General features: G+C 38.3%; 1 protein-coding gene and 1 pseudogene across 1 annotated transcript; both read left to right on the top strand.

Moving 5' to 3' along the window:
* Nucleotides 1-23,266: 23,266 nt before the first annotated feature.
* On the top strand, nucleotides 23,267-68,869 carry ANXA10 (annexin A10). The gene is made up of 13 exons (XM_055336255.1): nucleotides 23,267-23,353; nucleotides 23,632-23,742; nucleotides 24,575-24,656; nucleotides 37,963-38,057; nucleotides 44,733-44,846; nucleotides 46,326-46,416; nucleotides 47,533-47,612; nucleotides 59,459-59,512; nucleotides 59,608-59,701; nucleotides 60,621-60,716; nucleotides 63,102-63,160; nucleotides 66,567-66,689; nucleotides 68,801-68,869. Exons 1-13 carry the CDS (start codon nucleotides 23,267-23,269, stop codon nucleotides 68,867-68,869), a joined length of 1,155 nt encoding a protein of 384 aa, XP_055192230.1.
* Nucleotides 56,219-58,030, top strand: LOC129516963 (peptidyl-prolyl cis-trans isomerase FKBP3-like; annotated as a pseudogene).
* Nucleotides 68,870-72,089: the final 3,220 nt, after the last annotated feature.

The following is a 72,089-nucleotide window of genomic DNA, read 5'->3' as shown; positions in this document are numbered from 1 at the left end:
TAAAAATGTTTTACTAACACAAAGTCATGCAGATTTTCTCCTTTATTTTCTTCCAGATATTTTAGACAATTACATTTCTATTTAGGGCTAAGATCAATTTGGGGTTAATGTTTGTGTAACGTGTGAGCTATAGATCAAGGGTTTGTTGTGGGTGTTGTTGTTGTTGTTTTTGTGGACATCCTCATAGTGCTTTAAAAGCACTATGGACAGTGCTTTTAAAGCACTGTTTCTTGGAAAAAGTCTTCTTTCTTCATTGAATCACTTTACAACTTTGTCAAAAGCTATTTTCCCATATGCATGCAGCTCTATTGCAAGATATCCTATTCTATTCCATTGATCTATTTTTCTAGAACATTAATCAATACCACAATATCATTATTATTGTGATTTCATAACAATTCTTAAAATCAGCATTATTCTTCCACGTTTTTTTCAAATCTGTTTCAGTAGCTCTAAGTCCTTTTCATTTGCATGGGTATTTTAGAATCAAATTGTTCAAATCTACATAAAATGCAGATGGGATTGGGATGGGGATTGTATTAAATCGACAAACCAACTTGAGGAGAATTGATATCTTAACAATATTAAGTGTTTCTGCAATGAAAATGGTGTACAAAATCTCCATTAAGTTATGTCTTCTTTAATTATTGTCAAGAGTGTTTTTTTAATAATATTTATTTTTTATTGGTGTTCAATTTGCCAACATACAGAATAACACCCAGTGCTCATCCCGTCAAGTGCCCCCCTCAGTGCCCGCCACCCATTCACCCCCACCCCCCCTCCTCCCCTTCCATCACCCCTAGTTCATTTCCCAGAGTTAGGAGTCTTTATGTTCTGTCTCCCTTTCTGATATTTCCTACCCATTGGTCAACTAATATCCAATAAAGGAGGAAAGACTATCCACTGGAAGAAAGAGTGGTTTTATTTTTCGTCTCTTTCAATATATATACCTTTTAAAAAATATCTTGATTCCAAGGGATGCCTGGGTGGCTCAGTCATTTAAGCATCTGACTCTTGATTTCAGCTCATGTCATGATCTCAAGGTCCTGAGATCGAGCCCCATGATGTGCTCCCTGCCCAGTGGGAAGTCTGCTTCCCCTCTCTCTCTCCTCTGTCCCTCCTGCTCATGCATTCTCTCTCTCAAATAAATCTTAAAAAAATATTTTGATTCCAGTACAGTTGACATACAGTATTATATTAGTTTCAGGTATACAATATGATGACTTAACAGTTCCATAAATACTCAGTGTTCATCAAGATAAGTGTACTCTTAATCCCTTTACATATTTCACCAGTCCCTTCACCTACTTCCCCCTTGATAGTCATCTGTTTGTTCTCTATAGTTAAGAGTCTGCTTTTGGGACACTTGGACGGCTCAGTTGGTTAAGCATCTGCTTTTAGCACAGGTCATGATCCCAAGGTCCTGGGATGGAGCCCCGCATCAGGCTCCCTGGTCAGCCGGGAGCCTGCTTCTCTCTCTGCTCCTCCCTCCTGCTCTGCTCTCTCTTGCCATCTCTCGTTCTCAAATCAATAAGTAAAATCTTTAAAAAGAAGTCTGTTCTTTGGTTTGTTTCTCTTTTTTTCTGCATTCATTTATTCTGTTTCTTATATTCCACATGTGAATGAAAACATATGGTATTTGTCTTTCTCTGACTGGCTTATTTTGCTTAGCATTATATTCTCTACTTCCATCCATGTTGTCGCAAATGGCAAAATTTCCTTCTTTTTATGGCTGAATAATACTCTATTGTTTACATACCACATCTTCTCTATCCATTCATCTATTGATGGACATTTGTTCTGTTTCCATAATTTGGCAATTATAAATAATGCTGCACTAAGTATAGGGGGTGCATATGTCCCTTTCAATTGGTTTTTTTGTATTCTTTGGGTAAGTACCCAGTAGTCTCATTGCTGATCAAAGGGTAATTCTACTTTTTTATATTTTTTAAGGAAACTTCATACTGTCTTCCACAGTGGCTGCACCATGTTTGCATCCCCACCAATGATGCACAAGTCTTCTTTTTTGTTCACATCCTGATAAACACTTGTTGTTGCTTGTATTGCTGATTTTAACAATCATGACAGGGGTGAGATGATATCTCATTATGGTTTTAGTTTGTATTTTCCTAATTATGAGTAATGTTGAGCATTTTTTCATGTGTCTGTTGGCCATCTGAACATGCTCTTTAGAGAAATGTCTGTTCATATCTTTTGCCCATTTTTAATTGGATTATTTGTTTTTTTGAATGTTGACTTACATATATAAGTTCTTTATATATCTTAGATACTAATCCTTTATTGGATATGTCATTTGCAAATATCTTCTTCCATTCAGTAGGTTTTCTTTTAGTTTTGTTGGTTGCTTCCTTTGCTGTGCAGAAGCTTTTTATTTTGATGTAATTCCAACATTTTTTGTTTTTGTTTCCCTTGTCTCAGGAGATATCGAGAAAATGTTACAGTTGATGTCAGAGAAATTACTACCAATGTCCTCTTCTAGGAATTTTATGGTTTCAGGTCTCACATTTCAGTGTTTAAACCATTTTGAGTTTATTTTTATGTATGGCATCAGAAAGTGGTTCAGTTTTGTTCTTTTACATGTAGCTGTCCAATTTTCCCAACACCATTTGTTAAACGGACTTTTTCTCTTTGAATATTCTTGCTTCCTTTGTCAAATATTAATTTACTATAAAATGATGGGCTTATTTCTTGAATTTCTGTTCTGTTCCCTTGATCTATATGTCTATTTTTGTGCCAGTACCATACTGTTCTGATTACTATAGCTGTGTAATATAACCTAAAATCTGGAATTGTGATATCTCCAGCTTTGCTTTTCTTATGATTTCTTTAGCTATTTGGGGTCTTTTGTGATTCCATATAAATTTTAAGATTGTTCTATTTCTGTGAAAAATGATATTGGTATTTTGATACAGATTGCATCAAATCTGTACATTGATTTGGGTAGTATGGACATTTTAATAATATTCATTCCTCTAATATATGAGCATGAAAGATCTTTCCATTTGTTTGTGTTGTCTTCAATTTCTTTCATCAGTGTTTTATAGTTTTCACACCTAACATAATATTCAGTGATGAAAAACTGAGAGCTTTTCCCTTAAGGTCAGGAAAAGACCAGTATATTCACTCTCACCATTTTTATTCAACATAGTACTGGAAGTCCTAGCCACAGCAATCAGACAAGAAAAAGTGAAGAAGGCACCCAAATTGGTAAAGAAGAAGAAAAACTTTCGCTATTTGCAGATAACATGATACTGTATATAGAAAACTCTAAAGACTCTACCAAAAAACTACTAGAACTAATAAATGAATTCAGTAAGGTTGCAGAATGCAGAATCAATGTACAGAAATCCAATGCATTTCTATATGCTAATAATGAAGCAGCAGAAAGAGAAATTAAAATAATAATCATAATAATAACACCTAAGAATAAACTCAAAGAGGTGAAAGACCTGTATAATATACATGTTTTATTTTAATTTTTTTATCTTATTGTACTGATTTTCAGTAGGATGTTGAATAAGTGATAAGAAAAGACATCCTTGCTTTGTTCCCAGTATGAAGGCAGTGATGGAGCAAGTGGTGGAGTACATTCATATTTCACCATTAAATATAATGTTAGCTGAAAAGTTTTTGTAGATGTCTTTAATTAGATTAAAGAAGTTACTTTCTAAAAAATAATAATAAAATAAAACTAAATAAATTTTTAAAATATGTTGCCTTCTCTTTCAAGTTTGCTCAGATTTTTAAACATGAATAAATGCTATCTTGATTTTTTCACATCATATTTTGATGATTATATGAGTTTTCTTCTTAGTTAATTAAAATGATGAAATAGATTGATTAATTTTTGAATGTAACATCAGCTTTACACACTTGGAATAAAACTCACTTTGTCATGCTACATTATTCTTTTTATATATTCCTGCATTGCGTTTTCTTATATCAGGTTGTGTGTTTTTGCATCTTTGTCCATAAGGATTACTATTCTATAAGATTTATTTCTTGTAATGTTGGTTTGATATTGGTATTAGTGTAAATATGTCTCTATAAAATGAGTTAGAAAGTGTTATCTTCTATTTTCTTTTTTTTTTTAAGATTTTATTTATTTATTCATGAGAGACAAAGAGAGAGGCAGAGACACAGGCAGAGGGAGAAGCAGGCTCCATGCAGGGAGCCTGACGTGGGACTAGATCCCAGGTCTCCAGGATCACTCCCTGGGCTGAAGGCAGGCGCTAAACTGCTGAGCCACCCGGGCTGCCCCTATCTTCTATTTTTCTATAAGAGATATGGTAACACTGGTTATTATTCATTCCTTGAATGGTTGGTAGAAATCTCCTGTGAAACTATGTCCCTGAAGTTCTCTTTGTTGTCTATAAATTCAATTGCTTCAAAAGATATTAGACATTTCATGTTATTTGTTTTTCTTGAGTGAGTTTTGATAGTCTTTGTCTGCTAACGACTTACAATTATATTTATGGGCACAATTGTTCATAGCATTCCTTCTGGTAGTGATGTCCTCAGTTATTTTCATATTTACTATTTTGTATCTTCTCTATTTTCTTTGTTAGACTTGCTAGAATTTTATCAATTTTACTGTCCAAAGAATAAGCTTATGATTTCATTTATTTTCTTTTGCTTTTCTTTTTAAGTTTTTTTTTTACTTCCTACTCTCTGCTTGCTTTAAGTATAATTTTCAATTTTTTTTCTAATTTCTTATGATAAAGCTTAATTTTTTTATTTGTTTTAACATAGGCATTTAAAGCTATAAATTGTCCTTTAAGTACTGAAACTGAATACTGTGGGTACCAAACTTGCATGGTTAATGTAAATGGTTGACTTTGTTTCTCCTGTCTTTTTTTGATTAGAAAATTTCCATATAGTCTTGAAAGCTGCTAGGATCTGTGACCAACTTCTCAATATTATACAATATTATACAGTATATTTAGATCAATAATAGTTGAAAGCATTTATGAATGTACAAATTTCTAAGTATATAAGAAATGGGAAAATATTATAGGTATATGTGTGGGTATCTAAAAGACTGAAAGTTTAAAAAAATAAAATAATAAAATAAAAGACTGCAAGTTTTAATTTTACAACTGAATTAAGTTATTGTTTCTAATTTTGCATCTAAATGATTTTTTTGAAAATGATATTGCCTCTTAGAATTCTCATAAGAACAATTAAAATCTAAGCAGGAGTATAGGTTGAAGCTAATGATGATAATGAGGAATAGGAAGAGGAGAAATAAGATTAATAAAAACTACTACTAACTGGAATATATATATTCCATTAATCTCCATGACAACTCAAGTGAACAATGTATCTATGACTGTAATTCCACAAAAGGTGAATCAGGAGAGTTTAGGGAACTTGCTACATTGTCCAACAAGGGATAATGATTATCTGAAGCCAAGCCAGCCTTACTTAGATATATGTGTTCATCAATAAGGGAAGTGGAAAGAGTGTCCTAATTTTTACTGATTACACTTTATATTTTTTTATAATATTCAGAGAAGGCAATTATCAGATGTTTCCTAGCTAATGCTACATGATACTTGCTTTACCTTTTCACTTACTTGATGGATGCATGTTTCTTTTAATGCCCCACCTCCTCTACTCAGGCATATGATAAACCATAGAAAATAAAGATGCATTAGATATAGACGTGGAGGCATCCTAAGCAGTGACATGAAGCACTGACAACTTCACGCAGTTCCTAGTATAGTTCACGCTCCACGTTGGTGGGGGAACTCATGACTTGTCTCTGGAGAGCCATCAAAACATCAAAATAGACCATGAAATCATTGCTATGTCAGTATTCTTTTCACACGGACCCCACTGGCAAAGGTATAAGCAGACCAACCAAAAAGAGAGTATGGATCTTCTTGATTACAAATCAAAGATTGAATAATTCAATTTAAAATAAAAACAGGAAAGACAAAGCCTTGGGGTTTTTTTTTTTGTTTTATTTTGTTTCGTTTTAAGATTTTATTTATTTGACACAGAGATAGAGAGCACAGCAAAGGGAGCAGCAGGCAGAGGGAGAGGAGAAGCAGGGAGCCCAATGCTGGGTTCAGACCCCAGGACGCTGGGATCATGACCTGAGCCAAAGGCAGCCCTCAACCGATTGAGCCACCCAGGCGCCCCAAGACAAAGCTTTGTAATTTGTAGTTAAAATGTCTACTACTTGGTTTGACTTCTCACTGTTAAATATTTCTTTGGGAATGAAAGAAATATAGACTGAGAAAGTCCATTAAGGCAGGTAATGGGGTGAAATAGAACAAAGAATCTCAATGAAAGATAAATTTAAGTTTTAGTTTTTTAAAATAAGTGTCTCTGACACATTGTTAACTTTCTGATTATGTAAATTAATGCACTATTATATTATTTATCCTTTAATTTTGGAAAATAGCAAAATGACCTTTTAGGCAGTTAAGCTTGGGCTATTAATTAGAAACAAAAATATATGTGACTTTTTTTATTCTCACACCGTCCATTTCAGCACCATGGGGCTAGTTTCCTACAGGTCCTGTCTTAGCTCAGGCTGCTATAAGAAAATATAATAAATTGGGGAGCTTAACCAACACAGAGTTTTTGCTCATAGTTGTAAAGACTAGGGAGTTCAAGATGAAGGTTGACAGCAGATTCAGTTTCTGATAAGAGCCTGTCCCCGGGTTTGTGGAACGCTTTCTTCTCACTGGGTCTTCACATGGCAGAGAGAGACTGTTCTGATCTCTTCTTACAAGGACATTAATTCTGTTGCGGGGGGGGGACCCACACTTATCACCTTATATAAATCCAATTACCTTGCAAAGTCTCCACCTCCAAATATTAATACATTGGGAATTAGGGCTCTATCATATGAATGTGGGAGACACAAACATTCAGTTCATAGGAGATATCATGAGTCTATTACTCTACCTAATGGCATATTAATAAGTCACTTCCACTCACAAAAAAATTTATAGATATTAAAAAATGTCTATGTTTGTGGAGGTAAAAATTTTGAGCATCTCTTTTTTGTTAAGATTTTATTTTTATTTATTTATTTATTTATTTATTTATTTATTTATTTGAGAGAGAGAGAGAGACAAAGAGACAGAGATAACAACAGAGATATAGTGAGAGAGGGCAGGAGCAGAGAGGAGAGGGAGAAGCAGGCTCCGTGCTGAGCATGGAGCCCAACTCAAGGCTCGATCCCAGGGCCCTGGGATCACGGCCTGACCCAAAGGCAAACGCTTCACCCACTGAGCCACCCAGGCCCTCCTGAACATTTTATTCAAAGTTTCTCTCTCTCACCGGCTCCTGCAGGCCAAACTCCTACATCAGTAAAGAAGGCAAGACTGACTTTTTTATCCTTGTTTGGGTCCGTCCCTCATACCTGAGAGCAGTCTCACAGGCCTTCAATGCCTCCAGAATTAGGGAAGGGTGAGTATACGGGAAAAATGTTCCAGAATGTCTTCGGTCTAATTTAACAGGTATTTTAGTCACGTAGCACTAAAGTTCTCTGGCCACAGAAGATGTTTCTTTGGAACCACAGGAGGTTTTGGGGGATACCTCTCATGGCCAGGAAGCTTCTCCTGGAGTTTACCAGTCTGCTTCTAGAGTTCCTATCAATCCTCTGAAAGAAGATTTGGACCCAAATCCTTCAAAATGAAGTGACTAAATCTTCCTACTTTGTGGCTCTCAATTGGCCCATGGTAAACACTCAAGACGTCCTATGTCCCAACAAACTCTGGGAGTGTGACCACCTCTGGATGTACATAAATTCTTAGAGTTCGGGCATTCCTGGTGAAGTCACCCCTCTTCACCTAAAGCCGCTAGTTACCCATGCAGCCTCACCGTTAGCCTTTCCCAGTGAGAGTCCACGGTGTCCCCCAAACTCCAGGGACATGGATCAGGTGCTCTCTGTGGTCTCCGTGAAGATGGTATTAGCATCCTTCAGCTTCCACCTCACTTACCCTGGCACGGCAGAAAGGTCTTAGAGAACGCTATCATTTCTTCCAAAATCATCCCATCTATAATTCTATATTAGACCCTCTTCAACTTCTCAAGGCTGCTGAGTGAGAGTCAGAACACTGGTTCCTAGAATTTTCTTTGCAAGCCCCACCCAGGTGGCTTATCCTTCCATTTGGGATGTGGATGCACTTGGCAGCTGCTGTTTCGCCAGCAGGTTAGAGCCTCGATGAAAACTGAATTCTAAAGGGAGCAAAGTTAAAATCCTGTTCTAGCATTATATAAACATATTGATTTTTTGGGCCCTTTTTTTTCCCCTAGTATTTGTCTATCAAATGAATATTTCTATCAACTCTCACTTTCCAAAAAGGAGATTAATGTATGTCCTGTGTGGAGCAATCCATACTGATTCCTATTTAACACACCATATTTATTTGGCAGAGATTTTCCCTTGAATATAAGATATCATATAAGTTTTGATGAATTTTAACATATGTTCTCAATTTTTGTACTTTATCTAAGTACTAGCATTGATTCAGCTCTTACATTCAACTGTTACACTTTTTAAGTGAAGAAAAGCGATGTAAAAACATTCCAAGTGCAATTTAGAACAGAAAATGGAATTGTACTTGAGTACATATTACAAAAATTTTAGAATAGTTACCAATGCTTTGAAGTATAAAAATAACCAAGTGTTATTTTTAAAAATAAAATAACAAGACTAGATTTCCCCTTTATGTGGATGACTATCATTTCCTGAATCAGTCGTGGTATCATAGTGTAGTTTGGCAAACGGTTGACAGATTATTTCAAAAATTAAAAAAAAAAAAGTTGGGGCGCACCTTACCACATAGTTTAGTGACCATCGATATTTTCTGAATCATCTTTTACTTCCTAAAAATTTGATGACTTCTAAGATACATACGTCTCAATGAGATCACTTATTAATTGCTATTTATCAGAATATTGATGAACAAGGAAAAGCATAATAAAATTTAAGTCCAATGACCTTATAAAACCAGGCACTCTTAAGAAATTACATTCTAATACTTTAAACATTTTTAAAGCCTTTTAGCTATTAATAAAATTAAGATATCTCACTTATCTTAGATTCCTTACTCTAATGCCATCAGTGCATTTTATTAAGGAAGTAGAAAGCCAGGAGCCAATCGACATAAAACCAATCAAGGTATAATGTGCTCCTTTTGTCTCTTCATCTCCAGAGCAAACTACGGCTAGATGAACAACGAATGTCTATAAAGAAATTTTCTAGTAATTAATGCTTTCCACCTTTATTATGATGCCACATTTTTCTTTCTTTCTCTTTTTTTGATATTTGTACATCTTCACTCACCAAACATAATAAAATGCCATACAGGACATTTATTTAAAATAATATTACCCTAAACAAACATTACTTTAATTTTAGAATATATATTAGTTATATGTGTATCAAAATTAATTCCAAAATTCTAAAACTTTTGTTTGGGTTAAATTTCCCTTAATACAGAAACATACAGTTTCCTTATTATATATGTAACCAACTTATTTATGGATTACCCAGCCAAGATTTTATTTAGTTGCAAACTGGCTTTTCTTTGAGATCATATTCTCTTGCTTTAGTTAATATTAGTTCAGAGAAAGGGAAAAACGTAAAACTAGTTAAAACCAAGAATTATTATAAAACTAAAATTAGGTAGAAATAGAGCATCCTATTTTCCACAGTTGTCCTTCAGTGTCCTAAAAGGAAATAAAATGGTATGCAAAAGAGGCCATTTTTTTCTCATTATCATTTCAAAAACATGCAGTTCACTAGAAAATATTATCTTTGATTTCTGTATTAAAAGCTAAAGAAATTTTAATTACTAGGAGGCTGATTCTCTTTGTCAAAAAGATTTGAGAGTACAGGTTACTAACCTCTCAAAAATATCAGATTAGAGGAAATGTCGCTGAAATTTTAGAATCCCTATTCATCTAAGGGTCGCAACATCGTTTTGTAGAAATTGTTTCAATAATCCATGAAATCCAATTCTTCACACATTAAATATCAGCATAATCTCCATAGGTAGGAAATCCAAGACTGCATGTGTTACATGAGTATGAGAAATCATTTAGATCCTATACTGAATGTGCTTCTCATTTAACCTTCCAAATATGTGAAGTTATTATGTTTTATGCCCTCTAGATTACATTATCTGCATTAGAAATGTTTAACCACTTTATGAGACATACACAAATATGAAAGCAGCATTGATGTTTTGAAATATGAGAAAAAAATCAACAAAGGAAAAAATGAATAGAGTTGAAAGATAAGATATACTGGAAAAGCACTAGGTTTAAAGTCAGAACTCTTATTATGTTGAGCTGGTTATTATGAAACCAACAGGTTTGTATAAAAACGGAGTTATTTTTTTTTGTGATATAGAAACAAGAACACTTCCCTTGCCAGATATAGCCTTGCTGATAACTTCAAGTTAAGTAAAGAATATAAAAATACTGTTTAAATCACAAAGCAGCTATACAAATAGTAAAAAGCAAAATCTCTCCTTCACCTCTAGAATACTATGGTTTGCAAAACATATTCACACATTATTTTATTTGGGGGCATGGGTATGTTCATTTAGACCTAAGTGTTATTTTAGCTCTTTTTAAATAATATATTATTAATGAAATTCAAAAAGTCTTTTAAGAACTTAATTAGACCATTCATAAGAAAGGTTACATAGTATTTTTAGATATGTCCATGATATTTTTACCTTCAAAGATAAAAAAATAGCAGAATAGACTTTAATACCCATGGAGTGATACAATATGAAAAGAAAAGACAGATGACCACATGATATGTAATATATGATTCCACTTGGAAAAACATAACTATATGTAAAGATATGAAAAGCATAAGAAGAGCAGTTGGCAGATGTTTCCTTTTATTTACAATCATTAAAATATTTAACAAGAATTTGTAGATAATACCATAAATTATTTTTTTGACTTTTTTCTCAAAGACTTCCTTATTTGCCAAATCAGTTATATTGATACTATGCTAATTATTTAATGATAAAAATTTCCCACCTATGTTTCTTCCATATATGGAGTCTAGTCTAGCAATTAAGAACACAGGCTTTAAAAAAAAAAACACACACAGGCTTTAAAATCAGACAGATCTGGGCCTCTGGGAACCATTATTTACCAACCAGGCAACCTAGAAACAGAAATTAACCTCTCAAAATCTCAGTTTACCTGTGGCAATAGTACCAATCTCACTTGTTTGCATATTTAATTGTTAGTTTAATTCCTGGGAGTTAAATAATACTATGTAAGTTATTTTACAATTCTTGATATATATTGAAAATTCAACGAGAGTCGACAGTTTTTAGTTGTAGTATTAAGAGTATGAACCTACTTCTTTTGTTCACTTACTGTGTTACCCTGATTCAGATTTCTCTGGGTTGGAATCATTCTTGAGTATTAGGTTTTGGAAAGGATATGTGTATGCTATTTCTCCTTTTTGCCCTTTCTCTTAAATTATAGTTTGGTCTAAAACTTCTAAATCCTAGATCTTTTCCTCTGAATTCCTCTGAAGACCCATCAAATGCCTTCTAACATTTAATTTTGTGGACGAAAATTATAATCCCAGTTTGATCATTCCTTATAGGCAAACTGAATATGTCTAAATGTTGTGTCTTAAATGTTAATCTTGACTTCTTCATTAATATTCACCAATATGGGACGATCACTTTTCACAAAGATGTGATTTGTTCATTACCTGATTTTTTTCTATCTTTTCTCTTGTATTACTTTTCTTCCATTGTTCTGCTCACTTCAGATGCATGTACATTAAATGTAATGTCCTCAGTTATGCCTCCATGATTTATTTTTTATTTTATAATTTACAATCTCATCCCTGTATCTTTTTCTGATTAAATATTCTGAAGGACTATGAACAGAATTTTCTACTAGAAATAATCTTTTATAATCCTCATTAATTGACCTTAGTCACATGAAATTCTCCTATGATCTTTCACAGTAGTATACCTATCCTAGTAACTTCAGTGAAAATCTTTATTTACTTATTGAATTTTATTAGCATTACCTTTTACTTATCCAGACAGAATGTTACTCCAAATGTCCTCATCATATCTTATTAAGTGCTAGCTCCCAAAAAAATGCTACCAAAACACTCTGATGATGAAGCAAATCTAAGGGGAAACTCTACCTTGATGGTCTTAATAGCATTGGAGTGGAGGGAGAAATGGATTCTGGCCTTTTCTAGCTTCTAGAAGCTTCCACATTGCCTTAAGCCATGTCCCTTTCTTTCACCTTCAAAGCCAGCAATATAGCATCTGGTTTTGACCATGATGTTCCCTTCTTCTATAGCCCACCCCCTGTATAAGGACATTTAGGATATTTATGGCCTAGCCAGGTATTTCAGGATAATCTCTCCATCTCGAATTCCTGAAATAAATTACACCCTCGAAATCCCTTTTGCCAAATAAGGTAATATTCACAAGCACCAGGGATTACGAATTGGCTATCCTGAGCCTTAAAAAGTGGCCATTCAATGCTATCAATTTTACTCTAATTAGGTTAACTTTAGTAGTCTTCTATCACATATTATTAAGATAAAGTTAATACTATCTGTTCGAAGATAAGTTATTTTCAGTCATATCTTCCTAGGAAATTGTTTCCTAAAAATGTTAAGTCATGTTAATGAAGAAACTTTCAGATCTTAGTTATAAGAGACCGTGTGGGTGAATTCAATTCTCTCTTTCTTAAACTCCTCGACGTCTATTCACTAAGTTGTAAAGACTTTACAATTACTAATTTAGTAATTGGTTCATATTTATAAATACTTCTGCATCAATTTGAGAAATAATGTAACTAGGACTATCTTAATATCATTGTCTGTGTTAGTCATCTGATCATTAAGTTCTATTTTGATTATATAATTATATATAATTATATATATATATATTGCATATATATATATTATATATACAAATTTTCTCTGAAAGCATAGCCTTGATGTAAATCAGAGTCATAACTGTTCTTTAAGATTCAAACTAAGTCACAAAAATATTATCTCTGTGACTGTTTCTCTAGAGATGGTTGCCTGAGGCTAGAGGAACACAGGAAATAAAGATGGACAGGTCTCTCCCTTCAGGCTGTGTTTCCATTTCTGTTCAGTCTATCTCTTCTCCATGGTGGTAACCCTATCATGGACAAAACTCTAATTATTCATTCTTTCAAAACACCATCAACAGAAAGCCATCCCAAGCAACCTTTTTGGGGGGTTCATGATAAAAGAGAGGTAATTATTGGAGTTCTGCAAATACCTTGAAGTTAAATATTACATTCCGTTCTTCAATGCATTTTGGTGACCCGGTCACTGGGAGTCTATTTTTGGCTTTTTCACATTCTCTCAATCCCTCCTTCTAACACACACACACACACCACTTTTTCTCTTTGAACTGACTTGAGTAAGAGCTTATGCTTTTAGAGTTTTGTTTTTACCAGCAAGATTCTTTGCAACTAGATTTTTTTTCTTGCAAAGATGAGAAAAAGGCCTCAATAATACATGCTATTTTTATTTTACATCAATTATACCTATAATGGAAAGGGCACTAGCCATGAAGTTAAATTTGGATTTGAGTATTGGCTTCATGACACATTACCTGTATGTATGTATGGCTTTAAACAACTTTCTCAGCCTCATAATCTCATCATCTGTGAAATAAGATTAGTTTTATCAGTCTCACAAGACTGCTGAGGTGATTGCCAAGGAAGTGAAAGTGAAAGTATGTAGAGCATAGCCTACTTATATGAATAATGAATCTTTTAAAAACTACTGGATAAACTAAAACTGTTACTGTAGTACATGTATTTTTATATTCTGCAAACATTCCAAGAGCCTATATTATTATATCTAAGGCACTAGCCTAAATTTTTGCAAAGCAAGAAAACAAATGTACCTGTCCTCCTCCAGAAGTTTAAAATTTAGAGGACAAGACAAATGCAAAAACTGCAAGGCCATGTAAAATAGAGATGTAAAGGAAATGATAAATAATATTTGATACAATTTGAAAAGACTTCACATAATACGCAGAGCTTGAGGTGACTGTAGCATTTGGGTCGGATACGATCCATATAGATGGAGCGTATGGAGATTTTTGTTTTTAAATTTATGTCTAAGAAGTATGTGGTCAATGAGTACTAAAGAGTCTACTGACAAGTATGAATGAAACCTAAAGACTAAGATTAGAGATTGACCCGCTTGGAGATTTTGCACATCACTTATTCCAGCTTTCTTTCCCTGCATCTATCTCTCTGAGTACAAATTATACTTTCAGTATCCTTCCAGGCCAATTACGGTAAAAGATCAGTGGCCATTTACTTTCACAAAAAGTAAAGGTATGATGTTTACCACTGCCTTCTCTATCACCAGAATAATAGAGAAAAAAAAAAGAATTTGTATCTTCAGATACCCCAAAATAAAAGAAATAAAATAAAAGGAATAACTTTCTGTGACTAAGCTAGTAGATCAGATATGTCTGAGAGTGACTGTAAATTAACAAAAGAAACTATTTTTATATTTCAATGCTTATTATACAGAGAAAATGTTATTGATTTGAAATAAAATATTCTAATAACTAAGAAAAGACTCTATAATGGTACAATGGTAGTGTTAAAAATCTGTGTCATTCCTCCTGTGGGATGTCTACTAACCAACGCTCCAAGTAAGATAAATATTTTTCCATAAGTTAGGATAGGTTTAAGCCAAATCCAACCACAGTTTTTAATCCATTCTTTTTGTGGCCTCTCAGCTAAGTGAAGTTTTGTTTATTGAAGCATTGGGTAATGAAACACTATCAATTTATTATCAAAATTTTATTTTTTAATTTAATTTTAGTAATTGCTTCCAGGTTCACTTATTTCACAGTGTATTTTTCATCAAAAGAAAAAAGGGGAATTATCCAGCTACATTACTTTACATATCCTTAGTCCCGCCTTCAGCTAATTAGAAACATCAAATCCATCATTAACTGAAAAATATTCAAATAGCTCTAAAAGCAATACTGAAATAGTTGTCCCCATAAGGATGTTTGAACAACTGGAATAATAGTGTGTTCTCCAAAATAAATTCTTTTAAAAATCCATCAGACTATTATATAATAAATATATATTATATTCTTTCAGTTTTTAGCAGGAATAAATCATATCACTCCAGATTTCTTATAATCTTTGTCATACTAGCTAAGTGCTAAGCTTCTGGTGAACAAGGCACTCACCTACGTGTAGCTCGGCCATTCTAATAAGGGTTGGGCAGTGTTGTAAAGCTACAAAAGAAAAGGAGAAAATGTACATTTAGCCTTATTAGCATGGAACATTAAACAATAGAGCTTTCAAAAAAGATCACATAAAAACACAAGTTCCTCTCTTTCAGCTGAACTGGTCACGCAGAGTGCCATCTGATGATCAGTCTCCCAGTGGTTCCAGCCACGTGTTTCTATTTTGGGGAGGAAGCCTTGTAACTCTGCAGGTTCTTCCTCTTCACTTTGATTTATGCTGTGCTCTCCGGTCCTGAAAAATCCTTCAGACCAATCCGAGGGCCAAGGGATTCTAATGTGATTGCTGTCTCAGAGCAGGAGGGCCTGCGTGGTGGTACCAGCATGCTGCCTTTCCCAATAAGTCAAACTTATGAATGGGGAGTTGTTGCCTAAATTATTCAGAATCCATCTGTTGTTTCACTCAAAGAAAGATATTAAGCCTTATAGGTTATATTCTGTTCTCTAGAGTATCTCTCCTTCAAAACCATTTCATGATGTGGAAGGAGTTTTGCAGAGATTTGCTGGAAAGAAAGTGAAAAATATGTATATATTTTAGGTGACAAGAAAATAACTCTGAAGATACTGTTTCAATGCATAATGATACCTTTATGGCATATTCTATTATTTATTTGGAAAAAGAGAAAATATCAAGAAAAAAATAAAATTAAAATATCAAAAATGTGATTATTTATGTTTTTTGTAATTCTCTAAATGTTCATACCATTTATTCTAAACTATCTGGTCGATATAGAATATTTGTGCAGACAAAGATAATAAAAACTCTACTCGTTGGATAGATTTGCATCTATAATGTTTGTTTTTATATTTAATTATGGATGGCTTTATTTTTATCTGATATTTTCCTTAAAAACATCATATATAATAATATAAATATATGGTATGATAAACATTCTTTCCATAAGAATGGAAGACTATCTCATAGGTCTTTTGTTCTCTTAGTTTCAAGTATTTAATACTGTTTATACTGTAATACTGTCACAATTGCGATGAGAAAATTTGGCTAGAAATAATATGAAATAGCCACAAAGGAATAATGTCACCCCATAAAACTATTTAAGGGGATGAGAGATAGAACCTCATGAAAACACATGAAACTTCCAAACAACGCATTTCCACTTGTTGAAATCTAATCAAACATGAGGTTTTTGCCTCAAAACTTATTCAAGAAAACTTCCCTTAAACTCTTTCCTATTTTCACTAGATTATCTTTCTCAAAATCTGTGATATTTTATTAGATTTTGATGATACAAGTTATCATCTGCCTTGAATCCGTTGTGTAGACGCATTTCATGTACAGTAATTAGTGATAAGATGCAGCACAATCTATTACACACATTGTGGTTTATTTTAACTTTCTTCAAAAAATAACTAAATAAACTGACAGGGGATATGATATTTTATTTCCCAGGTAATCTTAATTTTCCCCTTGAATATGTTTTTTTAAGCAAATTCATTCTTTTTTAGTAGCTCAACTTTTTTTATCCTCCATTTTCACCCTCTACTAATAAGACCCATTCTCTAAAGTCCATGTCAATTGCAGTCTCTTTGGATCAGCGACATCTTGACCTTGTTTCCAAGCCTCCTAATCTCATAAGAAAAACAAGGGTTATAAAAGGAAAGAGAAGGTGCTTCTGACTGAGATAAGGTGATTAAGAGGTAATTACCATTTTATTGGATTGCCTAGTAATATTTTTTCAAGATCTATTTATTTATTTGAGAGAGAGAGAGAACAAGTTGGAGTAGGAGGGCAGAGGGATAGGGAGGGAGAGAATCCCAAGCAGACTCCCTGCTGAGTACGGAGCCCAGTGCAGGGCTCAGTCTCACACCCCTGAGATCATGACCTGAGCCAAAATCAAGAATCAGATGCTTAATCGCCAGAGCCACCTAGGCACTCCTGCCTACTAAGTAATTTAACTGGGAATTTGCACATAAACTTGAAGCTCAGTCCACCACATTACATGCTGTAGAACTATGTTCCAGTTGTGAACTTTAACTTCTAAGAGGCAACGCTTAGAACCGATGTGAATTATATCATATTTAGCCGAATTTTAAGTCAATTTGGTGAAATCAAAATTCTCACACTCTATTGAAAACTTAGAGTCTATTGAAAAGGCTGAAACAGCAATGATGTCAAATCATATATAGCACCTCCAATAAAATAACACCATATAGTCTATGTCTTTTAGGGCAAGATGATACATAAGCCAGAGTCTGCATAGAGGATGTAGACATGAAACTGCCTTAAATACCCTGATTATGTGATGTAAAGTCTAAAGCCTTGCCTGGACTTCAAATTCTCAGCATTTTACGTTGTCAAGATATTTTTTTTCCACATGAGACTGTACAGCAACACAGTATTTTATTTACCCAGACTGAATCAAATAGCTCATCCTTTTCCGTAGTCTGAAAAAAAATCCATATGCAGTACCTTTTAACAAATATTAATGAGAAATTGTGAATAGCAGAGAGAAATCAAAGAAAGTAATTCAACCTCACTCTCCATTCCTGTTACTTATCACATATCTTCCCAAATTGCTTCCTAGAAATCCAAATATTCTTCCTTTGTTTATGAGAACAGTTCGATCTCCAAATTTGCACAATCACTCACATTAGGGTTCATTCTCAACAAAACGAAGGGAGCCCAGTTAGCATAACTCATTATTCCTAGAAACCCGGTAAAATTAGAGATTAGTATTTTCTGCTGATATTCCTACTGGTGTTCTAACAGGATATAGTACAGCCCTGGCATAGGATACATTGCGGGCACCAGAGAAGGAGCAGACGATTCTACTAGATGTGTCGGGAAGGGCTTCCTGGGAAAGCTGATACTGGAGTCAAAGCTTGGAAGTCAAATCTTGAGTAGATGTTTACAAGAATCATAAGATGGAGTCAAGGGATGTGTGTGTGTGTGTGTGTGTGTGTGTGTGTGTGTGTGTGTGTGTGTGTGTTGTGGGAGGAAGGGGGAATAGTCCACACATACGGAACGGAACAAACAGCGATACAGATGGCCCCCTACGCTGGAGTGGGCAGCTATGTGCGTATGGTGTGGGAGTTGAGAGGTTTAGGAGAGAGAAAATGAACATGAACTCAGATAATGAAGGACGAGCCATGAAGAGCATTGTTTATTCTGTTAAAATATTTGAATTGAATCCCACAAGTCATCTATTCTCAGTCATAGGAATGAGCAGCAATATGCCCTGAAAATAGATATTGCCGTTCATACTAATAAGCCAGAGGATGGATGTATCCTTCTATTCCTTACAACTCATGTTTTGCCCTATATTATGAGATTCTCATTCAGCATTACGACCTACTCTGCTGAGCAGGCGAAAATAAAATGTGATTAAGGCTAGCATACTGGTACGTGCTCATAACCCTAAATGTTCTCAGGGCTGTTTCTTTCATGTGAAAATCATCTATTCTGTGCACCACAGTAGAAAACTAACATGAGAAGCATTGCTTTGCGCACTAACAATTTTAAGCATGGGAAGACAAAAGATGTGTTTGATCTTTCAGAAGGATCACTCTGGAAAATTGGGCCTACTTAGCAGCCTGTTGAAATAAACCCAAAAGAAAAGTGGTAAAGGCTAACGTAGTAATAACAGAAACTTTAAAAAGGGGAATCACCTGAAAGCTATTGTGGGGACAGGGCTGACGGGACTGGACTGAAGGGCGGATTAGTCGTGGAAGGGTAAGAGGGGGACAATGTGTCTGTTAACGCATCTTTCCGTGTTGTGTTCAAAGCCACTGAAATCCCATCAGAACGACTCTTATCAGATATAAGTCAGAGATCAGGTGGCCGAAGACCTTCCGGAGAGTTTAGGGCATTTGGGACTGAGGCAGTGGAGCCCCAAGAACCAATGCCCTAAAGGAGAATACCTGCCTGGCTCTCCTTATGGAAAGGAAATCCCAAGATTTCTGCAGATTTTCCTTTCATGGCTCTAAAATTCCTAGACTAACTGGAGATCTAGTCACCTCAACTAAACCAAAACCAAGGTATTTCGATGATGTTCAACCATCCATGGAAACCCGGACTCTATCAAGCTTCCAGTCACTAAATTGTCAAACTGCACGGCTAGTATTTCAGAGTCCAAAAGTCCAAAAGTCAAGACTTTCAGATTTTGAATGTAACTCAAAAGCCACACGAGAAGAAGGATTAAAATGTGGAGAGCCTGTGAATGTTGACTTTAGAAAGATACGGCCTTATGGATGCCGGCTCTGGATTAGCTGTGAATAAATGAAATATGAGGTCCTTACTGATGTACCTATTGATATGAGATGTTGCAAATAATTTTATCAACTTCCTGAGCAGAAGAGATGTGAATTTTTTTTCAGTTTGTATTCATTTCCAGATAATAATTTAAATTTTTTTTGTGTCAGTTAAAGAAATCTATTCATTATCTACTCAGGCTAGATTCTAGAACCAACTTTAAGTCTACAAATCACTCATGCTCTTCTGCTTAATGGGTTCATGGGGCAGTTTATTCTGTCTTTTAAAAAGGGAGTATTTTGTATTCCTCTGTCAAAACCCGAGTTCACAAATGACTAGAAGCAAAGATTATATTTTGATTACCTTGTGGTAGGAATTTAAATAGAAATGACAGGCACTAGAATTTATTTTGCCTTCGACAAGTGATACTATTTCTACTATTGCCAGTTTTCAGAGCAATAAAAATAAAATAATTTTACCATATGCTCATTATTTTCACGTCACACAGGAAAGCATCCAATTTTTCAAAATTTCCAATTAGCTCTAAGATGTGAAAAATTAGGAACATGTGTATTAAAAATAGCATTGCTTTAAAAGGCATATATGCTCAAAAACACCTGAAACAACAGGCTCGGACTCTTTCAGAAGATTTAACTACTCTTACTGTGTCGTTAAAATATATCTTAAAAATTAGTGAGTTAAGTTACATCCAGTTAACTAAGCAATCTGTATTTATTAAGTGTATGCTATTTGTCTAGTTCAGGGGTGCATTAAATTCCAACTGAGTTTCCAAATTAGCTATCTCTGCCACCTGCATCACTTCTGGTTATATCCTTCACACTGGAATACAGGGTTATTTGTGGGGTCAAATCAGATTATTTTACTCTCCTGCTTAAGAATCTCTAGATGTCCCTTGGTCATAATGTCTTTGCCTCTGCTCTTTGCTCCTCACAGAAGTCAACTATCGAGACTCGCCGTGTTCCCATTTCCCAAATCACTTCCTTGCTCCTGCATATGGTTGGAAAAAATTCTGCCCTGGGAAACTAGGAACCTCTCCCTCCCCTGCACCCTCTCCTCCAGGGTGATTCTTGATTTATTCCTCTCTTCAGTTTTTCTAATATAAAGCAACAAATACGACAAACACAATGGATAAAAGAATCTTCTTAATTCATGTATGTTCTGCATTTGTAAAAACAAAATAAAAGTTTTATCATATTTATTGTGTATGGAGCTAGGTCATTCAGACAAAAATCTCATTTTTTAAATAAATTATTTAACAAAAGTGACATCGCCAGTGGATGAGAATATTTTTTAAAAGAAGTCTCACTACATAGATTCGATATACCACAGTCAACAGGCATAAAACGTAACTAGAAGGATAATAAATGGACCCAAAGACTAGCTACTTAGCCCAGCAATGTGCTATAAGCAACATGTACTATATATGACTCAGTGAAATTCCCAATTTTAAGAATAGGTAGCAAATAAGAAAGCACAAGGTTCTGATTTTAAATTAAAATGCAGTAAATTCTAGGGAGTTAGTAGAAGAAGTGGTGAGAATAGATTCATCTCATTGGAGAGCCAGGTGTTGGGTATTTAGGAATGCACAGACTATGGTTGAGCACAAATTTGGGGAAAAATATCCAAAGGAAAGATCAAATTACCTTAAAGTGGATGAATATATACCTATAGGTACATCATATCCTTTGAAAAAATTTTATGGCTCAAGACACCTGGGGGGCTCAGGGTTGAGCATCTGCCTTAGGCTCAGGTCATCACCTCAGGTTCCAGGATCTAGTCCCACGTTGGGCTCCCCGCATGAAGCCTGCTTCCCCCTCTGCCTGTGTCTCTGCCTCTTTGTGTCTCTCATCAATCAATCAATCAATCAATCAATAGATAAATAAAATCTTTTAAAAAAAAGTTTTATGGCCCAAACCATTAATCAATCTTTTTTTTTTTTTTTTTTTTTTTTTTTTACAAATAATTGTTTCATTCCAGGGACAAAATTAGAAATCGGTAATTGACTGTTTAAATAGACTTAACTGGTCAGTTTAGTCAAACCGATCATTAAAAGACGTGATTTCCAGGGGCTGGCAGGGGAGGGTGGGGCAGACTGGGAGAGGTTTGTCACAGAACAGACTTCGAGTTATAAGGAAAAGAAGTTTGGGGATCTAACGCACAGCACGGTGATTTTAGCTAGCAATACTGTATCATATACTTGAGAGTTCCTAAGAGTGACTCTTAAATGTTCTTATCAGAAAAATAAAAAGGCAACCGTGAGGCCATAGACGTGTCAGTCAACCTCATTGTGATCACCTTGGACACGCTATACATGTACATGCCGTACAGCTTAAATCATGTTAAAACTACTTAAACTTACACAATGTTATATATCAATCGCCTCTTAGTAAAGCTGGAAAAATATTACCACTAAAGGATAAAATCAGTATCCCAATGACAAAATTAGTAAAAGGAACATTATGTACCTTATATGGAATCATGTTGCTGACTTGAGCTTAAATGAAATAATTAGCATAAAAATAAATATAATGCTTTCCTATTATATTTAAATAGGGAGTATATTTAAATGGTTTACTCTTATATTAAAAATAAATATAATGGTTTACTATATAAACGGCCATAAATGACAAACGCTTACTAGAAAAATTGCGTCCGGTGAATTACTAAGCATTTACAATTTTTTCTTTACTTTGTCTCGAATTTTTTTTCCAAAACATTTTTAGTGTATTATTTTAATCCCAGCTGACAAGGAAATAAGGGCTTTAAATGGCAAAGAAGGTGAGAACTGTAACAAAAAAAATGATTTTTATATTATATCATAAAAATATGTTGCACTAGTACAACCAACGAGGATCACCAACAACAAAAAACTCTAAAGGAAAAAACTGGACTTTTTCCTTTCACCTACAGATTGTGTCTAATAAATCACAATAAACATTTACAACTTCCTTTATCTATAGCTTTTTATCTATAACATTAAAAGCTGTTTTTTCTTCTGTTTAATAAAGGTAAATGCTTTTCTTTTATAGCACTTACTCCAGTAGAAATTCTGGAAAATTCTAGTCTAGTCAGCAATGAAATGCTCTGCGGTAAACATTTGCATAGACTGTGCTTTAAAACTGCCTGGATGACTTACGCGTATTTGGCAGAATGTCTTATTGTTTTCAAAAATATTTTCTCTTTTATAGTTTAAAACAGCCCTCTGGCTGATAGCAGTCAGCAAAATTAAGGTAAAAAATGGTTATTGTCCACATAAGACTTGTCCAAACAAATCATCCGAGTCCTAAAACAGGGGAAATAAAGTATGTCTGTCTCCACGGCTCAAAATAAATCTTGATTGTCCCAATGGGGGGAAAAACCTGAGAAAGAACTATGTAGACAAAAAGGCAGTGACAAATAGCAGAGAACAATTTTTCACATTCGATGGATGGCTGTTATTTCGAAAGTTTAAAGCTTTCATTCTTCTAGGATAACAAGATTTAAAGGAAGATGCTTCAGGTGAGGAGAACTCGGCCTAGGAATTTACATTAGAATCTGCTGCCGAGGCTTAATCTACTAAATGAGAGAAGAACCAAAGTCTGACTTCTTAGTAGAGTCCCAGGGGGAAGTGTAGGGGATAAAGGAGGTGACAGTCATATGGCCTCTTAGTGCACGGCCCACGGAGCTGAGGCCTGGCTCTAGAGAACTTGTCTCTAGGTCACGTCCAATGGACTGGAGCATGGGAGCCAACCGCGTGCCCTCGCAGTGTAAGGCGCAGACCACACCCTTACTGGAGTTACAAGCATCTGTGCACGTCGGCGTTTAAAAAAAGGTTTTGCACTTATGAAAATACGACTGTATCCCAATGATTATAGGGTTTCCAGTCTACTTCAGACAGACAGCTTCATGACCACTGATCCTAATCAAAGGAAATCCGAACTGAATGTATTTTTTTTTCATTTTTAACTCAAGTGAACGAGTTTCTTCGTCCCCCTAAAATCGTTTCATAAATATTTTGCTGTCAGTATATGTATATGTCTTGGACTAGAAATTATGGTGCAATCTTCTCGTTAATTGATTAATTTTCTACAGTTAGAAAACTGCATCCTCAGCTGGGATACTATGCGCGTAGAAGGGCTTGGTGAAGGCCTCAGTTCTCGGGGTCTCGTGGACGCAGCTGTCGTGGGAAGGCGTTTCCCCAGGGTTTGTGGCCACACCGGCCACCGACGGGGCACAGCTCCCAGGCTTAATGAATCTTGATTGATCGTCGTCTTGTGCTGAGTTTGATGACGGGGGCTAGTCCTGGCTGGCTCTGTCTGAAATAATGGACCGTGTGGGTTCAAAGCCTGACATATTTTGGAGAGAATCTGCCATTTTATTAGCAGATTATTTTATTTTATTAAAATAGCAAGTTCTGCTATTTCATTACTAGCAAGAAAGAAAATTTAAATGGAACGTCAGCCAGGTTTTTGCGTTTTCCTCCGCAGGGTAGGCCTCAGCTAAACAAATCTCTGCCTCATCTACACCACCTAGATTTTTATGAAGCTGGCAATCCAAATTCAAATATTTTGGCTTTCTCTAAATGATTGTAGGGCCCCTGATGGCTAAAAAAGCTGTGGTGGCAGGAGCCACTTCTAATCCATGTGAATGTCGTGAATTCCCCCACAGAATTATCTTTTCAGTTTCTTTAAATAGCCACCAGTTCCTGAGAAAATGTTCCCTGTTGTTAAAAAGATTTATACTTATTTGATTCTCACATTTTCTCCTATTGGCCCTGGAATCTCAAATTCGTAGATAAATAATAGAACCAATATAATAGAGGCCGATGGATCAAAAAAAAAAAAACCTCAACCAAATTTGCTCCATACAATTAACGCACGATTAACACACTCGTTTAATAGACGTGAATGCATGTCCTGGGGTAATTTAAACATACAGAATGTATTTTTGTTCTCATCTATCTGCCAAAAAAAAAAAATGTTGGAATCTTGCTTATAAAACACTGCAATCTCTTTCTCGTTGGCTCTTCCACCAGGTGCAAGGAACCATCTTCCCAGCTCCCAATTTCAACCCCATAGCGGATGCCCAGATGCTGGGGGGGGCGCTCCAAGGATTCGGTAAGCCCCCGGTTACCCCTTTCAGCTCTGCCTGTGATCTCTTTCACTTTACCTTGTTTGGGATCTTAATGCGGCTGCAGAGAGCTGCTGCCTCACAGAAGGCAAACAGATTAAAACAAAAAGCTGGGCAGATAACGAGAATGAGGAGGAAAATAATAGAAAAGGACAATAACGGTGAAGTGACTTGTTCTCTCAATCGCAAGTCTGATCTTGATGTGTTTCTGCCTTAAATCCTTAAATGTCTCCTCATAAGTACATTAAATGGAATCCCAAACCAAAAAAAATCAATCAATCAATCAATCAATCCCAGGGGAAAAAAATCGTTCTTTGCCCTTGTTTGTTTACTAGCCTATTTCTTTTCTGCTTCGTTTCCAGCCAAATTGAACTTTCTGCTACTCCCCAAATTGGATCTGCTTCTCCCCGTGTCTGTGACCTAGCCCACAGTCCCTGCGAGGAACGCTATCCTCTCCTCCTGTTAGTTTGAATCCCAATTCCTTCCAAGGTTCTCTCCAAGTAATTCCTCCCCTTTGGACCCTCTATGTGGGCACTGCAGACTCCCGGGCCCTGCCGACCGGGCCCCTCTCTGCTCCCCGCACACCCCAGAGCCCCCCGAGTGTGGAGCCCGGCGTGCGGGGCCTCCGTGGACGGGTGCCCAGTGAGTGACACGAGAGTCTAGAAAAGGACTGTAGAGACGAGGGAGGCGAACCGTTGAATTCTTTCAACAAGTCTTAATCTTTAAGAAATGAAGTGGAGCTGGCGAGCATCCATGAGGTCTTCCTTACCTAAAACCTGCTGTCAGACCTCTGGTGAGCCTGAAGGTAAACACTGAAATGTTGGCATAAAATTTGCACAGCCTTCCCGGGGACAGCAAGCTCCTAACCTGAAAGACAGGGTGGCCTTGGGGCGCCTGGGGGGGGGCTCAGCGGGTGGGCACCTGCCTTGGCCCGGGGCGTGACCCCGGGTCCTGGGATGAGTCCCCATGGGGGGGTGTCCCCGCAGGGAGCCTGCTCCTCCCTCTGCCTGGGTCTCTGCCTCTGGGTGTGTGCGTGTGTGTGTGTGAGCATGAACGCGTGCGTGCTCATTTTTGTGTAAGCTCACGGGAAAACAGTAAAGGACCTTAAATATGCCCTGTGCGGGTGACGTTAGGCGTTTGGGATGCTTTCATGCCTTTGAAAATACCAGTCACCACTAGAGAAATACGGAGCAAGTCAACAAAGGGTTATGGATCAACTGTCTCGGGAGAGTGATCTTTGCTTTAAGACAGTACATCAGTCTGTTCACTGAGAAACTTTTTTTGTGCTCCGCTTCCCATTTTCCTGTCACAGCACCTTTAAGGTCAGAATCTGGATTCATTTTGACCCTTGTAATTTCTTGCTTGTCAGTGTTTTCGACTCAGAATTCAGGGGGGCCCGGGCCTACTGCCAGCGGCGACTGCGGCCTGGCCCGCCGAGCAAGGACACGACTCAGAATGCTCTCGGGTCTGTCCTCCTGATGACCCTTGCCAAGTGTACTTTAAAAAGACAGTCGTCGACGTTCGCCTTAGCCACTTGCAGTTTCCTTTTCCTAGTCTTCCTGCCATGTAACGGGTATGTCACGTCGTTTAAGATGTGCCATGCGATGGCCCGCCAGGCATATACGTTGTGGAGCCAGCAACGCAGTTCGGCCGCAGCCTCTCTTTTCCCGACATAGTGATCAGTTTTGTTCCTGTTGTCATGGTGAGAACACACGAGATCTACTCTCTCAGCAGCTCTCAAGGGTAGGACACGGTGCCGTTAACTACAGATCCCGGAACTTACTCCTCTTGTGACTTCGTGCCCTTTGACAGCAGCTCCCCATTTCCCCACCCCTCGGCCCCTGGCTGTTTTTCTGAGTTCAGCTGTTTTATTTTTTTTATTATTTTTTGAAATTTATTTATTCATGAGAGACACAGAGGGAGAGAGAGGCAGGACACAGGCAGAGGGAGAAGCAGGCTCCATGCAGGGAGCCGGACGTGGGACTCGATCCCGGGACTCCAGGATCACGCCCTGAGCCGAAGGTGGCGCTAGACCACTAGGCCACTGGGGCTGCCCAGTTCAGCTGTTTTAAATTCTGCATATAAGTGATACCATATGGTATTTGTCTTTCTCTGACTCATTCACTTAGCTTAATACCCTAAGGGTTTATCCATGTCGTCGCAAATAGCAGGCTTTTCTTCTTTTTTATGACTGAATAATACCCCACTGTATGTAAGTGTGTGTGTGTGTGTGTGTGTGTGTGTGTGTGTGTGACAGAGAGACAGACAGACAGACAAAGAGTCTCACATTTTCTTTATCCATTCATCTGTTAATGGGACTTAAGTGGTTTTCATTTCTTGGCTACTGCGAATCCTACCATATTGCATACGGAGGTGAAGACTTCTTTATGAGACAGTGACTTCATCTCCTTTAGATAAACACCCGGAAGCAGGACTGCTGGATCATATGGAAGTTCTGCTTTTAATTTTTCGAGGAACATCCATACCGCTTACCATTGTGGCCTTACCGATTTACATTCCTACCAAGAGGAATTCCCTTTTGTCCACATATATTGTCTTTCTGATGATGGGCATTCTAACAGGCATGAAGCGATATTTCATGGGAGTTTTGATTTGCATTTCCCTGATGATTAGCAGCGTTTCATGGACTTACAGGGCATTTGTATGTCTTTTTTAGAAAAATATCTATTCAGGTTCTTTGCCCATTTTTAATTAGATCATTTGCTTTTTTGCAATTAAGTTGGATAAGATTCTTCTGTGTATAGATATTAATCTCTTATTAGGTCTATAGTTTGCAAGTATTTTCTCCCTTTCTGTAGATTCCTTCTTCATTCTGTTGTTTCTTTTCCTCTTCAGAAGCTTTCTAGTTGGATGATGTGGTTCCATCATCATTGTTGATTTTTAACTTGGTTATTATGGTTTACTTAGAAAAAAATCAGAAAGCAAAACAAACAAACAAAAAAACAAAAACAAAAAAACTCTAAAACAATGAAAATGAGAGTTTTAACAAAAATTGTCCTAAGTTGTATAACAATTCACCAATCACACTAAAAAGGAACAACTCTCAGTTAACATTCCTTAGTAGTGCAGCCCAACATCTAATCCCTTACCATTAGAAGCTACTTTCCCTATCTATACGATCTAAGAATAACTGCATTTATTTTGTCTCAATTAATTAAATTCATATGTACAACATATACATTTAACATGTATAATTTCCAAATCATCCTTGTGAGATGCTGGACAACTGGAACAATTTTTATCCTAATTGCCTAATTCTTGACAAAGCTGGATACAATTCAAAATTAATCTTTTTTGAAACAGTGAGTTCTATTTTGAGTGGACATCTTTGCTTTGTTCCTTATCTTTGTCCCAATTAAGTTTAATGTCCCTTATAGATTTTGCTGACAGTCTTTATCTTGAACAGGCACAGGATTTTGTCAAATGGTTTTTTCTTCATCTGTTGATACAGTGTACAGTTTCTATTATTTATTCTATTGATGTGATAAATTATGTTAATTGATTTTCAAATGTTGAGATAAGACTTGCTTATGTGAAATAAACACCACTTAGTCATAATCCATAATTCTTTTTATACTGTGTTGAATTCAATTTGCCATTTTTTTGGAAGAACTTTTATATCTGTGTTCATGACAGATATGGGTGTATAGCTTTCCTTTCTCGTAATGCTTTCTCTGTTCTTGGGGTTATGCTGAATTTATAAAATGATTTAGGAAGTATTCTCTATGCTTCTATCTTCTGGAAGACACCGTAAAAGAAATCATATAATTTAATCTTTAAAACTTTGATAGAGTTCACCAGTGAACCCATCAGGGCCAAGAGCTTTCTGTTTTCACAAGTATTTAAATGTGTTTAATTCCTTTAGTAGATATAGGCCTGGTTCATACTGTCTACTTCTCTTTGTGTAAGTTTGGGAAGACTGTGTCTTCGAAGAAATTGGTCCATTTCATCTAGAGTATCAAATTTGTGTTCACACAGTTGTTCTTAGTATTTCTTTCTTACCCTTTTCTTACCCATAGTATCTGTAGTAATGTAGCCTTTTTCATTTCTGATGTTGGTAATTGTATCTTCTCTTTTTTTTCTTAGTTAACTTGGGTAGAGCTTTATCAATTTTATTGATTTTTTTCCAAAGAATAAGCTTTCAGGTTAACTGATTTTCTCTATTTCTTGTTTTCTATTTAATGGATTTCTAGTCTAATTTTTGTTGTTTCTTTGCTTCTGCTTGCTTTAACTTTTTTTTTTTTTCTAATTTCTTAAGGTGGAAGCTTACATTAGTGATTTTAGGTCTTTCTTTATTTCCCACATATTTGTTCAAGGCCATAAGTTTTCCTCTAAGCATTTCATTTGCTGCATCCCACAAATTTCAATAGCTTATATTTTCATTTTCATTTAGTTTGAATTCTTTAAATGTCTTGAGCCTTCTTTGACACATAAGTAATTTACAAGTGTGTCGTTTAATCTAAAAGATTTTTTTTTTAGATTTTATTTATCTATTTATGGGAGACAAAGAGAAAGAGGCAGAGACATAAGCAGAGGGAGAAGCAGGCTCCATGCGGGGAATCCGATGTGGGACTCAATCTCAGGACCCCAGAATCGAGACCTGAGCTGAAGGCAGATGCTCAATCACTGAGCCACCCAGTTGTTGTAATCTCCAGGAATTTTATGGTTTTCCAATTATCTTTCTGTTATTCATTTCTGGTTTAGTGCCACTGTGGTCTGAGAGCATATTTTGTATTGTTTCTATTTTTTTAAGCTGGTAGAGGTATATTTTATGTAGTCTATTTTAGCACTACATCTGTGTGTGAGAATAGTAAATAATCTGTTGTTTTTGGATAAAGTATTTTATAGTTATCAGTTAAATCAAGTTGATTGATGTTGTTGATTTCAAGCATGTTCTGACAAGTTTTCCACCTGCTGGATCTGTCTATTTATGATAAAGAGGTATTAAACTCCTGATAAAATAGTGGATTCATCTGTTTCTCCTAGCAGTTCTATTAGTCTTTGCCTCATATATTCTGATGCTCTTTCAATGGGCTTATACATATGAAGATTTATAATATCATCTTGGAGAATTGGTCCCTTTATCATCATGTAATGGTTCTTTTATCCCTGACAATTTTCCTTCTTCTGAAGTTTTTTGTCTTAAAATCAATAGAGCTACTCCAGCTTTTTTTTTCAATATGTTAGCATAGTATGTCTTACTCTGTCCCATTACTTATAATCTATCTGTGTTGACCACTCAGTGCTATTTAGATATAATTTGAAATTTCAGTAATAATAATTATGTTCTTGCTTAGTAGGCCACCTTTACTTGTTTGACCATAAGTCAATGTTTATTATTCACAGATTCCACATTTGCCAGTTTGACTACTAACTAAAATTCATCCATAACACCAAAATCAATACTTGCTGTGCTTTCATGGTCATTAACAGACATACGCAGAGAGGTGTAAACTTTGAGTCCCCAGACTGCATATTTCCAGTTGACGTTAGACAAGATGATGCTCTCCTTCCCTGTCTCAGCTCTTATCCTGTTAACAAGTGTCCTTTTTGGGGTCTATTTAATGCTACATTATGCTTTTGGTTGGTGATCGTGTCCTCTAAAATACTCCCCCAAATGTTGTGGGGAAGTACTGTCAAGTGTTCTCAAGCACAAGAAGAAATGTTATGGAAAACATATGTATCAGATAAGCTTCATTCAGACATGAGTTCTAATACTGCTAGCTATGCAATTAATGTTTATAAATCACTAATATAGTACATTTAGAAAAAAAAGATAAAATTCACTGACCTATACATAAAGCTGTCCAGAAAAATGTAAAGTATTATCTGTTCTATTTTATAAAGCTATGGAAAAGCAGCTAAATTTGTGAGTTCATGAGATGAAAACTGATAATAATATAAAAAGTGTAGCGATCACCTTTCTTTTGAAAGTAGTGATAGATGGCTTACATATTTCAAAAGGTGATACAGCATAAAAACTGTTAAACTTTCAGTTGAACAGGTTCTGTAGACCAGTAGGTTATAGAAGAATGCCTCAAGAGATTCTTTAAAAACACCTCCTAAATTTAATCCAGGAAAAGCATATGAGGAAAGGAAGGATTTCAATGCTGAAAAGACAGGCTTGTTTTATAAGGACATTCACAAACAAACAGATATGTTGAAAATGGCATTTCTGTTGAAAAAGTGTGACCAGTGGTTTTACCTAAGTGAAAAACAACAACAAACAAACAAAAAGAAACCTAAATGTATGTTTTCTCCCTAGCAATAGTTCAGCATCTATTAATTCAGTGTTAATCCAACTTTATAGAAAACTATCACAAATAACAAGAATCAACTGTACAGCATAAAAGCCTATGAAATTGCTATACTTTGTTATACCAAGCTTTTCTACTAAACCAGAATATAAGAATTATCTATAAATTCTTGTCAGGATGCAATAGGTTAAGAAAGAAAAACCTATAATGATTGTAAAGAAGAAGTCAGAATTCTTATTATGTGCAGAGTATACTATTTATAACTCAAAATCTAAGCTAATCAACTAAAAAGTTACTAAGCATTGTGAGATTTCAATAATTTTCCTAAATACAAGGTAATTTTATGGTCATGAAAATTAATGTCATTTATTTAAGCAATTATGTGTTAAGAAACAAAATAAAAATAATATAGCTTTAAATGTCAACTTAAATGCAAATATTAATGTTGTTTAGCAAACTAAAGTTTCTTGCCATTTACAAAAACTCCACAAATCTTTACTAAGTCTTTTTTTTTTAACTTCATTTTTTTTAAATTTTATTGGAGTTCATTTTGCCAACATATAGCATAACACCCAGTGCTCATCCTACCAAGTGCCCCCCTCAGTGCCCATCACCCAGTCACCCCCACCGCCTGCCCACCTCCCCTTCCACCACCCCTTGTTCATTTCCCAGAGTTAGGTGTCTCTCATGTTTTGTCTCCCTCACTGATATTTTCACTCATTTTATCTCCTTTCCCTTTATTCCCTTTCACTAATTTTTATGTTCCCCAAATGAATGAGACCATATAATGTGTGTCCTTCTCCGATTGACTTACTTCACTCAGCATCATACCCTCCAGGTCCATCCATGTGGAAGCAAATGTGGGTATTTGTCGTTTCTAATGGCTGAGGAATATTCCAGTGTATACATAAACCACATCTTCTTTATCCATCATCTGTCCATGGACACTGAGCCTCCTTCCACAGTTTGGCTACTGTGGACATGGCTGCTAGAAACATCGGGGTGCAGGTGTCCCGGCGTTTCATTGCATCTGAATCTTTGGGGTAAATCCCTAACAGTGCAATTGCTGGGTCGTAGGGCAGGTCTATTTTTGACTCTTTGAGGAACCTCCACACAGTTTCCCAGAGTGGCTGCCCCAGTTCACATTCCCACCAACAGTGCAGGAGGGTTCCCCTTTCTCCACATCCTCTCCAACATTTGGGGTTTCCTGCCTTGTTAATGTTCCCCATTCTCACTGGGGTGAGGTGGGATCTCATTGTGGTTTTGATTTGTATTTCCCTGATGGCAAGTGATGCGGAGCATTTTCTCATGTGCGTGTTGGCCATGTCTGTGTCTTCCTCTGTGAGATTTCTCTTCATGTCTCTGCCCATTTCATGATTGGATTGTCTGTTTCTTTGCTGTTGAGTTTAATAAGTTCTTTATAGATCTTGGATACTAGCCCTTTATCTGATGCGTCATTTGCAAATACCTTCTCCCATTCTGTAGGTTGTCTTGTAGTTTTGCTGACTGTTTCTTCTGCTGTGCAGAAGCTTTTTATCCTATGTCCCAGTAGTTCATTTTTGCTTTTGTTTCTTTTGCCTTCGTGGATGTATCTTGCAAGAAGTTACTGTGGCCGAGTTCAAAAAGGGAGTTGCCTGTGTTCTCCTCTAGGATTTTGATGGAATCTTGTCTCACATTTAGATCTTTCATCCATTTTGAGTTTATCTTTGTGTCTGGTGTAAGAGAGTGGTCTAGTTTCACTCTTTTGCATGTGGATGTCCAATGTTCCCAGCACCATTTATTGATGAGACTGTCGTTTTTCCAGTGGATCGTCTTTCCTCTTTGTCGAATATTAGTTGACCATAGAGTTGAGGGTCCACTTCTGGGTTCTCTATTCTGTTCCATTGATCTATGTGTCTGTTTTTGTGCCAGGACCACGCTGTCTTGATGACCACAGCTTTGTAGTACAACCTGAATCTGGCATTGTGAGGCCCCAGCTATGGTTTTCTTTTTTAATATATTCCCCTGGCTATTCAGGGTCTTTTCTGATTCCATATAAATCTTAAAGTGGTTTGTTCCAATTCTCTGAAGAAAGTCCATGGTATTTTGATAGGGATTGCATTGAACGTGTACATTGCCCTGGGTAACATTGACATTTTCACAATATTAATTCTTCCAGTCCATGATCATGGAAAATTTTTCCATCTCTTTGTGTCTTCCTCAATTTCTTTCCAAAGTGTTCTGTAGTTTTTAGGTTATAGACCCTTTACCTCTTTGGTTAGGTTTATTCCTACGTATCTTAGCTTTTGGGTGCAATTGTAAATGGGATTGACTCCTTCATTTCTCTTTCTTCAGTCTCATTGTCTAGTAATGCCACTGACTTCTGGGCATTGATTTTGTATCCTGCCACACTGCCGAATTGCTGTATGAGTTCTAGCGATCTTGGGGTGGAGTCTTTTGGGTTTTCTATATACAGTATCATGTCATCTGTGAAAAGGGAGAGTTTGGCTTCTTCTTTGCCAATTTGAATGCCTTTTATTTCTTTTTGTTGTCTTTTTGCTGAGGCTAGGACTTCTAGGACTATGTTGAATAGCAGTGGTGAGAGTGGACATCCCTGTCTTGTTCCTGATCTTCGGGGAAAGGTTCCCAGTGTTTCCCCATTGAGAATGATATTTGCTGTGGGCTTTTCGTAGATGGCTTTTAAGATGCTCAGGAATGTTCCCTCTATCCCTACACTCTGAGGAGTTTTGATCAGGAATGGAGGCTGTATTTTGTCAAATGCTTTCTCTGCATCTATTGAGAGGATCATATGGCTCTTGTTTTTTCTCTTGCTGATATGATCAATCACACTGATTGCTTTATGAGTGTTGAACCAGCCTTGTGTCCCGGGGATAAATCCCACTTGGTCGTGGTCAATAATTTTCTTAATGTGTTGTTGGATCCTATTGGCTAGTATCTTGTTGAGAATTTTTGCATCCATGTTCATCAGGGATATTGGTCTATAATTCTCCTTTTTGGTGGGGTCTTTTTCTGGTTTTGGAATTAAGGTGATGCTGGCCTCATAGAACGAATTTGGAAGTACTCCATCTCTTTCTATCTTTCTGAACAGCTTTAGTAGAATAGGTATGATTTCTTCTTTAAACATTTGATAGAATTCCCCAGGGGAGCCATCTGGCCCTGGACTTTTGTGTCTTGGGAGGTTTTTGATGACTGCTTCAATTTCCTCCCTGATTATCTCCCTGTTCCTGTCCCAGTTTTGGTAGTTTGCAGGTTTCCAGAAATGTGTCCATTTCTTCTAGATCGCCTAATTTATTGGCATATAGCTGCTCATAATAATTTTTTTAAATCGTTTAGATTTTCGTGGTGTTGATGGTGATCTTTCTGATTCATGATTTTATTAATTTGAGTCTTTTCTCTCTTCTTTTTAATAAGGCTGGCTAATGGTTTATGTATCTTTTTAATTCTTTCAAAGAACCAACTCCTGTTTTTGTTAATCTGTTCCACAGTTCTTTTGGTCCCTATTTCGTTGAGTTCTGCTCGAATCTTTATTAACTCTCTTCTTCTGCTGGGTGTAGGGTCTATTTACTGTTTTTTTCTCCAGCTCCTTGAGGTGCAAGGTTAGCTTTTGTATTTGAGTTCTTTCCAGTTTTTGGATGGCTGCTTGTATTGGGATGTATTCCCCCCTCAGGACTGCTTTTGTTTTATCCCAAAGATTTTGAATGGTTGTATCTTCATCCTCATTAGTTTCCATGAATCTTTTTAATTCTTCCCTAATTTCCTGGTTGACCCTTTCATCTTTTAGCAGGATGGTCCTTAACCTCCACGTGTTTGAGGTCCTTCCAAACTTCTTCTTTGTGATTTAGTTCTAGTTTCAAAGCATTATGGTTTGGAAATATGCAGGGGACCATCTCAATCTTTTGGTATCAGTTAAGACCTGATTTGTGACCCAGTATGTGGTCTATTCTGGAGAAAGTTCCATGTGCACTTGAGAAGAATGTGTACTCAGTTGCATTTGGATGTAAAGTTCTGTAAATATCTGTGAAATCCATCTGGTCCAGTGTATCATTTGAAGTTCTTGTTTCTTTGGAAATGCTGTGCTTAGATCTGTTGATTGTAGAAAGCGCTGTGTTCAAGTCACCAAGTATAAGTGTATTATTATCTAAGTATGTCTTAACCTTGATTATTAATTGATTGATATACTTGGCAGCCTCCACATTCCGGGCATAAATATTCATGATTGTCAGGTCCTCTTGTTGGATATACCCTTTAAGTATGATATAGTATCCCTCTTCATCTCTTACTACAGTCTTTGAGATAAACTTTAGTTTATCTGATATAAGGAAGGCTACCTCTTTCTTCTGAGGACCATTTGAATGGTAAATGGATCTCCAACCTTTTATTTTCAGGCTGTAGGTGTCCTTCTGTCTAAAATGAGTCTCTTGTAGACAGCAAATAAATGGGTCCTGCTTTTTATCCAGTCTGAAACCCTGCGCCTTTTGATGGGGTCATTAAGCCCGTTCACGTTCAGAGTTACTATTGACAGATATGAATCTAGTGTCATCATGATACCTATTCAGTCCCTGTCTTTGTGGATTGCTTCCTTGGACTTCCTCTTTCTACTACAGAGTCCCCCTTAATATTTGTTGCAGAGCTGGCTTGGTGGTCCCATATTCTTTCAGTTCCTGCCTGTCTTGGAAGCTCTTTATCTCTCCTTCCATTTTGAATGAGAGCCTTGCTGGATAAAGTATTCTTGGTTGCATGTTCTTCTCATTTAGGACCCTGAATATATCCTGCCAGCCCTTTCTGGCCTGCCAGGTCTCTGTGGAGAGGGCTGCTGTTAATCTAATACTTCTCCCCATAAAGGTTATGGATTTCTTGTCTCTTGCTGCTTTAAGGATCTTCTCTTTATCTTTGGAATTTGCAAGTTTCACTATTAAATGTTGAAGTGTTGAGCGGTTTTTATTGATTTTAGTGGGGGATCTCTCTATTTCCTGGATCTGAATGCCTGTTTCCCTTCCCAGATGAGGGAAGTTCTCAACTATGATTTGTTCAAATACACTTTCTGGACCTGTGTCCCTTTCGGGGCCCTCGGGAACCCCAATTAAACGTAGATTTTTCCTTCTGATGCTGTCATTTATTTCCCTTAACCTATCCTCATGATAGTTAAATTGTTTTTCTCTTTTTTCCTCAGTTTCCCTCCTTGCCATCAACTTGTCTTCTATGTCACTAACTCGTTCTTCTACCTCATTAACCCTCGTCATTAGGACCTCTAGTTTGGATTGCATCTCGTTTAATTGATTTTTAATTTCAGCCTAATTAGATAGAAATTCTGCAGTCATGAAGTCTCTTGAATCCTTTATGCTTTTTACTAGAGTCACCCATAGCTTTATAACTGTGCTTCTGAATTGCCTTTCTGACATTGACATAAAACATCCTGCTCTTCCTTTTGTTTCACATGGTAGAATTATCTAGGTAAATCATAGTCACCTGCCTTCATTTACTGGCTATTTCAGCACCTGACTCTGCTTTCCTAAAAACCTAAGGGCATCCAAAAAGATAATTTGCTTAACATCCTAGCCTGGCAATTCCTTTTTTTCCTCTTCTCCAATAAATGTCTCCTTTTGTCAAAGAAAAATTATATTATACAGAATTGAACAGGCAAGGAAGACTTTATTTGAGACTATTGCAACAGAAATCAAGACATAAGCAATAGAGGAGAGAGACCGAACTTAATTCCTCTGAAACTAATGACAAGAGAGCTTTTGAGCATCGGAGATAAGTGGAGAGGGGAGGACTAGCTGAAAAGTACTGGAGAACACTGGGATTTGGGCGTGTTTGTCAATGTGATTAGGTCATCTGTGTCTGCTAATTATTATTTTTTTAAGATTTTTTTTTATTTGTTTATTCATGAGAGAGAGAGAGAGAGAGAATGGCAGAGACACAGGCAGAGGGAGAAGCAGGCTCCATGCAGGGAGCCCGATGTGGGACTCGATCCGGGGACCCCAAGATCACACCCTGGGCTGAAGGCAGGTGCCAAACCACTGAGCCACCCAGGGATCCCTGTTAATTATTTCTTAAGAAAAGTAAGGTCCCTGTTCCCTCACAGAGACTGGGAGATAGGGATTCTCTCTTTCTTCATGATTATATTTCAAAGAGATGGCTTCCAAGCTTTTGGGAAAGACATTTCTGGGTTGTAAAACTGGGAAGTGATTGGCAGATTTATTTCTCAAAGGAGTAAAGAAGACTTTACAGTTGCAAGGTTTCCAAAGCAAATGCTCCCAGAAAAGGGGGAACGAGAGTCTATAGTCAGAAAGAACCTGTCTAAATTTTAGTCAAGCTGAGGGAAATGTTCGGGCCTTCTTGCTTACTCTACTATGACTACAATTAGGGCTAAATTTGTCAAACCAGCTGTGCATTCAGGTGTTATATCGGTGCGAGGAGTTGGCATATAAGGAAGTGGAGGCCTCAGGCAGCCCAGAAACAGCCTCGGCTACAGGAGGAGGAGGCCGTATGCTACATGGCGGCCATAAGATTCACACAGTCCCCCAGGAGGTTACGCGGCCCTCGCACTTCCACACTTTCCTTCTCCATTACTCTTCCTTCTGGAGGTTTTGAACCGTAGCTGTTATTTTTGTCTTAGTGCATGTTCCTTACAAACTATGCCTCTTAACTGTAAGATGAGAAAGATGCTGCACCCATTTGAGCACCGATCAGCTTGAAGGTCAAGGAAGCCTTTTTGGGTGGAGTGGAAGAGGTGGCTGACGAAAGACATGCATTTTATCCCTCTCCCTCTGCATTTCTTAAATTGGATCTTTTTAAAGGGAAATCAGTAGGAACAGCACTAAAATGAGAGGGAAGAAGAACGCAGCCCTCATCAAGCGTTGCTCTACGATTTCCAATTTTAGTTAAAATCGCTCACTGCTCCAAAGCACCATCGGGACGATGCCTGGGCCATGGCTTTTGATCCCTAGATAACGGCTTCTTCCAAACTACAGAGCGGCAACTTGACTAATCTCCCAATATTCTTCTCCTCCAGGCTGCGACAAAGACATGCTGATCGCCCTTCTAACTCAGCGCTCGAACGCACAAAGGCTGATGATTGCGGAGGCCTACCAGAGCTTGCTCGGCCGGGTAGGGTCTCTTCCGCTTGACCTATTTTAGGGCAAACTCCTGGGAAATCATAACCGTTTCGGAAAACAGGTACTGCTATCTCCTCAGTCTCACAGATGACAAAGATCTCAGACTCCACCGCGGGCCAGAAACGGTTCCTATGCCTCTAACATGTTCCAAGGACTGTAAGAAAGACGTGTGCATGTGTGAGGCATGTTCACACTCCTAGGAACCCTACCAGTCCCTTCTCAAAACCCCTTCGGCTTCACAAAAATGGACGTTCTGATAGGCCCACCCTGCTGCTCGGCCCAATGAGACTAGAAATGTTGTGCTGGAAACGGCCCCGTGTCAAGCTTTAGGGAAAGCAGAGAAAGGGCTAATGATCACTGGGTCAAAAAAATAAGATCTTTCCTGCAATTCTGCACGGGTCTTCACCTAACCCTCAACCAAAGTGAATCCTGTACTAGCTTTTCTTCTCACAGCTTGCAGTTGCAGGGACCATTAAAAAAGAACGGCAGTTAAAAAGAGTTCAAGGCAATAAAACTATCCATCGTGCTTTAAAGTAATCACCTCCTAATTTCAAAGCAAGTGCCGTTAAAGATTCTTTTCTTTTGTTATGCATTTAAACCACAGATTCAGAACAAAAACTCTTCAGGCCAAAAGGGCCTGAAATACCAATTACTTTGTCAACTGAGCATTATGGATGAAGCACTATCATTAAACTTTCCCTCTAGAGTTAGCTCTTATAAATTCACTCCATCTCTAAGCCTCGGTCTTTAACCAGCTATAATACCTGAGATAAAGGAGAGCCCTCTGTTGCAGTATAAATTAATAATCAAAGAAGCTACCCCTACTAGTGAAATTAGTTGAATTAAGCCATGGAAGAAAACCAAGCATTCTTCTTATTTTTTTTTCCCCAGGTAAAACTGCTATGTCAGCTTATGTTCCTATGATCCCAAGGCTAGTTTTCTTTTGAAAGAGAATGTAAAAAACCATCAAAGTCGTAGCATCACTAATCAAATGTTATTTTAATATGCATACTGTTATAAGAGTGGTCATTTTCCAGTATTTTTTAACCCAAAAGTGTACGTACATCTTTGCATTTTATACGTCAGGTCAATTTAGGTTGGAGGCATTGCTTTACTACGTCCCACAAAATTACACTAAAACAGATTAAAACATTAAGAGAGGACGTACTTACACTCAAGGCACGTAAAATCCGTTAAACAACTTACACTCTCAGAGGTCTCAGGGTTGGTTGACCCCTCCCTTCTGCCGAACGGCGCACACCGCAAGGGAAAGCTGGGCTAACAGCAGATAGCGCCAACGGATGACGGTGAATCCTGCTGGCCCCTTTCCCCCAAAATACCCTTGTCATGCAACCTGTTACCCAGCCTTGAAAATCATTTTTCCTCTCACATTTCTTTCTTTTTCTCCCACTTGCACAGTCTTGATTCATCTGGTTCCCAGACTAGCGTGAGACTCCTACCAGGTACCTGCTACCCTCATGCCTCCCCGCTCTGGTCTATCCCCCACACGGAAGCCAGAACGATTCCAAATCCAGATTTCTGCTTCCTCGATTCGGGCCCTGAGTGTTTATCTCATTTCTGCCTCACAAACACCCACAAGTCCATAGAATACGCCAGTACCTTCCCAGGACATACAAAGCCTTGCTTACTGTTTCTCTTCTCCGTCGTCCTCCTTCCCTCCCCTCTTCACACTCCAGTGACTGCAGACCACTGAGCTATCTACACTTCTCCAAACGCCCGTGCCCCCCCTTTAATCAGGGCGCTTCATCTACTTCAGGGGCCTGATTTCCTCCCTCCACAAGCTGCACACCGCTCTCCCTCCCGACTTGCACAATTCCTCACACCACTAACCCCAAACAGAGTGGAAGGGACTCGTGCTGCTACTGTATTCACAAAACTTCCCCCTCAGGCCCTAGGGACACATCAGTGAGCTTGTTTACATGTGTTTCCCTTTACCGGAATCTGAATCTTTGAAAGTTGGAATGCGTTCATCCGTCCCTAGGGTCTAGCCCAAATGTCTATACAATGTGCTGAGTTTGCTTAGTCATGTTTGTGCGATGACAGTGTGAAGGCAGTTTCGGTTGCTTGTGTAGCCTGCCCCACCTGTCACACTCACCCTCTGCCCTGAGCTAGCTTCTTGGCGGGGGGGGGGGGTGTCACAGAACTCCCCGTACATACTGTTCCCATGGCCTTGCCACACTGGGTTGTGTCCGTTCACTTTTTTCTCTTGATGACTGGACTGAAATCCCCTAGAAAACCAGGGACCAGGTTGTTTGCTGCAATCCCTCCAGAGCTCAGCCCAGGGCCTAACACAGAAGATGCATTTCATTTACAGAACAAGGGAATCTAAGGAATTCTATTTTGCCTACTTACATTTAGGTTTAAAAAGGGGGAGGGGGGGAGGGGACATTCCTGTATCATGCACTTTACACTTTTGCTATCTTTCCCTTTCCGTAGCGAGAGTTTAGAGACTTCCTGTATGTTAGTCTTTGATATTATTTTTTATTAATATGGCTAATCAAGATTTGCCAGAATTATTTTTTTAGCTGCTGAACAAAGCGCTAGTGTAGGCACGCTCCATAGATACGTACTACTTGACATTTTACACTAGTGAGGAATGGCTGACTTTCATCAACTTTTCCTCACCCAGAGCACACTAATCCCTACACTCAAATGAAAAGCCTTTTGGAACGCCTCTGACTGACATATTAACCGACATAATTATGAGGTCTCCCGTGACCTTCCACACCAAAGTAAACACTATGCTATCGCCAGTGCTGCAAAACCAGGGGAACAAGGAAACACCTCTGGGGCTAGGCAGAGAAACTATTCATACCTGATAAGTTCAGCACTTGGACAATGAATCCTGGATGTAATCAACCTAATTTATGCTCTCAGTTTTCATCTGAAGCAGGGATAATCAGCTCTGAAGTACCCGGGCATCTAGAATTCATTAAAATGGTGGTGTTGGTCATACAATTTAGAGCCGAGGCTAACTTGCCCTGAGCAATACAAAGTTAGAACTTAAACCAAGGTTATCCGACTCTAAATCATGTCTTTCAAAGTTCTCCATGCCTGTTGTTCTCAACCGAATGAGCACCAGATTTAACAAGAGCAGATACCTATCCTGCTACCCGCCTCATATTCTTCAAGGCTTTGGGCAATGTCTGCTACTCCAGAAGGCCCAGTCTGACTGGTCTGTTCAAAACTGTCATCCACCCAAAGCCTGTGCCACCCAAACCCACATCTCTTTCACCTATTTTTGGGTTTTTTTTTCTTTAACACTCACTGCTTTCTAACACTCTACCTGATTTATTTATATGTACGTATTATTTATTGTTTGCCACCTCTCCCTAATACAAGCCCCACAAGGAGAGGAATCTTTGTTTTGTTCATTACTGTGTCCAAAGCACTTATGACAGCGGCAGGCACAAAGCCGGTGTTACAGCCTCAACTGTAACATTTAAATGTTGAAACCCTAACCTCCCAAAGTAACTGTATTTGAAGATAAGGCATTTAAGGAGATGACTAAGGTTAAATGAGGTCATAAGGGCAGGGCCCTAATGCTATATAGGACTGGTGTTCTTTCTTCTAAGAAGAAAAAAAGATACCAGCAGTGCATGTATAAAGAAAAGACCATGTGAGGATACAGCAAGAAGGCAGCCATCTGTAAGCCAGAAGATATCTCCCTAGAAACCAGCCCTGCCAGTACCTTGATCTAGGACTTCCAGGCTTCAGACTGTAAGAAAATAAATTGCTTTGTTTAAACCATCCAGTCTACAGTAAACTGGCAGGCAACCTGAGCAGACTAATGTAGCCGATACTCAGTGCAGAAATGTGGAGGGCGATGCCTGGGTGGCTCAAGGGTTCAGCATCTGCCCTCAGCTTAGGGCATGATCCCAGGGAACTGGGATGGAGTCCCACCGTGGGGTCCCCACAGGGAGCCAGCCTGCTTCTCCCTCTGCCTGTGTCTCTGCCTCTCTCTGTGTGTCTTTCATGAATAAATGAATAAAGTCTTTAAAAAAAAAAAGGAAAAGAAATGCGGAGAGGAGTTAAGAAAGCCGAAGAGTGGGGGTGCTGTAAGCTTGCCTCATCCCTCAGACACAGATAAATATCAAATCATTTTGAACACCTAAGAAACTGATCTGAGGACGGAGAGCACAAAGCTACACAAGCAGAGGTAGAAATCAGCCACCCTGTGGACAGCAGGAGCTGTGGAGAGTTGATCTGGGGAGAAAAGAATCAAAAGTGCTACAAAGGGGAGGGAGCCCTGGTCACAGAGAGAGAAGTGAGACAAAAAGAGAGAGAGAGAAAGAATGAAAGCACGCACAAGGAATAGCATGAGAAAAACTCTTCCCCAAAACCACTGACTGGAGAAAGGAGAAGGTCTGTGTACCACAGGTGTTTATAAACAGTGGAGCACAAAGTCCGAAGTTCTGGTGGTCCACGAGGACCGAGGTCATGCCAAGGTCATGCCTGTTGAGCTTGGCAGTGCTCTGGTGGGAAAAGAACGTAGAAACCTGGAGCAGGTGACAAGACCAGAGGATGCCCCGGGGCGCACAGGGAGGAACATTTCCCCACTTGGAGTGCATTTGGGAGTGGTGGCACAGCCTCTCTGGGGACAAAAGAACTGAGGGTACCAATGTGCTGCCATGTTCACTAGCACAGGAACAAAGGCATCAGCTGGGGGCAGCAAACCTTGGTGCTGGCTTTTTGGTTGTGCTTTATCATAAATTTAGAACAGTTGAGGGGCACCTAGTGGCTCAGTCAGTTAAGCATCTGCCTTTGGCTCACATCATGATTGCAGGATCCTGGGACTGACCCCCACACCTCAAGCTCTCTGATAAATGGGGAGTCTGTTTCTCCCCCTCCCTCTGCCCCTCCCCACGCATGCCTGTTCACGCTGACATGTGGTCTCTTAAATAATTAATTAATTAATTGATTAATTAACTTCAAACAGTTACATGGTTTCACAACCAATTTCTGGGACAAACTGGCATCAGCTACAGTGCAGCAAGACCCTCCCCCAGAGCATCATCATGAGTCCTTACCCCCCCCCCAAATCTATAAAAGTTGAAGTTTTTAAGCCCAGCTGTGTGCCTAAGACAAAATGTAGAAGTACTGCACCACCTGGCAGGTGGACAGCTCTGATGCAGGCAGGGTGAAGACGGGGACCTGATGGAAGCCAGCGACAAGAGAGGTAATTGTTCCTTCTTCTGTGAGGGCTTCCTGATGAGTGGCAGATGCAGACTCCCTGCTCTGTGGACAAGAGAGTGAGAGCCAGGAACACAATTTCCCACCAACCCCACCCCCCAAATGACTGACTTCAGTGAGCAAAATAACACCACCCGGTGGAAGCTGGAGTCAGTAACACCAGCCCAGAGAACTCCCAATAAATTCAAAAAGAGCCATCCATCACCAAGACATATAGCCAGATTCACAAAGTATACAGACAAGGAAAGAATCCTGAAGGCAGCAAGGGAAAAAGCCCTTAACCTACAAGTGAAGACTGATTGGCTTGCAGCAGATCTGTCCACAGAAACTTGGCAGCCAGTAGAGAGTGGCAGGATATATTCAATGTGCTGGATGGAAAAAAAAAAAGGCAGCCAAGAATATTTTATCCAACAAGGCTGTCATTCAGGATGGAAGGAGAGATAAAGAGTTTCCTAGATAAGCACACACTAAAGGAGTCTGTGACCACTAAACCAGTCATGCAAGAAATATTAAAAGGACTCTGAGTGAGTGAGGGGGGAGACCAAAAGCAACAAAGACTAGAAAGGACTAGAGAACATCACCAGAAACACCAACTTCACAGGTAACATCAAGGCACTAAATTCCTATCTCTCAATAATGACTTCGAATGTAAATGGACTACATGCTCCAATCAAAAGATATACAGTATCAGAGTGGAATAAAAAAATAAGACCCATCTATATTCTACGTAGAAGAGGCTCATTTTAGACCTAAAGACATCTGCAGGCTGAAAGTGAGGGGATGGAGGACCACCATCTATCACGCTAGTGGAGAGCAAAAGAAAGCCAGAGTATCCATACTTATAGCAAACAAACTAGATTTTAAACCAAACACCATAACAAGAGATGAAAAATAGAATTATATCATAATTAATAGTTCCATCCATCAAGAAGGTTTAACAATTGTAAAGATTTATGCCCCGAACTTGGGAGCACCCAAATATATAACTCAATTAATAACAAACATAAAGACACTCATTGAAAGCAATACAATAACATTAGGGGACTTTAACACCCCACTTACAGCAATGGACAGATCACCTAAGCAGAAAATCGACAAGGAAACAGCTGTGAATGACGCACTGGACCAGATGGACTTAACAGATATTTAGAGCATTTCATCCTAAAGCAGCAGAATACACATTCTTCTTGAGTGCACATGGAACATTCTCCAGAATAGACCACATACTGGGTCACAAATCAGTCCTCAGCGAGCCCTCAGAAAGATCGAGATCATGCCGTGCATATTTTCAGACCACAACGCTATGAAACTTGAAGTCAATCACAAGAAAAAAAAAAGATGGTAGGACCAAAAATACATGGAAATCGTAGTCAGAAGACTTTCTGTAATTATCCCATTTCTCTTGTAAAATTGGTGACTAATATAATAAAAGTCTTTGCTTTTCCATCCATAGGACTTAATTGGTGACCTGCGGGAGAAGCTCTCAGATCACTTCAAAGACGTCATGGTTGGCCTCATGTACCCGCCACCATCTTACGATGCCCATGAACTCTGGCATGCCATGAAGGTAGTGGTTTGACAGGAAAACTCGCCTGGAAGAAGTGCGAGGCAATATTTCAATAGAGCGGGAACTGCCCTGGGATGTTGCTCTATGGGATCAGGTTTAGAGGAGGGGATATCTGAGCAAAATTAGAGCAATGCACATGCTGTGCTCAGGACAAGTGACCCTGTTGGGAAGAGGGACCCCTAGGCCCCAGTGGCTGGGACCAGTCTGTTCGTTTGCTGTGCGCACGCAGACCCGCTGACCCACCTCCGTGCTGAACCACAAGGAAGAACGAAGTAAGCTTCCAGGGCTGTTCATCTCTGTCCCTCCCTAGTGTGTATTCATATGTTAAGCAAAAAAGTTCTACGTCGTGTGAACCTCTTGAAATTTTTGTTAAGTATCGGACTCACTACGTAGAGGTAGGATACTGAGTCAGAGATAAAATATAGACATCTTTATTTATTTTTGTGACCTTAAGTTACTCTTTTATAAAAACTGTTGCTCGAATGTATAAAAATTTTACTTCTGAAGAACCAGAATAATTCTTCCTTACAGTGAAGTCACGCCCACGAAATAAATTGACTACAGATTTGTTAGAGACTTTCTCGGCCAGGGATGGGGCGTGAACGGGTTTTTACGTCTTGCCAAACACAGATATTAAACACCTGCAGAATTGTTGCAATCGTTCCAATACGATGCCTGCCTGTGATCAAGTTACTCGATCCGTGAGTGATGTGGGGCAGGAAAGAGGGAGCGGGAGGGGACATTAAGGGAACTTGGATTTTGGCCATCATTTTTGCAGATGAGAATAAGCATTGTATAAAATTCATATGTATTTAAACCAATCGCTTTTTTTTTGATGTGGCAATTCCTACCTCTTGCAAAATGATGTGCTTACGAACTAGAAGAAGGAAGTCTCAGGTTACTGTTTAGATAAAGGGTTATCGTTTATCAGGGTCACATTGAATGCTAAGGATTTCTGAGACTTTCCAGAAGATGTGCGGCCTTTACAATCACTGTAACAGAAAAACACATGCGTACAGCTGTTAGAGACCCGAGAAAGTACCCAGTCCAAACCTTAGACAATTGGTACAAAACTCCACATTTAGGGAGAGGCAGAGAGCGGGCCTTGAATCATCTTTAGGAAACTCAGAGACCGAAATTCTAATTTCAGCTTTGCAAAGAGCTGATATTCTAGTAGGAAAAAAACAAAATCAGTGTCATGAGCTCAAACATCTTTTTTCCACGTTATATAAAAATGTCCGTGTTGTTTTGTTCTAAATGAAGGAACAGGGTTTCAGAAAATAGTATCTTCTCAGGGGCAAGAGGCTAGGACACAGCAGAGCCAGAACTGAATCGGGCCCATCCTCGTCCCAAACACGCTTTCTTTCTCCTCCGCCCTCTCAGAATACCAGGAATGTTGTAAATCTTTATTATATAGGAGATGCACTATTATTCCCAGTACAAATGCCTTTTCTATTTCTCCCTTTCTCCGTCTTTCAGGGAGCAGGCACTGAAGAAAACTGCCTCATTGATATTTTAGCTTCAAGAACAAATGGAGAAATTTTCCAGATGCGAGAAGCCTACTATCTGCGTAAGGAAATGCACATATGTGCCTATGCCTTACACACATATAAACCTTATATTACTCAAATGCACAAAATATTTCAGTTTAACCATTTTTTTTGTTTTTTTCTTCTAAGATACCCTTATATTTGAAATATTTCTCACTCAAGACCAATTAAACACTCTTAAGTAAACTTGATGATCAGGTGCCAAAAATGAAACGATTCTCTAGACAGTCAAGTTAAGAAAAGTTTCCAAGAAAATACGTACAACTTACTACAAGCTAAGTGCTTACATTAATACAGGCAGGTGCACAGTGCTGTGGCTCAGGAGCATTTATCCCTTACCTGAGAGAGACCGGGTAGAGACTAAAGCAAAGGGCAATGACCTCTTTGCAAATTCGACAAATGTGGGTAACTACTGCACCGCACATACATCTCATAATCCCTGGGATCTATCTCAAAATCATATTTTTACGCATTTTAAAAATAATAAAGTTGACTAGTTCTACTTTCCAAAAAAGCCTAATACCTCAAGCTGCATTGCATCAGGTATTACCTCTCATTGAATGTCAAGATACTAATCGAGACAGTCAGCTCGTGGCATCAAACGAGAACAAGAGGAAATTCCCAAAGGGAAGGAAGTAAGAACCTTCACCTAAAATATGAAAAGGAGACAAAGCGCTTGGGACAAGTTCTGGGCTGGGTAGCAGTCTATGGAAATAAGATGCAGAATTCCAGATTTTGAGAATTGGAGAATGTTAAACGACTCTCGACGTTGTTTTTCAATTTTGGAATAAAAATAATAGGTTCTTTTTTTTTTTTTTAAGAAAACAGACTTGTGCCTATGTTAGTTAGGTGTCACATTTCTTTGGTGGATTCTTTAGAAGATTGGCTTCATCCGAGCAGGAGGCAGTAAAAGACAAAGAAGTGTCAATAGATTGATTGTATTTCCTGTACTTTCCACTCACAACTGGGACAATGACATTAACTGATTCAAAGTATGCTGAAAAAATAAAAAAAAATGAAAAATAAATAAAAATAAATAAATAAAATAAATTTAAAAAATAAATTAAAAAAAAGTATGTTGACATGTGGTTCTATAATAAATCATACCTTTAACATGGACGGTTATTTCTTCCTAGAATACGGCAGCAATCTTCAAGAAGACATTTACTCAGAGACCTCAGGACACTTCAGAGATACTCTCATGAACCTGGTCCAGGTATGAAATTCAAAATTTCACACCTTTTTGCACTAGTAAAAAATATAGGTTTCATTTTCAAAAAAATAGGACAGAAAACTCTAGTTTAACAGTAAATCCTCTATAATAACTTTTACTGAATGCCAGCCAAACTCAGAGCGCTATAATAGAAGCTTGGATTGGATATAGAAACAAACAAATATAAATAATACGCCATTTCTATTCTTAAAAAAAATCTACTATATATACGATGATTATAATTATAGACATATACACGAGTAATGACATATTATGAGGGTGTTAAAAGGTTAAATTATTTTTAAAAGATTAGAAATTAGAATTCTAATATCTATTTTTTAAAGACTACTAAACAGGTTTGGTGCGTACTAGCTTCTGAGGCCCAAGTATGGCCTAGTGCCCTAGGAGGGGAGAAGTGCGTTTCTCACTTTAAAACTACAAAGTACTGTAATATAAATATTCTTGTAAGCATTTTCGGAATTAAAAAGACAAGAATTGGGGCACTTGAGTGGTTCAGATGGTTAAGCATCTGCCTTCGGCTCAGGTCATAATCCCAGGGTCCTGGGATCGAGCCCCACATCAGGCTCCCTGCTCAGCAGAGGGTGTGCTCCTCCCTCTCCCTCTACTCCTCCCTCTGCTATTGCTCTCTCTCTCTAATAAATAAAAAAAGAATCTTAAAAAAAAAACAGAATCAAAAACTATTAGGTGTTAGCTCTCTGTCTAAAGAGCTAATAAGCAGAAATCCAGAATCGGAATTGAATCCTATAGACTCCCGAGGGCCAGCATACGATCTTCAGCGTTACCTTTGAAAATTCTGTGGTACTATACGTTCCCACAAAAGAACCCTACAGCTTCAAATTAAAATTAAAATTTGACCCTTATTTTATCTTTCTGTACTGACTACATGGGACGTAATTATTGTATTTCAACTAGTATTTCTTGAAAACATCCCAAACATTAGCACTGCATGATAATGTGTTTTAGATATAATCAGCCTCTGTCGTACGCATATTCTTGGATATTCGTGTCATCCAATTCAGCAAACGCATTCAGGGATGCAGAGGGAATCCGTGTTCAGCTCTTCACTATCAAAGGAAAACGTGGGAGTCCATAGCTGGCAAAAATGTCTTAAGGACCAGTATTTTGGTTTGGTTTCACGTGGTAGGAGTGTGCGTGTGAGTGTTTGATGAAACAAGCATTTCTAAATCCCCAAAATTTTCCTTCTTTTCTTATAATGTTATTTTCCTGCCTTCCTCATCCCGGGTGGATTAACATGTCCAAACAGGCGGCATGGGTTCTCTTAATATGTGTTTCTTGTGGTTAAAAATTTCATGTTGTACTTCACACATTATTTTGTATGATTGAATTAAAGAATAATTATATTAGATTGCAACACTAACTCTCCATTCATTGCCAGACAACACAGATTTTAATTCTCTTTTATCCTCTTTGTGTGGTAGGGGTGCGTGTGCCCAAGTTATTACCAGTTTTGAATTAGGAATAAACATTCCTAAGGAAATCATTGCTGAGGAAACCAAGTATTAACTGCACTAGGTTTAGGAGAGATTGTTAATTTGGACTTATTGGATTTTTTTCAAATTGTTCACTTTAAAAAGGTGGTAGAGTACTAAGCAAATCCACTGGCTTTTCAAATAAATTAAAAAGTTTGTTAAATGAGATTAGATTACATTAGATTAAATTAAATTAAATATTAAGTTAAATTAATTGAAAAGCAGGGTGGCTAAGTATAGCAAGTGTCTGCCCTCAGCTTGGGTCATGGCCCAGAGTCCTTTTGATGGGTACCCAATGTCTCACGGAAGTGTTGGATCACTGTGTTTCGTACCAAAACCCAATATTACACTCTATGTTAACTAACTGGAATTTAAACGAAAATTAAAACACACACACACACACACACACACATTCTCTCCATTTAAAAAGGTCATAATTTTTTAAAAAAATTTTGTGACTAATGATGCTACAAAATATAATTTAAGACAACAATTTCCCTTGGGGCACCCGGAGGGCTCAGTCATTGAAGTGTCTGCCTTTGGCTCAGGTCATGACCCAGGGTCTGGCGATGGAGCCCTACATCCTGCTCAGCGAGGTGTCTGCTTCTCCCTCTCCCTCTGCCCCTCCACCTCCCCGATTGTGCTCTCTCTCTCTCCTGCCCTCTCTCTCACTTGCTCATGCTCTCTCTTTCTCAAATAAATAAATAAATAAAATATCCTGAAATAAATAGACTATAATAATAAAACAACAGTTTTCCAGTCAGAAATTCATATTAGCATAGGTGTTGCCTCTAATAAAGGAAACCAGCAGTCCCATTGTAAATCCATGAGTTGCAGCCTAATATCAAACAGGTTTTTATTTTCTTAATATCCAAATGGAAATGCATTTCAATTTATTGGTGAAAAATATACGTTCTCTTGTAGGAAATGAAATGTATTTTATTAGATAATTTTGCATTCTCTTAGACTTATATCAGAATCCAGATTCTGTTCCCAAATCCTGCTTCCCTCCTCTCTCTTCCCTATGTGTTTCTCCCAAGCACACTCCATAATAAACAAGTCGAGTGCTCATCTGCGTCTCAGAATCAGCTTTCCTTGGAACCCAACGGCCATATCCCCTCCTTGCAGAGACAAGGAAACCAAGGCTCGGAAGGATTCCCATTACACATCTACGATATGAAAACAGACCTAAGTACACTATCACCCCATTGTTTAAATCTAATTTCTCCTTCCTCCAACCCCATTTGACTCCATTCCAGTTCTACTTCTGTTTGGTAAAATGTCAATGACCAATACGCAAATAACCTCTCAAAATCTCTGTACTTCTTAAATGGTTGAGCTAAACACCACTTAAAAGTACTGACATCTCAGAATCAGGATTGCAGTGGATTCTTTTAAAGCAAAGATTCTTCTAGTGCAGGAAAAAAGCAAGCCAACAACACACAGTTTTGAAAATTAAGCATGACAGAAAATGGCGGAAAATATCAGTGATCCATGTTTTCTCAATGTAATCAGGCAATCGATCTTATTTGTTTTTTTTTGTTATTTATTTTCAAAAATTTAATTATTTATTTATTTATTATTTATTATTTATTTATTATTTATTTATTTATTTACTTATGATAGACAGAGAGAGAGAGAGAGAGGCAGAGACACAGGAGGAGGAAGAAGCAGGCTCCATGCAGGGAGCCTGACGCGGGACTCGATTCCAGGACTTGAGGATCGCACCCTGGGCCAAAGGCAGGCGCCAAACCTCTGAGCCACCCGGGCATCCCAATCAATCTTATTTGTAATTACAGTTCCTTTTCCCTGAAATTAAACAATAATACTTTATTATTGATAAAGTGGATATGTGTGTGTATTTGTATGTATAGTGAATTATCTATAGAGACGTACATATTTTAAAACAGCACACTAATTTATGTCATCATGGGGTTTTTCCTAATTTGGATCATGACTTTACAGTATAAAGTACTACGTCTTACTTTTAATTTCTAGAGTTGGAACATTAAATTGTGTGTGTGTGTTTAACTTTGAAATAGCTTTTCAGTGTAGTTTACTTCAGTGAGTAAACGTTTCCTTCCAATAGAGAATATTAAGAAACGAGGGTGAAGAGACCTAGGTTTTATAAGATACCAAGGAAAATTAATAAAGTTTACTTAAAGGGGTGCCGGGGTGGCTCAGTCAGTTAAGCAAAGGCCTCTGGCTCAGGCCATGATCCCAGGTCCTGGGATGGAGCCCGCGTCAGGCTCCCTGCCCAGTGGGGACTCGTGCTCTCTCCCACTATCTCTGTCACCATCTTTGTCTTTCCCTCAAATAAGTAAATACAATCTTTAAAAAATAAATAAATAAAAATATTTACTTAAAGACTAAATACTTATAAGGTTTCACAGTATATTTCTCTTAAAATCTAAAAAACACAAGTATAAAATAATACACAGTTTAAATTCCTTAAAATTACAATATTACAAAAATTCCTTAAATTACAATAGAAATTAAAGTAAGAGGAGGTATCTTAGGATAATCTCCTTTAATAATAGTCTTTTTGAAGATCAGGAGTCTCATGATAATTCATACTGTTTATGTATAAATGATCATAAATATAATTAAATATAATTTTTTAATGTTTTGTTTAATTTTTGTTTAATGTTTCTTAGAGTTTTTAATGTTTTGAAGAGTTCCCATAGACTCTCGACTTCTACATCAGTGGCTCTTCAGTTTGGAGCTTCTGACCTAGCATTTCAATTAGTAAATTTGGTTCGGAAAAAATAAACAGGGAATTAGGGAACCGAAAAACCTTATCCCTTCTCCTGACCACTACCTGTGGTGTACACCACTTCGGAGAGAATCGATCTAGACATTTTACAAAAAGGAAATGGAATTTATTCCCAAAGGTTGTGCAATTTAGACTGATAACTTCCAACCAGATAACTGAGGGCTACTTCAGCGTGAACAAATCTCTTCCACCCTATAGTTGGGATCATTTCTCTCTCTCTCTCCCTCCGGCTCCTTCTGACTCTCGTGTGCATGTGCGTGTGCGTGTGCGTGTCTCTCTCTCTTTTGGTCTGTCTTTCGCGTTCTCAATCTCCTTTTCTCTTTGTATATATATAAATGGTAGATGATAGATAGGTACATAGCTAGATAGATAGATAAATAGATAGACTTGGTGTAAAACAAGGTATATATCTATATATCTTTTCCTCTCAGCTGTATTTAAGTCAGTTGTATGTCCTTATATTTATTATTTTACCTTCTTGAGATTCAGATTAGAGGGATTTGCTTTATAAATTAAGGAATGTGCACTCATTCCTCTCTCAATTCCCTCCCAATACAAATATTCTAAAATTATTCAATTATTGTAATTCCATCTACTACTTGCCTCTGCATTTTATTTGATTTTCAGAATCAAAGTAACAACAATCTGTGGCTTTCATCTTTTTAATATCATGTAAATCAGGCTCACCTCTTTTGTGGAATTAATAGAGATTGAGAGGATTGGAGCATAGGAGCCTTAAGATCTTCATGAAATGGAAAATGTTGGAAATTATTGTCATATTCCCTGGGAGAGAAGATTTTTTACTTAACCTTTAAAGTATTTTCAAAAAAGGATATTTTGAATAAGGAAACAACTAAGCCAGAACACCTTCTTCTTGAAAACTACATGCCAGTCATTAAATGGGCTTACCACACTTCATGCATGCTTTTATTAAACTAGATATACAGGAGATCTAATTATCTGTCAAATAATACAAAATTATTCATTTGGAGATTAATCAATGAGTATGTGCAAATCACACTGGAGATGATAAGTGTTTTCATTTCATCTCAGCTCTTAGGATTTTCCTTACAATGATTTCTCAAACTTGTACCATGAGACCTCTGGGGATGCCATTGCCATCAGATTTCAGTGATCATCTCTAGTCCACTTACCTGTTTCAAATATTTTCGGCCAGATTTTCATTCCCTTAGTTTCTCCTTTTCACAATTTTATTTTGCCCCTACCTCAAATTCTGTACTCATTTATGTCATTTCTCTGGCACTTACATCAGCTACACACACCATGCTGCTGTTGTAGGATTTTTACATGACAAAACCAGCTTGACTCTGCCTTGGTGGAAAAAGCTAAATCACAAACTTACTTATTCATGTATTTGTTTGTGTTTAATCTACCAGTCTGCTTAGAAGTGCCTTTGGTAATTAACTGCAAAAGGAAGTAAATGGATAAGCACCATTTCAAGTTTAATGTCAAAAATCTAACGTTCCAAAAAATATTTCAGATAATCAGAACTGCAGAAAATTCTTAAATATTTCTCACAAACTTTGAAAGAGTAGGCATTTACTTAGCTATGCGGTGTGATTGGAAATCGCCAAGAAAATTTCAATTCAATGATCTGTAAAATCTTCTTACATCTACTAGTTGATCTTTTCATTATTTATTTTAATTCCAGTGAAGTTAACACAATGATCTATAAAATCTTCTTACATCTACTAGTTGATCTTTTCATTATTTATTTTAATTCCAGTGTGGTTAACATACGGTGTTATATTAGTTTCTGCTGTGCAATATGGTGATTCAGCAATTTCATATGTTGATTCAGTGCTCGCCAAGATAAGTGTACTCTTGATCCCCTTCACCTACCCACCCATCCCTCACCCCCACGTCCCCTCTGGTAACCATTCATTTGTTCATTTTAGTTAAGAATCTGCTTTTTGGTTGGTTTGTCTCTTTCTTTCTTTTCCCCCTTTGTTCATTTGTTTTGTTTCTTAAATTCCACATGTGAGTGAAATCATATGATACTTGTCTTTCTCTGACTCACTTATTTCACTTAGGATGATACTCCCTAGCTCTAACCACCTTGTTGCAAATGGGAAGGTCTCATTCCATTTTATGGCTGAGTAAGGTTCCATTGTGCATGTAGACCGTATCTTCTTTATCCATTCATCTATTGATGGGCTGCTTCCGTAGTTTGGCTCTTGTAAATAATGCTTCAATAAACGTAGGGGTGCATATATCCCGTCATATTAGTGTTTTTGTATTCTTTAGGTAAATACACATTACTGCAACTAGTGGATTGTAGGGTAGTTGTATTTTTGATTTCTTGAGGAACCACTATGCTCTCTTTCTTTCACAGTGCCTGCACCAGGTTGCATGCCCACCAACAGTACACAAGGGTTCCTTTTTCTACACACCCTCACCAACACGTGTTTCTAGAGTTTTTGGTTTTAGCCATTTGACAGGTGTGTGGTGATATCTAACTGTGGTTTTGATTTGCATTTCCCTCATGATGAGTGATGTTGAGCATCTTTTCATGTATCTGTTGGTCATGTGAATGTCTTGTTTGGAAAACTGTCTGTTCAGGTCTTCTGCCCGTTTTTTAATTGGATTATTTAGGGGTTTTGAGGTTGGTTGTATAAGTTCTTTACATGTGTTAGATACTAACCTTTTATTGGATATGTCATTTTGAAATATCTTCTCCCATTAAGTAGGTTTTCTTTTAGTTTTCTTGGTTGTTTCCTTTATTGTAAAGAAGTATTTAGGTTGATGTAGTCCCAATAATTTATTTTTGCTTTTGTTCCCTTGCCTCAGGAGACACATCTAAAAGGAGGTCATTATGGCCGATGTCAGATAAATCACTGCTGTGCTCTCTTCTGGAATTTTTATGGTTTCAGGTCTCACATTTAGGTACTTAATGCATTTAGAGTTTATTTTTTTTATGGTGCAAGAAAGTGGTTCAGCTTCATTCTTTCACATGTAGCTGTCCAGTTTTCCCAATACCATTTGTTGAAGAGACTGCCTTTTTCCTATTGGATATTTTTCCCTGCTCTGTCAAAGTTTAACTGACCATATAATTGTGGGTTTATTTCTGGGCTTTCTATTCTGTTCTATTGGTCTGCAGAAATCTGTTGCATTTCTATACACTAATAATGAAACAGCAGAAAGAAAAATCAAGAAAACTATGACATTTATAAATGCACCAAAAATTAGATACCTAGGAATAAACTTAACCATGGAAGTGAAAGACTTGTACTCTGGAAAATGTCCAACATTGTTGAAAAAAAATTGAAGACAACACAAAGAAATGGAAAGACATTCCATGTTTATGGATTGGAAGAATATCGCTATAGTATCTATACTACCTAAAGCAATCTACATAATCAATGCAATCCCTACCAAAATACCACAGCATTTTCATAAAACTAGAACAAATAATCCTAAAATTTTTATGTAACCACAAAATATCCCATATAGTGAAAGCACTCCTTGAAAAAGAAAAACAAAAGTGGAAATATCGTAATTCCAGACTTCAAGTTATACTACAAAGCTATCAAAATATAGCTGATCTTTGAATTCTGCTATTTGAAAGTCATTCCTTTAGCTATCCTATATTCTTTTAGTACTGACTCAATTAGCATTTGTCACGTGCCTACAACGTGCCAAGCATGATTCTATGCAATAGGAAATTGTCAGTGAACAAAAGAGACAAAGACATCATCAATCTTTAAGAAGCTTACTTTCTAAGGGGGAAGGAAAAGTTCAAGAAAAATTTAATGAATTGGTTCATTATACAGAATGTCAAAAGGCAGTTAAAGGTATGGAGAGCAAGATCATGGGGATAGAAATTGTTGGGCTGGGCATGGCGGGTGGGTTGCAATATTACAGAGGTCAGTCAGGGTAAATCTCATTGAAAAGAGGAGATATGAACAAACATCTAGAAAGAATGTGTCAGCAAATGAATGATTAATGATAGGGCATTCCAGGCAAAGAGAAAAATTAGGGAAAAGTCCTAAGGCAAGGGAATGGCTGACGGTTGTGAAGAACAGCAAAGAGGCCAGCTGGGGCCACCTGAGCAAGCCGTGGAAACGTGTTGTAGGAGTGGTGAGTGATGTCAGGGAAGTAACAGGTGAGGGAATTAGGTCAAATCTGCAGCCTTGTAAGGACTTTCTTTTCTGTTGTGAACAAAATGGGGAGAGGAGACTCGTTCCTGGATTTTGAGAAGAGAAATTATATGATTTTAAGCTTTAAAATATTCACACTAGATGCAACGTCAGGGAAGAAAGTAGGGAGACAGGTTAGAAACAAGGCTGGGTGAAAAAAACATGGATGCGAGAGCAGCAACAAAGTCAAGATACGATGTTAGTCTGGACCCGAAGGAGAGCTCTGGCAGTGATGAGGTGCCCAGATTCTGCATGTATTTTGAGGGTAGTGTCCATATTATTTCCTGAGGAGTTGGATAGAGGATGTAAAGTAAAAAAGAAGGGAAAAATATTAGCTTTTTTAGTCTGAGCAATAGGAATGACGGAGTCGATATAAACTGAGATCTGGAGGGTTATGGATATAGGAGGCTTTTGAGTTGGAGGGAGACCCGGAGATAGATTTTGGACGTATTGCATGTGAAGACGTTGGGTTGGCAATTGGAATATATGTCCCAGAAATTCCGATGTTAGATCTGAGCTAGTGATGTAAAATCAGGTATCATTACGACATAGAATGCAAAGCCACGCGGGCAGCTAAGATTAATAAGGGAAGGACTGTAGATGCAGACAAGAACAGGACTAAAAACTGAGCACGATAACTTTCCAGTATTAAGAGATTGAAAAGTAAAGGGGGGACCAATACACAAGATTAGGAAGGAGTAACCAAGGGGGTAGAAAAAAGGAGAATGAGAGTGTAGGATCCTGGAACCCCAGTGATGGAGGCATAGCCAGGAGGAGAGAGTGAGCATCACATCAAATCCTACTGATAAGTCAAATAAGATAAAGACTATGAATTACCATAATAACTTTGTTATTAAATAAATGGCACATATTCATAGAAGACATAGCATATTTATTGCTTTCTGTCATTTGTTGCTTGAGTAAAATAAAACTATAAGACCAGAGGATATTGTCTGAAAATAATGAGTTCTTCAGGCTAAGGGAAGAGTATAGTAACCAAATCTCAGGCCAGATATGGCAGTGAAATCTTTTTAAAAAAATCATCTTTTTCAAAACAATCAGACCTTGAGAAATTCATTTAGTATCTGTAAACTCATTTATTTTTTATCTTCGAGATAAGGGGCCAAACCATACAACCCCTAAGCTCCCTCCACCTCAAGATTTGTGCAATTTGAAAATAACTCCCAAAATTCTACCACTTAATGAAACGGCATTCACATTTAAGTGTTGTCTTCTATTGTTGCCCATCTATGTAGAAAGCACACTTGTATACAAAAATAGACAGATTTTAAAAACAAGAATTTGATGTGTGCACTCTTAGTCACCTGATATTCCATAGTGGGTCTGGACTGTGGAGCAGATACACAGCGAGCAGCTACCCAACAAGGATTTTATCAAGTTTCCACAGGACCGTGGTTCAGATTTGTTTCTTGTGGAACAGAAGTTATTAGGAAACATTAAAAATGTGACCCAAGACAGCTAACAAGACCCTTCTGGTTACAGCCTATGACCATCTTTTTGAAAATAAGCATTTCAAAAGGTAATGAAAGGATGAGTATAAAGTGGCTATACGCAGTGAAAAATGAGAAGCTTAATGAAGGTAAATCCAAGGAAACCACGTCTGAAGAGACTCTGGATGAGGGTCCACCAAAACATATAAGATCTGTTCTTAGATATAAAACCAACTTCCCAAAAAGGGCAATGTTGTTCCCTGCTGGTTTAGAGGAACACTATAGGATGGGACTGGTTTTGATGCTAATATTCACGAGTTCAGAGGAGAAGAAAAATGCCACACCTCTAAGTTTGCAGGTTGGAAAAGGCAAAGTCATCAGAGGATGGGACGAAGCATGTACTAGGAGAAAAGGCTCACCTAGAGATAGAAGGGGACAGGGCCTATGCAAAGGACAGCCTGATGCCAAAATTCCACCAAAGGCAAAACTCATTTTTGAAGTGGAATTAGTGGATACTCATTGAATAGCAACGCTCCGGATATTAAGACATGGCCTTGAAGAAGCGTACGTAGCTAATCAGAACTGGTTGCTATTGCGATGGAAGAGTTAACTGGAAAATTCAAGAAGTTGGATATTCTTTACTCAATCCCCAACTTTTAGGATTTGTAATCCATTACAATTCCCTAAAATCTGAAATATTTTACTACATCTGTGTAAAATATTGGGTAGGGAGAACTGGCTTTCCCCTTTAACCTCATGTTGTAAACTAAAAGGCTCCATAAAATCCTATCCGGGTGTCCTTCAAAAAAAGTTTGTACCAACTCTTCCTTAGGGGGACGAGTCTAGGTGATACACAACTTCTAGGTTATTGCTAAATGTATTACATTTTCCAAGAGAGAGGTGGAGAGGCATGTGCGTGTGGTTTAGGAGATCTCTTTATGTGAGAGAGAGTCTCTCGATCATGAAGATATTTTCTGCATCTTGCTCAGCTTGGCTGAGGGGTGGTAGGTAGTTCTGGACAACTCTGGACACGTAGCTGACGAGAGATAGATGTCCAGGGCATAGGCACTCCTCACCAGCAGCTGCCAAACCATGCGGCTGGTTAATTTATGATCCTTTTTCTGTCTCATTTTGATCAGAGCCAAGTAACCGTCTATGATGGTTTAGCCCCATCCTCACTCTCACTGGAGGGGATTCTTCAGCTCTTTCGGACTCAAGCCATCTCCAGAGTCCAAAAAGACGATAGCAGAAGCCACTGCATTCTCCTTGTTCTCTCAGCGTCGTCAAAAAGGAAAAAAGGAAAAGGAAAAGCTTTCCCTCCAGATCTCAACCCAAGGGAAGGGTTAAATGAACTCTGTGATCACATGCCTCTCCCCACTTCTTCTCCCCTCTTGTCATAGTCCTTGGAGACCAGAGTCTCCTGCCCTGGCTAGCCCTCCTGCCCTCCGGTTTGCAACGGACATCTCTGCATGGGCGTGGGCGTGGGCGTGAAACATTTGTAAAGCATTCTTACTCCACAAAAGCTGGATTTCGTTATTATCTTATCGTCGCACATATCCTACTTGACAGGTCAGGGACTGAATATTATTGACTGATGCATTCTCTCCGAGTTTTCACTCTGACAATGTTAAATCTATCTGTACTACCCACGGCCAGGCCTTGGATGCTCAGTTCGATGGGAAGAAGATACTGTGCAGAGAATCAGAAGAGAAAAATGTTTCAACGTCTCTGAAAGATTGCCGCGGGTGCAAAGAAGAGATAAAACCCACATTTTCAAAAAGGACCTGTATTTCATATTGTACTCAACAAATGTAGATGAACTCCAAATAATGACGGAATTTTCTCAGACATTACCAAGGCACTTGGTGGTTCAAAGATTTGTGTCCCAACAATCCTATGAGGGTTGTTAATTAAGAAAACTCACAGAGGAAAACCTGTGCTTATTTTACAGGGAACCAGAGAGGAAGGATATACAGACCCTGCTATGGCTGCTCAGGATGCGATGGTGACTAGAACCAGATCTCAAAGTGGCTATGAAAAAAATGTGTTAAAATGGTCTGGGGTGTTTGGGTGCTACCTGCCAGCTCTGTGATGTTTCAGGTCCTGTGGGAAGCCTGTCAGCAGAAGACAGGGGAACACAAAACCATGCTGCAGATGATCCTATGCAACAAAAGCTATCAGCAACTCTGGCTGGGTAATTATTAATTAACTTTCTTTTCAGCCACTTAACTGATTGTATAATAAAAAGCAAGTAGCTAACTGGAAGGCAAGAAAGGGAAATGTCACAGACAAACGAACTTATTTTGAATTATGTGTATCCAGACATGCCTCAGCTAATGACACTACTAAGGAATACAATTTTCTTCTGACTTTATTTTTTCCAATAACTGAATTATATAACCTTGAAATAGTGAATCTTTTAAATCATCTGTTTCTGGTGGAGAACTTACTCAAATAAATTAGCTATTTTCTATTGGGTATATTAAATGTTTTCGTGAAGAAAATAGAGTGAACATGGCTTAGCGAGTCCATTATAAGTCAAGGAGATTATCATTAATGACATGATTTACATGAAGCTGCCATATTGGTCTTAGAGATACATTCTTATCAGTTTGCATGTTGTTTGACTTTTATACCTTTCTGTTTCTTTGAGCTAAAAAAAAAACTGGATTTTTCTACATATATGAAATAGTATAAAAAATCTGTAAAAGGAGATCCCTGGGTGGCGCAGCGGTTTAGCGCCTGCCTTTGGCTCAGGGCGCGATCCTGGAGACCCGGGATCGAATCTCACGTCGGGCTCCCGGTGCATGGAGCCTGCTTCTCCCTCTGCCTGTGTCTCTGCCTCTCTCTCTCTCTCTCTGTCTGTCTCTCTCTCTCTCTCTCTCTCTCTCTCTCTCTGTGACTATCGTAAATAAATAATAAAAAAAAATTTAAAAAAAAATCTGTAAAAGACAGCCTACTCCAACTCAGCCTGCACCCCTCCAGTTTATTTACCTTCACTACTTTTAGCAATATAATCAATATTTATATTTTAAATTTATATTTAATATCTTTATACTAATATGTTTATAATATGTACAAAATCTCCTTTGAATTACATCAATTTGTTGAAGTTTTCCAGGAATTTCAGAATATTTCTGGGCAAGACCTAGTAGATGCCATCAATGAATGCTATGATGGATACTTCCAAGAGTTGCTAGTTGCAATTGGTAAGTAATGATTTATTTGGTGTACAGAAGGCCTTTTATTCCACAATAAATGCTGGTGAGCTCTGACCGAATTAGAGGTGCATGAGTATGCTCTTCATTGAGTCACTTTCCCATTAATTTACTTAGTGAGGATGTTAACTCTCTACAGGGGAAGTACATTAGCTACTGACACAATGCACTAGGCTGGCAAATTGTAACTTTAAAGAACTAATACCCTCCCCTAATAGCTGGTTCAACTTTCCTACTGGGGAAACATTGAATTCTCAGATACTCCCTCCGATAACTGGGATCTCACATCTTTAAATTCACGTTATACGTACTGGCTTCCATCCCCTTGTTAAAGAGCAGATTAATGCTAGCAACACGGCTTCCTTTTCTCCAAGAAGAAAAGAGTTTTTTGCCATCATCTTCAGTACTTTGCCTTTAGGGGTAAGTTCTACCATAAACACAGATTTACCAAGCTGTTTCTCAGTAGTGATTTCTGCAGGCTTGTGAGACAGACAGACATGCCTCCGTCTCTTTCGTAAGAAAAGATGTCTTTCCACAGAGAGGAAAACAGTGGAGGTCTCCCATAACAACTTCTCTCAAATTACCTATGCTGTACCCGTGCTGTGCTATGACTTGACAGCCTACGTCGTAGGAACTACAAGTGAAAGGTCTTTGTGAAATATCCCCGTAGAGGATACATATCAAGTAATCACTTATATTTCTCCAATAAAAGAATATTATGATTTTCCATTCCTAGAAAGGCACAAGCATACATGGGCATTGGAGAGGGTAGGTAACAGGGGTTTTATAACTTAGCTTGTAAAGGTGTTTTAAGCTAGGTTCCCATAAAAAGGTCTGGTGGGTTCTATGAAATCCTTAAAATAGTATACGATACATGAGTATTTATGTGTTTTTCTGGGAATAAAGTACATTGGTTTTGGCTAATTCTCAACATAGTTTAATGACCACGTATCACATCACAACTCATTTAGCAAACAAGGTCCAAGGAGGTTAACTGACTACTTCAGAGTCTATCAACTAATGAGCAACGAAGTTATGACTAGAAGTCGTGTCATCTGAATTTCAAGACAACTTTTTCCACCGTAGACCGTACCACAAACAAAGCCGTGAGTGAGAGGAGATAGCAGACATGAGAAATACCAGAAAACAATTTAACTGATTCATTCACTTATTCAATAAACAGGTATTGAGTTACGTACTATTCTGGCCATTGATTTAGACGTTGCAGATGAAACAGTGAAACCACAAAACCAGCAACCAAAGCTACTTCTCCTCAAGGTGCCAACATTCTAGCAGAGACTCAAGAGTACTATGAAGCTAAAAAAAAAAAAAAAAAAAAAAAAAAAAAAGAGTACTATGAAGCTCGTGGTTATTAAAAAAAAAAAAAAGTAAAAGATGAAGGCGTAGTCTCACAACCCAAAATTATCATTTGAACTACAGAGAAAACACCACTGTGATGATTTTTATTTCGGCCAAAAGTTGTAACCTCACATATGCTATTCGTTTACTTATTAATTTGTTTACTTATTCAAATAAACACTATCGAATGGCCATAATCATCAACTGACCTCCAACAAGAACAACAGTTCACCGGGCTCTGAGGGGTTCTAATGCCACAAAGGTTTTGAGTAGAAGACTCCTAACACTGGTCCAGGCTCCTTATGGCCCATCCAGGTTTTCTTTAGGAGACCTCGGATTTGGGGCACCTGAGTCACTCAACCGGTTGAGGATCCGACTCTTGGTTTCAGCTGTGGTCATGACCCATGTCAGGCTCCACATTCAGTGGGCAGTCTGCTTGAGGTTCTCCTCCAAGCCTTGCCCTGCACTCTCCCTTCCCCCAATTCTCTCTCCCTCCCCCTCTCACTCTCTCTTTCCTAGATAAATAAATAAACCTTGAAAGAAAGAGAGACCTCAAATCTACTCATAAGTCTACGAGGGATTAAAAATAATGTTTGGGAAAATGAATCATTTGCATATTGTCACACAATAATAAAAATCTATAATAGTGGTGATAACCTGGGTCTCTTTGAAGCTTTATTTAATTTTCAGATAAAGAGGATGCATTTTTCTGTAGTAGGCTATGTGAAGGAACTAACAGATCACCACGGGGTAGAGATAGACTCAATGAAAACCTGAACGAGTCATTATAATATTGCTGCTTTCCATTTTTCTATGGGTCATGGTTTTACCGCCATTCTAAATAGTGAAATTTTACTGTAGTGTACAATGAGGGGTCCCACACAGAACTCAAAAAGTATCACTCTTCCAGGATTTTAACAGAAAAAAAAAAAAAGAAGTGTTCTCATTGTTTCCCAAATTCTGAAGGAAATATATATTGTCACCCTCACTCTCTTTGATTTCTCTGATTTTTCCTAGTTCTCTGTGTTCGAGACAAACCGGCCTATTTTGCTTATAGACTATATAGTGCAATCCATGTAAGTACGACCGACATATTTTTAAAACTTCTCCAGAAAATCATGTCTATTTTCTCAAAGCACTAGGTTTACTTTTATTATTTAAATATTTTTAACTTGTGTGCAAATATATTCATTTCAAACAAATATGCTCAAGTGAAAAAAAAATGTCTCATACACTAGATGAGACCCACCAAACGAATGATGCTCTGCTCTCTCTCTGCGCCGGAATGAGTTACCTGAGAAGCGTGGCTCCTTCGGGACTATATCCCCCAGGAGCTCTTCACTCTTCTCAGCCTATGAAGAAACTGGCAAATCCAAATACTTTTATATTTTGCCAAAGACCCCCACTTCAAGCTTAATGCAAGGAAAAAACATATAGTATCAAGCAGAAAATGTCAAAACGTTATAAGCCCTTAGTAACAAATTGCTACATTTCTGAAGTTTAAAGACATGAAATAATGGCACTGGTTATTTTTAAACCTAAAGTGTTATTTAGAAAAGAAAAATACCTTAAAAAGAAATGGCTAGACAAGAATAAATTCTAAATCTATTTTAATAATCAAATGAGAATCTTATTCATAGTTTAGTGTGATTGCCAATCACACCTCCTTTGGTGCATTTATTTTTTAAAAAACAAGAGGTTTAAATTCATGAGACAATGCACAATTCATCCATGATGTGCATGACACATTTTTGGAAAAAAGAAAGATTCTGATACAAATCATTATACATATATTATAGCCTCAAAAGCTCAGTGAAAATTATTTTTCTTAAAAAATTAGTAATACGGTAGTTTTAGTAATCAGCATCCTGTCCTCAAAGTGATTTTTACAGACCAACTTATTAAAAGTAGCTAGCATGCAGGGATAACGTAATAGTCGAGACTATTTCTACCATGTATCTTGTAAAGAGTAGTTTTTATTTGTGTACAAGAACCAACCTATGTATCCTCAGAACACATATGCTCACAGCCTTCTGTTTCTATTTTATTCTATATCCAAGCAGAAAAAAAAAATTGACTTGATTTTAAAAAATTTTAAGTAACGTATTGGCCAATGCTATGGAATGATTTAAACAGTGTCCTTCTCCACAAAGAGAAGTTTCACTTGCAAAAAAAAAAAAAAAAGTTTCACTTGTGAATGATCCTGGGGAAGTAAGTGTAGTTACTCTGATGCCAAATTTGCCCAAGCTAAGAGGTACTTATTCCAATAATAAATAAAAATTCTATTCCTTCTGCGTGTGTTTCAATACAAAACTGAAGATACATGTACTCACAACTGGCTTGGAGGTAAAGAGGAAGATTGTATATTCAGGTAATTGAATTTTTGATATATGATGACCTCAAATGTAAAATATTGGTAAAGCTGTTTACACTGCCCCTAACCAAAGAAAATCTACAGAGATTTTTCTCTCGTGCACTCTAAGTAACTTAAATATGGGAACTTGGGTTAGTCACTTAATTTAATCACCTCAAATTGTGAAAATATGGCTTAGAGGTCTACACACAAAACGTTTAGACATCAAAAATCTAATGCTCAAAAAAAAAAAATTTACATTATGCTCATTGGCCACTGGATGTCCCCATTACTCCATTTGGAAAGACAAATAGAACTTCGTTTGTAAAGTAATATTCTCTCCAGAGCTAGGAGATAGAAATTGATCTTTGTATTTTTCAGTCCTTGTGTTTAAATCCAAAAATATTTCGAATACTCAGAATTTTTGTTTTTACAGTTTTTAATAATAGACCATAGAATAAAAACGTAACTGTTGTCCCACTCAGACATATCAACGTCCGTCTAACGTAATTCTAAGCTCACCTGCTTCCCCGGGCTAGAATTTTTATGTAGAAAGAGCACAGGATCGGACTTTTGTGCTATGACACGACGTGAAGGCGACAGTGTGAAGGTTGGCTAGGCTACAAGTAGAAGGACCTATCTCAGGGTGGAAGGATGAGGCCCAGCCTCAAGGCCCTGACGTGGGCCTGGAAATAGCATCCCTGAGGGGCCCGCGCCCAGACGCACCGACCCGGCCAGTGAGGAAGCAGAAGTTTAAAGAGCATCTGGACTACAGGGAGAGGAAATGCATTCATTAACCTTACCACGTGCACCCATGGGCAACAGACAGTCGAGGTCTCCCTAGGGTCAGAAAACCGGTCAGAGCCCCAGGTCTCACGCTCCCTCCCCGCCTTGAGGGCAGAGACAGGCCCAGGGCCCAGGGCCGCTGCTAGGGCTGCCCCGACGGGCCCGGGCCCGACCCGACCCTCACCCGCTCCGGGAGTCCCTCCAAGGGCAACACCCAGACGGCCAACGGGCGCAGGAGCAGACGTGCAACGTCACTGGTCCTCGGGGAAAAGCAAGTCACAAGTGCAGTGAGCACCCCCGGGCGCCCGCGTGCCTGCCAGCCTGGCCCTATCGCAGAGACACAGAAGAACAAGCCCGGGCTGGCCACGCCGTGGAGCGGACAGAGCCCGCGCCGGCTACTGGTGGCGTGAACCCTGGGCAGCCAGTCTGGGGAGGAAAGCCTGGAGTTTCCTGGAAAAGACCGGAGACGCACCCGCCATACAATCCAGCAATCCCACTTCCGACTGTTTATTCAGAGAAGCAAGAACACGGGTCTGAAGAGGCGTGAGCATCCCTGTGCTCGGCGAGGATCAGCCTCGCGGCCCCGAAACAGTCTGTGCCCGTCAGGAAACAACGGGTCACACGCGCAGGCAGGCCCGCGCACAGGGATAGGACTTCGCCATGGAATAATCACGGGATATTGCCACTGGCAAAACATGGGGCATGGGTGCACCCAGAGGGTGTGAGGCTAAATTAGATAATTCAGACAGAAAAAGGCCAATACTCTGCTAGTTCTTTGACGTGTGGGTGAAAGAAGACGCAAACAGTCTCATGGCACAGGACACAAGCTGCGGGTCACAGAGGGGGAGGGCGGGGGACGGCGGGGCGCTGAGGGGGATTAGGAGGCCCAAACTCCCAGTTACAAGGAGACAAATGGTGCCGGTGGAACCCGGCCTCGGGGACACGGCAGCAGTGTTGTCAGGACGACGTAGGTGCAAAGCTGCCCGGGGAAACATCGGATCCCGGGGCCCTTGGGTGCCGCATAGACCTTGACCCACTGGGATGTACGAGTAGGTGAGAGCGTGTCAGTCACCCCTCCACGGAATGAACCAACAGAGGGAAGGAGACAAGGCCGACACCAGCACAGGGCACCGCAGGCGCAGGTGCAGGCGCAGGTGCAGGCGCAGGTGCAGGCGCAGGTGCAGGCGCAGGTGCGGGGCAAGGCCCAGGCCCAGGCCTCTCGGGGCCTGCAGGGTCTGAGCAGGAAACAGCCCCGCAAAGGGCACGAGCTCTGCAATAGGAAGACTGACCTCAAGGCCCTGCTCCCTGATTTTTCTTTTTTTCCCTCTCCTTTTCTCTTTTAGGACTTCGGTTTCCATAACAAAACTGTAATCAGGATTCTAATCGCCAGAAGTGAGATAGACCTGAGGACCATCAGGGAACGATACAAAGAGAGATACGGGAAATCCCTATTCCATGACATCAAAGTAAACCTCCTGCACGTGATTTGTTTCTGACCCACATTTTAACCTTTTTGAAACTGAAGTAAGAGCTTTCGTTCAAATGACTTCGTGTGAGAACCTAAAAAGTTAGCTATTCTGGCAAGGATGGTCCGTGTCGGCACGTGGCACAGCCTTCAAGGCCTCCCCGGGTAAACGAGGCGGTGCCTTCACCTCAGCAGCAGTGTGTTTCTCTCTGGTGTACTTTAAACAAAAATCGTTGATGGATTCAGGTAAAATATCCATCGCCTCATTGCGTGGTTGTGCCTTCTGTGCCTTCAGTTCGAAGCATGAGCTGTGTCAGGAAAAGCACAGTTGGCTTAAGGCCGCACATACCGAGAGGAGGCTGCTTAGGTCCGCCCAGCTGCCCCCTCCGAGGCACAGAGGGCAGGCCCGCCAGGGAACCCCACAACCCGTGACCCGGACAACCCGAACCTGGCCGCTCTGTGCTCTGGAACACTCTCCGTTCCTCTGTCCCTTCAGCCCCCGACAGCAGAGCAGCGGCGATTCAGAAGCACAGTCAGCCCCGCCATCCGATTCGCCCAACCTTTAGTCTGGATCTTGATAAGACCCAGTAAAGAATTATTAGAACATACAGGACCGCCTATGTAATTTGGGGCACCCAACCTAAAATTAAAATATTTCACCTCTCATTCAAAAAAAATCATAAAGAATTTCAGGACGAAATTCAGCAGACACTGAACCAAGGGGCTGTAGACTGCATCTTACCTTATTCTTCGCACGGAGAGCTAAGTGCTGTTACCTGTTCAAAGTGCTTTACACTGACATTTTCAGTGGCATAAAGTAGCTTTTCAGTTGATTAAAAGAGGGATCCAGAAGCAACTTGACAACCCGAGGACCAAAAGATCAGAAAACACACACACACACACACACACACACACACACAAGACCCTGTAGGGCTTTGCACAGCCAAAGTGGTTTCCAAAAGGAGGCATCGTGGCAGTTAAGAGAAATTTTATTCCTTCGTTTTGATAAAACCTTCCTTGCACCTACCTTCAAAACCCTAAGCTTTTAGTGGCAATAAATATTTCTCATTGAGAAATACATGTCCTAACTCATTTTCTAAATGAATAAAATAATTATGATATAGATACCGCAATTCACCACGGTCACCTCAAAGTCTGCATATAATTAATGTAACTTGGCCACATTTAAAACAGTGAATTATAATTACATGACTTTGTGTGAGAGAACATTAAATATGATAGTTGATTTTTAACACAGGTTTTATAATTCCGTTTATTTATTTATTACTATTATTGTTTTGAAAAACTTAGAAACTGTAGAAGACCGTAAAAAGAATCATAAAAATTGCCCTTATTCTCTGTCACAGAAGATCAGTAGCAAAATGTTAGACACTATCTTTAAAATATATATATATTATATATATAAGTATATTTTATACATATATAAATTATATATATAATATTTTATATATATATAATTTATATAATATTTTATATATATTTTTACTACATAAAGGAATACTTTTATTGAATCATGGTATTCCACTGTTTAAGTTATAAAATACACAAACTACCCCACATTATTAAATATTGCTTTTTTACTTTTTCACTATTATACAAAATGTCTATGTTTTTTGGTGTAAGTTTTTGTGTTCATCAATAATTGATCATTTTCTTAGGCTATATTTCTGGAAGTAGAACTACCGCATTACTGAGTACAACATTTTTAGGTCTTTGGAGGCATATCGTCAACTTGCCTTTCAGATTCTGAACTGATTTTTAGCAATAATATTAGGGCACCTCTTTCAAAGTTGAGGAGAAGATTTAATTCTACTGTGAGTTATTCTTTTCATAAATACATATTAGAGTTCAATCAACTTTAGATGAACCCTATTGTATTGACTATAACCATGGTATTATTTTTCAATAACTTCCACTCGAAATAGTTCTCAGGACATACTAAATCTTTAGATGAAAAAGGTCAACAATCTTGGAAATGCTAATGGCCCATGGATCTTTCTCATTGCGGTTCAGAAGAATCATGCTTCATTTTTAGAAACACTAAGATATTTTGTTTCATATACATTGTTTTTTTTTGTTTGTTTGTTTCAGAATTTTGCTTCAGGGCATTATGAGAAAGCTCTGCTTGCCATCTGCGCTGGGGATGCTGAAGACTACTAAGTCAAAGGACACTGCACTCCTCTTCAGAAACATGTCAAAATACAGAGTTGCGAAAAGTTTGCATCATTAGAAACATTATAGCAAAACTATAGAATCATATTTTCTTTTCTCTTTAAAATCATTCTAAGCCAAAGAAAAATCTATTGATAAAAGTACATGAGACTGGATTTGTGCTTATCATCGAAATCAGAAATTTACTGAATTGTGTCTAATGGAATAATAAAAATTTCACTGAAATATATTTTATTTATTTATTTTTAAAGATTTTATTCATTTATTCATTAGAGACACAAGAGAGAGAGGCAGAGACATAGGCAGAGGGAGAAGCAGGCTCCATGCACGGAGCCCGATGTGGGACTCGATCCCGGGACTCCAGGATCACGCCCTGGGCCCAAGGCAGGCGCTGAAGCGCTGAGTCACCCAGGCGTCCCCAAATATATTTTATTTAAATGTGAATTATAAATTCCCTACAAGAAAATCTACTTAGAGCTGTTCTTAGCACGCTTGGGGGAAACACGGTGTGTGGCCAACCCCCTTGGAGAGATTTTCAAGATTTTCTTACAAATGCAATAAAGCTACAGTGAACGTCTAAAGCTGCCTTTATTTAAAAGAAAATGAAGCTATAAAACTGCAAGATGCAGCCAGGTAGACGCTTGTCAGGCGTAGATGTGTAAGAGAGCCAGATGTGAAAGTGGGTGTCTATGTCTGTGTGTGAGTGCATACATGAGCTGGGGGTTGAGGGTGAGTATATCTGACAACCATTCCGGTAAAGGCAGTTTATTTCTAGCCCATTTTTTAAATACGTGCGCCTACCCAACCCAACATTTGCCCATGCAGTGTCATAAAAGTCACTACTTATTGTTTTTGTCTTTCCTTCTTAACATCCACATCAAAGTCATTTGGACGTTACTATGCGCTTTGTACCATCAGGAAAGCCTGGCCCCTTGCATGTCTGAAGATTCAGGAAATTAGGAGCAGCAAGGGAAAAATACTCACAAGGTCAGTTTGGGGAGACCATCTAGATTGATGCCACAAACTAGCCAAGAATAAAAGCAGAAACAGGGACAGGTGAGTCCACAACAGAGGGCTCCCAATATATGCAAGGGAAAAGATAAAACCCAAGATCCCAGGAAGCAGCAATTAATGAAGTCAACCAAGGAAAATGAGGACACATGCAATAAATCTAGAGGAACTGGTGAGGTTGATAGGAGTCCTCTATTCTAACATGGAATGTTTTTCTCAATAGCCTGTAGCCCATTCCCTGTAGATCTGTCTCAATCAGTCTCAGAAGTGAAAAATATATTCAGAACCTGTTTCTTTACAGGCAAAAATGATACAGGACATTTAGAACACAGTGACTGGGCACAACATGAAATATTTCAGAATAATTAGACTTCTGAAATCATTTCCAATATTTCAACTTGCTGCTGAGGTATATGTCATATTTTAAATTGGCTTTGATTTCTATCTTTTAAAAAATATTTCAAAAAATAATAAAAATAATAAAATAAAAAATATTTCATTAGCGTTTCAGTCAAAGGTAGTAATTGTTTGAAATATTAAGCATAGTTATTCTACAATTTTTTTCAGCTAAGAGTTTTAAAACAAGCAAAGTTGTTAGAATTCCTACTGATAATTTAGATATTTAAATTAAAATTTTCCTGGCTAGGACATTTTTGTGTCGTACTTTAGGACATTGTGGAATTTATACTTTAGCTAGGTAATGCTTTTTCTTTGGTATGGCACAGTGTTGTCAAATCAAAATCAAATCTGGACTTAGATAGGGAGGGGTTTTATTCAAAAAACTATTGCAATAAATGGAGAGAGGAGCTGCAACAGGGAAAGAAGGGCTACTGCAACAGAAAGGACGCTCTGACCGTGAGGTTTGCAGGGGGCTCAAGCATCAACCAGCAAAGGATGTTTAATTTATAGGAATGAATAAACAAGGCTGGAAAGAATCGAGTGTGGAGGAATGGGATGAACTTGTGGTGACTGGACAATCCACGTGGGGATCTCTCTGGTTAACGTTGCCAGTCGTCGAACTGAGAATGGACAGTTGATCTGGGGACGCCTCCAGTTAGTTTTCAGCAGGAACCGAAGGGTGGATGAAAGTCCAAGGAAAGGAGAAACCTGAGTAAAGTTTAGTCAAGTCAAGTTAGCCTACAATTTGTCCAGATTGGTCAGTAGGGGAGAACAGTTCAATTACTCATTTATGAGACAAAGAGTAGGAATTTGAAGGGCGTGTTGAGGATTGTTATGGGTAAACAGGGGTCATGTGCAAGTCTTATCTAAGTCATATGAGAAAGAATGGTTCTATATAGTAGGCCATTTTCTGAAACACAAAAGGGTGGGAATATTTCTTCACCATTTCTATTTTCCAGGATCACAGCAATAAAGATTAACATTGTCAATGTCTTTTTTTTTCCCCCAAAGTTTTGTCTTGAATGTTTCACTCAGTTGTTTAAATGCCAACATAACATTATCATCTTCACTATCACATAATTCACTTAGTAAAATCCTGTAAAAAAAAATAAGTGTTTAAGTTATTATCATTGTTATTTGTACTTAATGACGTTTAGCTGTTTATATTAGCCCAAATGTTTACTATACCTGATGGATCGAATAACAAGTGAAAAATATCTGATTAAATCGAAAGCATCTCCCATATTGAAGCTGTAGGGAAAAAAATGTTTAAAGGAATAAATTTGCTTTTGGTGTGTTATTAACTTCCAGTAAAGGAAATACTAAATGACCCCTGAATTCCTGGCCATTCCAGAGACAAAATTAAATCAGATATGGAAAGACTGCAGAGAGGGATTTATGTCCGTTGTATTCAGTATTTTACTATGCTCAGTTTAGCCCTAAGAAGGTTAAACTTGTATGTGATGTCACTGAAAATGACAAAGTAGTTTGCTTTAAGAGCCCATCCCTCCACAGAAGCATCCAAAACAATCATGCAAAAACTGTCATAATTAACTTTGTCAGAACTCTGAAAAATAATAACTCTGAATCAAGAAAAAAGTTACAGAAAGTAGGAAAAATTTGTGATATTTTTATTTGTTATTTCTCCATCCTCCTCCCAGCTCAGTGACAGTCTTGAAGACAGCAGCCTGCCCCTAATGTGGACTTCGGGTTCCTAGTTCCGGAAGGAGCAGATCTGGCTTTTTTTTTTTTTTTTAAGATTTTATTTACTTATTCATGAGAGACAGAGACAGAGAGA

Source organism: Nyctereutes procyonoides, unplaced genomic scaffold (genome assembly GCF_905146905.1).
Source record: "Nyctereutes procyonoides isolate TBG_1078 unplaced genomic scaffold, NYPRO_anot_genome, whole genome shotgun sequence".
NCBI classification, from domain to species: domain Eukaryota; kingdom Metazoa; phylum Chordata; class Mammalia; order Carnivora; family Canidae; genus Nyctereutes; species Nyctereutes procyonoides.
Note: the sequence above shows the minus strand (reverse complement) of the source record. Positions and strands in the feature narration are given on the sequence as shown.

Coding starts and splice junctions, on each gene's coding strand:
- ANXA10 (XM_055336255.1), top strand. CDS start 23,267: ATGGACTGGAGCATGGGAGCCAACCGCGTGCCCTCGCAGTGTAAGGCG. Junction 23,354..23,631: donor AGTTACAAGCATCTGTGCAC/GTCGGCGTTTAA, acceptor AATTTTCTACAG/TTAGAAAACTGCATCCTCAG. Junction 46,417..47,532: donor GCGAGAAGCCTACTATCTGC/GTAAGGAAATGC, acceptor ATTTCTTCCTAG/AATACGGCAGCAATCTTCAA.